This window comes from Oncorhynchus tshawytscha, unplaced genomic scaffold (assembly GCF_018296145.1).
Source record: "Oncorhynchus tshawytscha isolate Ot180627B unplaced genomic scaffold, Otsh_v2.0 Un_contig_4027_pilon_pilon, whole genome shotgun sequence".
NCBI classification, from domain to species: domain Eukaryota; kingdom Metazoa; phylum Chordata; class Actinopteri; order Salmoniformes; family Salmonidae; genus Oncorhynchus; species Oncorhynchus tshawytscha.
This window is the reverse complement of record NW_024609156.1, coordinates 31,756-103,844: the sequence shown is the minus strand read 5'-3', so window position 1 is coordinate 103,844 and position 72,089 is coordinate 31,756. Positions and strand designations below refer to the sequence as shown.

The window sequence follows — 72,089 nt, the reverse complement described above, 5'->3', positions numbered from 1 at the left end:
CATTGGTGGGGAGACCCAGGATGATGTTGATTACATAGGAGGCAGTAAGCATGGGGATAAAACGTACCACATGGACAGCCTGTTCTCCCGGATCAATGGCGGAGAAAAGAGGAGGAGTGGACGTATCATTGACTTTAGATAAGTTCATGTCAATGATGTATGTAACTGTAATGTGTGAAGAGAGAGAGAGAGAGAGAGAGAGGTGGGGAGGTAGACAGAGAGAGAGGCAGAGAGAGAGAGAGAGAGAGACAGAGGTAGAGAGAGGTAGAGAGAGGTAGAGAGAGATAAAGAGGTAGAGAGAGAGAGATGGAGAGAGATGGAGAGGTAGTGAGAGATATACAAAGGTAGAGAGAGAGAGAGACAGATTGGTAGAGAGGGGGAGATGGAGAGAGGAAGAGGTAGAGAGAGAGACAGAGAGATATAGAGAGAGCGAGAGATTTAGAGAGAGAGGAGGAGAGAGAGAGATATAAAGAGAGAGAGAGAGGTAGGGAGGGAGAGAGGGTGGAAGAGAGAGAGAGAAAGAAAGTGACAGATAGATGCGGGAGAGAGAGAGAGGGATGGAGGGACAGAAAGTGAGAGAGAGAGGGGGGGTGGAGAGAGAGAGGGTAGAGATGGAGAGAGAGGCAGAGAGAGAGAAAGAGAGAAAGAGAGAGAGAGGGGGTGATGGAGAGAGAGACAGAGAGAGAGAGGGAAATGGAGAGAGAGAGAGAGGCAGAGGGGGAGATGTAGAGAGAGAGAGAGAGAGAGAGAGCGAGAGAGAGAGAGAGAGAGAGAAGAGAAAGGAAAGGAAGGGGGAGAGGAGGATTGTTATACAAGCAAAAGGATCATACAAAGTGTTTATCTCACTTTAACATCAATCTTTATTCATCTTATATACACTTATAGATTCATTCTGTAACCACTTCAAAAGGGAGTTAGGTATATTTTACCCTGGAAACGCGAGTACTGTCAATTAGATGTGCAGCCTTGCTAGCGTCAGTATAAAGCACATTAAAAAACAGAAGAAGCTAAATTAAGAAAGATACTATTTTACAATCCTTTCTAGATAATATATGCACTAGAGATTATCACTTTGTCAATATGACGAAATATCAAATATCATTTGCATAAATTGCCAATATTCAGATAAGTAAAATATACTTTCCTCCATCTTATGTTTGTATTCACAGGCTACATCAATCTTTATCAATTGACATTTAAATTGTAAATGAAAAAAGTGTTATTTAAAAATAAAAACTATTTAACTCACCTGTAGCCTATTGATGAGGTGTCTCTGTCCTCTGAGGTGTGGTGTGTTGTGTCTTTCACAGGTGCTGGACCTGAAAACCTGCAACTAAATATTCAAATCTCTGCCCTGCCACACTTGCTTGTTGTGTCATCTCGATCTGGTGATGTAGACCACTGTACATCCAAATTGGCACCCTATTCCCTATGAAGTGCACTACCTTTGACCAGAGCGGTGTCAGATTGTAGGCAAATAAGTAACAACAACAAAAACATTCATCTTCCATGTAATTTCCCCTCCCTGCTGCTCACAACAAACTTCCTTTCCTCCTGTCACAAGGTTATGGCTGATTTAAGATGAAATGGTCCTCTCTGTTATGGTCAACCCTGTTTCTTTCAATGCACACTTTTATAGATCATGTTTCTTAGTTTAACCTCTGGAGATTGGATTTAAAAATAATAATATTATATGGTTTTTATGTCGGAATGTTAAATTAGGTGAAATAAATATATATATTTTTTTACAAAATAACACTATCAAAAACGTAATCAATTCATGGAATGACTCAGTAACCTCTTCCTCAGAGACCTCTGATACAGGGCAGTCTCCCGGCCCTGCGGAGGTTGAGGAGAGGTTGAGGAGAGGTTGAGGAGAGGTTGCACAAACCCCACAGATCACAATGATAGAGAAAGACATGGATAGTGACAAAACCACACAACCTGATCAAGAACATTGTCCAAAGACATCATTACAATCATAGAGAGGTAGTTCACCATCATAGACACCATGATAATTCAAATGAACTTAAACACCCTCATGTTCATGTTATTAGTCCCCTCCCTCTCCCTGTTCCCTTCTCTCGGCCAGGGACGTTTCAGAGCCCTGAGAACTGAGAGGCAGCAGAATGACATCACAAACATCAGGATGAGGTTGTCAACCAAGAAGGTCTAGTAGGACGTTGATGTACCAAGCATATGTTCCTCCCTCCTTTGCTCCCTTCCTTCCATCCCTCCCTCCCTAGCTCCTTCTTTCTTCCCTCCCTCCTGCACTCCCTCCCTTCCTCACTTACAACCACACTCTCAGACACCCCAACCAAGACACCTGTGTTGCTCCGGTCTATAAACTGCCAATGACCTCACCTGACATGCAAATGTTTTCCACTGGTTATGACAACACTAAGTGATGTTTAGTATGGTTGAAGAGAATATGTGGTGCTGTGTTGAACGTTGGGGATGGATAGGGCCCTGAGTTTTCCCAGACCAGGACAGATGCTCAGGAAAATCTCCAGGCTCTAGTTTCCTAATATGGTGGTCAGTGCAGAAGGATTAAATGTACATTTATGACACCATTATAGCTGGAACTGACCATTGATTTCAAGGATAAATATATTGAAATATTGTTATTATTCTATGTTTTATTATAATTATTGTCAATATTTACTAGAAATATACAGACATATTACATTTTTCCTCTTTAAAGAAGATAGAGGCCTCCAGAGTGGTGCAGTGGTCTAAGATCCTGGTTCGGGAACAGGCTCTGTTACAGCCGGTGAACATAACTGTACACTCGCCAAGCTGACTAAGAACGAGGGCTGAGGGGCTTACGTTGCAAACTTCCCTTGCTTGGCTAATGATTTGGACCACCCTAAAAGATGGCGTGTGTCTTTTAAGTGTTTGGACCACAGGCAGGGACCTTACAGATAACAGTATGTGTGGGTAATAGAGATTACGGGTTATTGTGTGTAGGCCAGTGACCTAAAAAAATCGAAATGTTATCCATATTAAATTCAGACTGTCGCACAACAACATGTGGAGAAGGTGAAGAGTGTAAATACATTTTACTTGTTGCCGTTTAGCAGACACCCTTATCCAGAGCGATTTACAGGAGCAATTAGGGTTAAGTGACATGCTGAAAGGCACTTTGCTTCTTCATCTAGTCAGCTCAGGGATTAGAACCAGCAACCTTTCGGTAGGCTAGGCTACCTGACACCCATGCTGAAAGGCACTTTGCTTCTTCATCTAGTCAGCTCAGGGATTAGAACCAGCAACCTTTCGGTAGGCTAGGCTACCTGACACCCATGCTGAAAGGCACTTTGCTTCTTCATCTAGTCAGCTCAGGGATTAGAACCAGCAACCTTTCGGTAGGCTAGGCTACCTGACACACATGCTGAAAGGCACTCAGCTTCTTCATCTAGTCAGCTCAGGGATTAGAACCAGCAACCTTTGGTAGGCTAGGCTACCTGACACCCATGCTGAAAGGCACTTTGCTTCTTCATCTAGTCAGCTCAGGGATTAGAACCAGCAACCTTTCGGTAGGCTAGGCTACCTGACACCCATGCTGAAAGGCACTCAGCTTCTTCATCTAGTCAGCTCAGGGATTAGAACCAGCAACCTTTCGGTAGGCTAGGCTACCTGACACCCATTTCTGAAGACACTGTATGTCAGTAAGTCCGAAAGAAAACATGGAGGGGAGGTAAAACAGTTAGCCTGAGATAACTTACTCAGTGATATTAAAATGTAAAATAACCTACCCTTTAGTTGATTTGGTAACTCCTTGATTCACAATATTAGTGGTGTTCTCTACTGCAGAAGGAAAAGTCCAACCTGCTTTTACATCAAATCAAATCACCTTCATGAATGAGTGTATGAGAGAGCTGAAGCTCTGTGTCCTGTTTTCTTCCTAAGAAGTCACATGGTGCGTTATTTACATATACACCACTCAAATCAAAGTTTATTTGTCACATGCACAGGACAAAGTAGCTGTAAACAGTAGAGGGAAATACTTACTTGGAAGCTCTTCCTCAACAATGAAAAGTGTCACATCCAGGCTATATTCTTGAAAAGATCAAAGAATCAATGTACACGTAATCAGAGGTAAAAGTGACTGAGTAACAGTAGCAGCAATGTATATGGTATGTGTGTGTGTGTGTGTGTGTGTGTGTGTGTGTGTGTGTGTGTGTGTGTGTGAGAGAGAGAGAGAGAGAGAGAGAGAGAGAGAGAGAGAGAGAGAGAGAGAGAGAGAGAGAGAGAGTGCAGGTAGAGTCAGCACAGGTAGAGTCAATGCAGGTAGAGTCAGTACAGGTAGATCAGTACAGGTATAGTCAGTGCAGGTAGAGTCAATGCAGGTAGAGTCAGTGCAGGTAGAGTCAGTTCAGGTAGAGTCAGTGCAGGTAGAGTCAGCGCAGGTAGAGTCAGCGCAGGTAGAGTCAGCGCAGGTAGAGTCAGCGCAGGTAGAGTCTTTTCATTTTTTGGAGATAGAAGTTGTCTTGGATCCTGTTGGTCTGAGACCTGATGCTCCTGTATCGCCTACCAGACTGTAGCGGAGAGAACAGTCCTTACCTGGGGTGGCTGAAGTCATTATAAATGTCCTGGATGGCTGGGAGCTCGCCCCCAGTGATAGACTGGGCCGTCCGCACCTCTCCTTGTGATCGAGAGCGGGGCATTTACCATTCATTGTAATCAGAGGGCTCATATAAATACTATGCATGCCAGAAACTCTTGGCTAAGAGTTGAGGAGAGATGGACTGTGTTGGAAATTCCAAATTGTTTGCATAGTCAATCTACACAAGGCACTGAGATACACACTTACCCCACCAGACATGCCACTAGGGGTATTTTCTCAGTCCCCAGGTCCAGAACAAAGTCAATGAAACGTACAGTATTATACAGAGCCATGAGTGCATGGAACACCCTTCCATCTCATATAGTGAACGAGCAAACCTGGTTTAAAAACAACACATAAAGCAACACCTCACAGCACAACGCTTTTACCCCATCTGACATACTTGTGTGTATGTACTGATATGTACAGTATGTGTAATTGATAGACACACACACACACACACACACACACACACGTTTTTAAATGTATGTTAACTGTAAAGTATTTTTGTCTGTAATGATTTTTCGTTAAACGTCAGACCCCAGTAAAGTAGCGGTCACCATTGACGTCGGTTAATGAGGATCCTAATAAATCAAAGTTGATTACTTTTTGCAAATCTAATTAGTTTTCCATGTTGATTCAATGTTATCATATAGATTGTATTGTCACGCTCTGACCTTAGTGAGCCTTTTTATGTCTCTATTTGGTTTGGTCAGGGTGTGATGTGGGTGGGCATTCTATGTTCTTTATTTCTATGTTTTGTATTTCTATGTTTTGGCCGGGTATGGTTCTCTATCAGGGACAGTTGTCTATCGTTGTCTCTGATTGGGAATCATACTTAGGCAGCCTTTCTTCCTTTGGTGTTTGTGCGTAGTTGACTTTTGTTAGTGGCACTATAGCCCTGTAAGCGCCACGGTTGTTGTTTTGTTGGTGACTTTATAAATAAAAGAGAAATGTATGCTCACCACGCTGCTCTTTGGTCTACTTCTTTTGACGGCCGTGACATTTATAGGTTAAAATGAAAGTCAATTCAGACTGTTTTTGTCCAGTGGATTACAACAGCTAAAAAAATATGTTGGCTGTCATGCAAATGACCAATACAAACATCAGGCAGGTCCCAATAATCATTTTTTTAAATATTATTTTTTATTTCACCTTTATTTAACCAGGTAGGTAAGTTGAGAACAAGTTCTCATTTACAATAGCGACCTGGCCAATATGAAGCAAAGCAGTTCAACACATACAACAACACAGAGTTACACATGGAGTAAAAAAAACATACAGTCAATAATACAGTAGAAAAATACGTCTATATACAATGTGAGCAAGTGAGGTGAGATAAGGGAGGTAAAGGCAAAAAAAAGGCCTTGGTGGCGAAGTAAATACAATATAGCAAGTAAAACACTGGAATGGTTGATTTGCAGTGAAAAAATGTGCAAAGTAGAGACAGAAATAATGGGGTGCAAAGGAGCAAAATAAATAAATACAGTAGGAAAAGAGGTAGTTGTATGCGCTAAATTATAGACGGGCTATGTACAGGTGCAGTAATCTGTGAGCTGCTCTGACAGCTGGTGCGTAAAGCTAGTGAGGGAGATAAGTGTTTCCAGTTTCAGAGATTTTTGTAGTTCGTTCCAGTCATTGGCAGCAGAGAACTGGAAGGAGAGGCGGCCAAAGGAAGAATTGGTTTTGGGGGTGACCAGAGAGATATACCTGCTGGAGCGCATGCTACAGGTGGGTGCTGCTATGGTGACCAGCGAGCTGAGATAAGGGGGGACTTTACCTAGCAGGGTCTTGTAGATGACCTGGAGCCAATGGGTTTGGCGACGAGTATGAAGCGAGGGCCAGCCAACTAGAGCATACAGGTCGCAGTGGTGGGTAGTATATGGGGCTTTGCTGACAAAACGGATGGCACAGTGATAGACTGCATCCAATTTATTGAGTAGGGTATTGGAGGCTATTTTGTAAATGACATCGCCGAAGTCGAGGATTGGTAGGACGGTCAGTTTTACAAGGGTATGTTAGGCAGCATGAGTGAAGGATGCTTTGTTGCGAAATAGGATGCCAATTCTAGATTTAACTTTGGATTGGAGATGTTTGATGTGAGTCTGGAAGGAGAGTTTACAGTCTAACCAGACATCTAGGTATTTGTAGTTGTCCACATATTCTAAGTCAGAGCCATCCAGAGTAGTGATGTTGGACAGGCGGGCATGTGCAGACATCGATCGGTTGAAGAGCATGCATTTAGTCTTACTTGTATTTAAGAGCAATTGGAGGCCACGGAAGGATAGTTGTATGGCATTGAAGCTCGCCTGGAGGGTGTCCAAAGAAGGGCCAGAAGTATACAAAATGGTGTCGTCTGCGTAGTGGTGGATCAGAGACTCACCAGCAGCAAGAGCGACAACATTGATGTATACAGAGAAGAGAGTCGGTCCAAGAATTGAACCCTGTGGCACCCCCATAGAGACTGCCAGAGGCCCGGACAACAGACCCTCCAAGTTGACACACTGAACTCTATCTGAGAAGTAGTTGGTGAACCAGGTTAGCAATCATTTGAGAAATCAAGGCTGTCGAGTCTACCGATGAGGATGTGGTGATTGACAGAGTCGAAAGCCTTGGCCAGGTCAATGAATATGGCTGCACAGTATTGTTTCTTATCGATGGCGGTTAAGATATCGTTTAGGACCTTGAGCGTGGCTGAGGTGCACCCATGACCAGCTCTGAAACCAGATTGCATAGCGGAGAATGTATGGTGGGATTCGAAATGGTCGGTAATCTGTTTGTTGACTTGGCTTTCGAAGACCTTAGAAAGGCAGGGTAGGATAGATATAGGTAGCTAATCATAGAAGCTAATGTTTCATGCAGTTGGTCCTGTTTGGGTTTGAATGTTCCATAGTGTTTAAACAATTAGCCAAGCCATGTGCATTCATCACTGAAGGGGGACACATATTTGTTGATATTGTGTCATCATAAGTGAGGGACAGACAAGGACCTGAACTGTTGAATCAGATTTGCTTTATTCCACACTTCTTTTTAAAACATACAGCAATACATTTCAATATAGAACACCACTCAACAGTTAGAGAAGCAACTGCTATCCAAGATGTAAAACAAGTTCAAAGATTATTTAGAAAGATAAAAAAGTGGTATATACAGTAATTAGGGGGTTATCTGTCAAAACAAGCAAAATAGTCAGGAATAGCATATAACTGTGAGCATGAGGTTATAGTAAAATCTCACAATTTGTCTCCCTAATTTCACAGAGATTAACAGCTATACAACAACAATTGAATGGCAATTTCACACACACATCAATCAACCCATTGACCCTTCTGTGCACACTGTTTAATTGAACCATAAACAACTTATTACAAATGTCAAAACCTCTACATAGCATGAACAATATGATTAAAGGGAATGGAACAGAATGGTAACTTGATAAATTCAAGACAACCTTTCCCCTACAGTGTAGGTATCCTTCTATTTATCCCCAGATGAAGGGCAGTTTTCCAAGCCCTGCGGATGGAGACGAGGGGCTGAGTAAAGCTAACCAACACACTGCAATTAAAAGTATGAGGGGTCAAAATTCAACTTAAGGAGCTCAAAGAAATGTTTAGTTCAGCATCAAGGTCAGCACAATGATCTGGATGGAAGGGAAGGCTCTTCTCCATCAGTTTACCTTCCTCTGTTTCACCCTCTCTCCTTCCCTCCATCCCCTGGACCTGCTCATCATCGTCAGTAAGAAGACACTGCAGAACATGGCGATAAACAGTTCCTGAGATTAACTCGTGGATAGCATTTTTATATATCTGAGTCCAATATGAAGGAATGTAGAGCTTGTTCGGCATTTCAAGGCTAAGCACAAATGCGGGAAGTCCAGACATGGTATCTACGAGTTCATCTGACTCTCAGAAAGTAGATAAAGGGCCTCATTACCAAAGTCCTGAACTATCCATTTAACATCAGGGTGGTTCATGTTTTTACCAGTCTGGATGGAACCTAATGACTTTTAGGAGTGTGCACTGTCTGGGTTAGAGTGTTGAGCAACGATGATATTATTAGCCAAGTCTCATGCACTTTCAGTCCCCATACAATTGAACAAAATGTTGTAATCTTTGTGACAGAGAGACAAAGAACCTAAATTCAAAGGAAAACATACCACAATGATCAAAACATCCCAAACCTATCCAACCCATCCAATTATTAATTGTACCATTAATCTAACAAACCAACATTCACTATAAATGTTAAACAAGTTATGCAGCTGTAGTTAACAACAACTAATGCTGATGTGCAGTTTCTCAAAAATTATACTGCTACATGGCACCAAATAAAATCAATAAATACTATTTATGAAATTAAAAAGCACTATTTATTATATGCCTATGCCTTTTCTATGTATGTTTAAACTACAGTTGCAGACACTAAGAATTTAGTATTGATAGAACATTTAACACAACACTCTACTTTTATGTGCCCACACATGTCAGTCTAACGTGTTTCTGGCCCTCTATGGCATGGCATCCTTCCCTCTCTGTAGAGGTGCATCAGGGGTGAGACCAGAACACTGAGGATGTAAATAATCATTAACAAGGGGAAGACCTTGCAGAAGAAATCAAGACTAGATAACAGAGCGGTCCAACCAACAACCATCGGGATGGAGCTCAACAAGATGATCACCAGGTTGGTTGAGATGATCCCAAAAGCTCTCATCTTATGTGGGTCTGTCGTCCCCTGTTTCTTCTCTCCCCCTCTGCCCCCCTCTACCTCTCCTGGACCAGGCTGCTTCAGCACACGCAGGATGAAGAAGCAGCAGAGAGAAATGACAGCCACCCCAAGGCAATAGACACAACTAATCACTTGAGTTCCATGACCCATTGAAGTGATAGGAGAACATGCAAACGCGAGAGACAACAGCCAGGCAACGATTGAACACGCCACCCTGTATCTCCGGAGTCTGTACTTGAGGAAAGCCACAGGTTGGGCCACCGCCAGGTAGCGCTCCACACAGATGAAGCTCTGGATCAGGGGCCTGCAGGTCCAGGCGAGGTAAAACAGGACATAAATAGCTTGCCTTAGTAAGACAGTCTGGATGAGTAGACATCGGATCCCATCAATGAGACCCTCGACACAGAACACCAGCTCAACTGCGAACAGGTTAATAGGGAAGATCTGGGTGGGCTTGAGACCTCCAGAGAGACTTCCACTCAGAGAGAGCCAGAGGCACCAGACCAGAGCTGGCATCCCCAGTAGGAAGCATAGGGCATGGACAGCATGGCAAAGTACTGGTGCAACATAGCCCTGGTCCAAGCAAAACTCCCATCTGTCAAAGTAAGTATGATTTCCTGAAGAGGCATTCATCCTTTTGGAACAAGAGATATGAGAGAAGGGAGATCACACAATTCATGACTTTATGTCAATATATTTTTGGCACTTATTTCATGTTGATGCAAACATACATACAAATGTTTTGATATATTTAAGTCTACTCTTATATCAGTCAAAGCATTGTGCATTGTCTAAGAATGTCTGAATGAAAACATGAAGAGGAGAGGTAAAACAATTTGCCTGGGAAAACGTACTCAATAAGGTTCAAATGTAAAATAACATACCTCAGTTGGTTTGGTAACTCAGACGTTGCTTTGTGAAATTCGTACGTCTCTCTCCCGGAGAACTCTGAGACCCATCCAATGGAAACTCACCTACACGTATGAGTGATTTTAGCCAAAGCTCTCTCTCCTGTGTTATTCCTAACAAGTCACGTGTTGTGTTATTTACATAAACACGCTGATGTGTGTTGATGAATTGAACACCATTGTATGACTAGTTTACAGAAAGTTATTTTATTTGACTTGAAATCCTATATAAGCGAAGTATCAACAAAACAAAGATTATCAAAATGCATATGCCACACACACACACACACACACACACACACACACACACACACACACACACACACACACACACACACACACACACACACACACACACACACACACACACGGATTTGCATTCTGGCATTGTCGGAAATATAGGCATCATCACTCATATCCCACAGCACCTGTCTGTCCCAGCCACAGGTTAACCCAGCCACCTGCAGGGCTGACTGTTTCACCTTCCATAATCAAATCATGTGTGCTTCAGACCTACACGGTATTAGTCTGTTGTTTTGATTCAGGATCTCTCTAATTGCATAGTGCATACAGTATACAGTGGGGCAAAAAAGTATTTAGTCAGCCACCAATTGTGCAAGTTCTCCCACTTAAAAAGGTGAGAGGCCGGTAATTTTCATCATAATTTCTACATAAGTCCTACAATGTGATTTTCTGGATTTTTTTTTCTCTCATTTTGTCTGTCAAAGTTGAAGTGTACCTATGATGAAAATTACAGGCCTCTCATCTTTTTAAGTGGGAGAACTTGCACAATTGGTGGCTGACTAAATACTTTTTTGCCCCACTGTACCTGTAGGTCAGGATTTCCCAATAGGTGGCCCACGGGCAATGCTTCTTATTTGTCAATAAAATAAGATTTTATTTACATAATTTTCAATGTTAGACAAAAAATTAACAAAATTACCGGTAAATCAGCTCAAAATTAATTTAGGGCGTGGATAAATAGTGAGGCATATTTGATCCTATCGCAATTTAATCAAGGTTTGAAAATGTTGGACACTTACCAACAAACAGTTTTTTAGACATTTTTCTCCAAATCCACATCAACCAATTCAATTAATTAACGTAGTTGCACGCTATAGATCACTACATGCTACCCCATAAGATAGCATAGGGCTGAGAGTGCCAAGTTAACAAGACCAGCTAGCAACTTTATTATTTCCTGTAAACAATTCTGCATCAGCCAATTAGAAATGTTGACGTAGTTGGACGTGATCGAACACTTCTGTCCTTAACAGAAGTCAAACCTCACCATCTACCAATCAAAGTTACTTCATTTTGTAACTACCCATCCCGGATGCGGGAGAATTGTCATCAACTGACACTAAGTAGCATAACGCAACGGACAAAAATTCTTACTAGAAAATATTCATATTCATGAAATCACAAGTGAAATATATTCAAACACAGCTTACCCTTTTGTTAATCACCCTGTCATCTCAGATTTTTAAAATATGCTTTACAGCCAAAAATAAACTTGTGTAAGTTTATCAATAGCCTAGCATAGCATTATGCCTAGCTAGCAGCAGGCAATCTGGTCACGAAAATCAGAAAAACAGTCAAATTAAATTGTCTACACTCACGAGACTCCCAGTTAGATAGCAAATGTTCCTTTTTTCCAGAAAATGATTTGTAGCCAAAAATAGCTCTGTTAGTTCTTCATGTTTGGCTGAGAAAACGACCGGAAATTGCGGTCAAGACAATGCTGAAAAATATTCCAAATTAGCTACATAATATCGACAGAAACACGGCAAACGTTGTTTTTAATCAATCCTCAAGGTGTTTTTCAAATATCTGTTCGATAATATATCAACCTGGACAGAGCTTTTTTCAGTAAGACCGGGTGGAAAAAATGGCTACCTCTGTCTTTTGCGCGAGAAATACACAAAGAGCCATCAGGTGGACACTGACGCAATGTTGTCGCTCTGGCTCATTTTTCAAAATAAAAGCCTGAAACTATGTCTGCTGATACTAGACACATCAAGGAAGCCATAGAAAAAGGAATCTCATTGATATCCCATTCACTGCTCAATAAGGAAGCATAGGAAGGGACTCTTATTTAGAAACTGCTGCGTTCCTGATTGGATTTTTCTCATTCTTTTGCCTGCAATATCAGTTCTTTTATATTCACAGACAATAGCTTTACAGTTTTGGAAACTTTAGAGTGTTTTCTATCCTAAGCTGTAAATTATGTGGATATTCTATTTTCTGGCCCTGAAAAATAGACCGTTTACTTTGGGAACATTATTTTTCCAAAAATAAAAAAAATGACCCCTAGATTCAACAAGTTAAACACGAGCAACATTTCAACTGGACAAAGGGTTGACAGTGTAGAGATCCTGGCTCATGGACAGTTTTGCAGTTTAGGTCAAGTGCGAATTCAAGGTGAGATGTTTTTTTCCTTTGAAATGTAGAATGACATTTATTGTGAAGAAAAGTGAAGCCAAAACCTTGCACTTGAAGATGACAAATACACTGCTCCAAAAAATGAAGGGAACACTAAAATAACACATCCTAGATCTGAATGAATGAAATATTCTTATTAAATACTTTTTCTTTCTTAGTCATCTAGCTGTTACCATAGCTACAATTTATCTAGATGCAGTTGGTTATCTGACCTCACAACAGCCACTCACCTACAATTACCACAACCACTAATCTATGTAAACCAGGTTACCATTCATTGATCACTTATCAACAAAAAAACAGATGGCCAAGAAAACCACTACTATGCATATGCAGTGGGCTGTCTACCCTAGAGCTGGCTAACCTGTTGTATTTCCTCTTGTGGCAAGGCAGAGGCTAGTTACCTCAGAATAAAGGCCTCATCAGGGTTGTGTTCAATAGGCAACACATGGAAGAATGGACTGAATGAGGGAGGGACGACATGGACTTGTCCTATAAGAAATAAATCTGACTGACACAGTGAGTCCTCCTGTTTAGTATCAACACCTGTCCCTGTCTCTACCTTTAACTCTGACTGACACAGTGAGTTCTCCTGTTTAGTATCAACCCCTGTCCCTTCTCTACCTTTAATCCCGACTGAGACAGTGAGTCCTGACTGAGACAGTGAGTCCTCCTGTTTATTATCAACCCCTGTCCCTTCTCCACCTTTAATACTGACTCCTCCTGTTTAGTATCAACCCCTGTCCATGTCTCCACCTTTAATACTGACTGAGACAGTGAGTCCTCCTGTTTATTATCAACCCCTGTCCCTGTCTCCACCTTTAATACTGACTGAGACAGTGAGTCCTCCTGTTTATTATCAACCCCTGTCCCTGTCTCCACCTTTAATACTGACTGAGACAGTGAGTCCTCCTGTTTATTATCAACCCCTGTCCCTGTCTCCACCTTTAATACTGACTGAGACAGTGAGTCCTCCTGTTTATTATCAACCCCTGTCCCTGTCTCCACCTTTAATACTGACTGAGACAGTGAGTCCTCCTGTTTATTATCAACCCCTGTCCCTGTCTCTACCTTTAACTCTGACTGACACAGTGAGTCCTCCTGTTTATTATCAACCCCTGTCCCTTCTCCACCTTTAATACTGACTGAGACAGTGAGTCCTCCTGTTTATTATCAACCCCTGTCCCTGTCTCCACCTTTAATACTGACTGAGACAGTGAGTCCTCCTGTTTATTATCAACCCCTGTCCCTGTCTCCACCTTTAATACTGACTGAGACAGTGAGTCCTCCTGTTTATTATCAACCCCTGTCCCTGTCTCCACCTTTAATACTGACTGAGACAGTGAGTCCTCCTGTTTATTATCAACCCCTGTCCCTGTCTCCACCTTTAATACTGACTGAGACAGTGAGTCCTCCTGTTTATTATCAACCCCTGTCCCTGTCTCCACCTTGAGTCCTCCTGTTTATTATCAACCCCTGTCCCTGTCTCCACTTTAATACTGACTGAGACAGTGAGTCCTCCTGTTTATTATCAAGACAGTGAGTCCTCCTGTCCATGTCTCCACCTTTAATACTGACTGAGACAGTGAGTCCTCCTGTTTATTATCAACTCCTGTCCCTTCTCCACCTTTAATACTGACTGAGACAGTGAGTCCTCCTGTTTATTATCAACCCCTGTCCATGTCTCCACCTTTAATACTGACTGAGACAGTGAGTCCTCCTGTTTATTATCAACCCCTGTCCATGTCTCCACCTTTAATACTGACTGAGACAGTGAGTCCTCCTGTTTATTATCAACCCCTGTCCCTGTCTCTGAGACACCTTTAATCCTTTAATACTGACTGAGACAGTGAGTCCTCCTGTTTATTATCAACCCCTGTCCCTGTCTCCACCTTTAATACTGACTGAGACAGTGAGTCCTCCTGTTTATTATCAACCCCTGTCCCTGTCTCCACCTTTAATACTGACTGAGACAGTGAGTCCTCCTGTTTATTATCAACCCCTGTCCCTGTCTCCACCTTTAATACTGACTGAGACAGTGAGTCCTCCTGTTTATTATCAACCCCTGTCCCTGTCTCCACCTTTAATACTGACTGAGACAGTGAGTCCTCCTGTTTATTATCAACCCCTGTCCCTGTCTCCACCTTTTATTATCAACCCTGTCCCTGTCTCCACCTTTAATACTGACTGAGACAGTGAGTCCTCCTGTTTATTATCAACCCCTGTCCCTGTCTCCACCTTTAATACTGACTGAGACAGTGAGTCCTCCTGTTTATTATCAACCCCTGTCCCTGTCTCCACCTTTAATGACTGACTGAGACAGTGAGTCCTCCTGTTTATTATCAACCCCTGAGACAGTGAGTCCTCCTGTTTATTATCAACCCCTGTCCCTGTCTCCACCTTTAATACTGACTGAGACAGTGAGTCCTCCTGTTTATTATCAACCCCTGTCCCTGTCTCCACCTTTAATCACTGACTGAGACAGTGAGTCCTCCTGTTTATTATCAACCCCTGTCCCTGTCTCCACCTTTAATACTGACTGAGACAGTGAGTCCTCCTGTTTATTATCAACCCCCCTGTCCCTGTCTCCACCTTTAATACTGACTGAGACAGTGAGTCCTCCTGTTTATTATCAACCCAGTGAGTCTGTCCCCCTGTCCCTCCACCTTTAATACTGACTGAGACAGTGAGTCCTCCTGTTTATTATCAACCCCTGTCCCTGTCTCCACCTTTAATACTGACTGAGACAGTGAGTCCTCCTGTTTATTATCAACCCCTGTCCCTGTCTCCACCTTTAATACTGACTGAGACAGTGAGTCCTCCTGTTTATTATCAACCCCTGTCCCTGTCTCCACCTTTAATACTGACTGAGACAGTGAGTCCTCCTGTTTATTATCAACCCCTGTCCCTGTCTCACCTTTAATACTGGACTGAGACAGTGAGTCCTCCTGTTTACTGAGACAGTGAGTCCTCCTGTTTATTATCAACCCCTGTCCCTGTCTCCACCTTTAATACTGACTGAGACAGTGAGTCCTCCTGTTTATTATCAACCCCTGTCCCTGTCTCCACCTTTAATACTGACTGAGACAGTGAGTCCTCCTGTTTATTATCAACCCCTGTCCCTGTCTCCACCTTTAATACTGACTGAGACAGTGAGTCCTCCTGTTTATTATCAACCCCTGTCCCTGTCTCCACCTTTAATACTGACTGAGACAGTGAGTCCTCCTGTTTATTATCAACCCCCTGTCCCTGTCTCCACCTTTAACCCCTGTCCCTGTCTCTGACTGAGACAGTGAGTCCTCCTGTTTATTATCAACCCCTGTCCCTGTCTCCACCTTTAATACTGACTGAGACAGTGAGTCCTCCTGTTTATTATCAACCCCTGTCCCTGTCTCCACCTTTAATACTGACTGAGACAGTGAGTCCTCCTGTTTATTATCAACCCCTGTCCCTGTCTCCACCTTTAATACTGACTGAGACAGTGAGTCCTCCTGTTTATTATCAACCCCTGTCCCTGTCTCCACCTTTAATACTGACTGAGACAGTGAGTCCTCCTGTTTATTATCAACCCCTGTCCCTGTCTCCACCTTTAATACTGACTGAGACAGTGAGTCCTCCTGTTTATTATCAACCCCTGTCCCTGTCTCCACCTTTAATACTGACTGAGACAGTGAGTCCTCCTGTTTATTATCAACCCCTGTCCCTGTCTCCACCTTTAATACTGACTGAGACAGTGAGTCCTCCTGTTTATTATCAACCCCTGTCCCTGTCTCCACCTTTAATACTGACTGAGACAGTGAGTCCTCCTGTTTATTATCAACCCCTGTCCCTGTCTCCACCTTTAATACTGACTGAGACAGTGAGTCCTCCTGTTTATTATCAACCCCTGTCCCTGTCTCCACCTTTAATACTGACTGAGACAGTGAGTCCTCCTGTTTATTATCAACCCCCCTGTCCCTGAGTCTCCAACCCCTGTCCCTGTCCCTTTAATTCCTGTTTATTATCAACCCCTGTCCCTGTCTCCACTGACTGAGACAGTGAGTCCTCCTGTTTATTATCAACCCCTGTCCCTTTCTCTGAGACACCTTTTTAATACTGACTGAGACAGTGAGTCCTCCTGTTTATTATCAACCCCTGTCCCTGTCTCCACCTTTAATACTGACTGAGACAGTGAGTCCTCCTGTTTATTATCAACCCCTGTCCCTTCTCCACCTTTAATACTGACTGAGACAGTGAGTCCTCCTGTTTATTATCAACCCCTGTCCCTGTCTCCACCTTTAATACTGACTGAGACAGTGAGTCCTCCTGTTTATTATCAACCCCTGTCCCTGTCTCCACCTTTAATACTGACTGAGACAGTGAGTCCTCCTGTTTATTATCAACCCCTGTCCCTTCTCCACCTTTAATACTGACTGAGACAGTGAGTCCTCCTGTTTATTATCAACCCCTGTCCCTTCTCCACCTTTAATACTGACTGAGACAGTGAGTCCTCCTGTTTATTATCAACCCCTGTCCCTGTCTCCACCTTTAATACTGACTGAGACAGTGAGTCCTCCTGTTTAGTATCAACCCCTGTCCCTGTCTCCACCTTTAATACTGACTGAGACAGTGAGTCCTCCTGTTTATTATCAACCCCTGTCCCTGTCTCCACCTTTAATACTGACTGAGACAGTGAGTCCTCCTGTTTAGTATCAACCCCTGTCCCTGTCTCCACCTTTAATACTGACTGAGACAGTGAGTCCTCCTGTTTATTATCAACCCCTGTCCCTGTCTCCACCTTTAATACTGACTGAGACAGTGAGTCCTCCTGTTTATTATCAACCCCTGTCCCTGTCTCCACCTTTAATACTGACTGAGACAGTGAGTCCTCCTGTTTATTATCAACCCCTGTCCCTGTCTCCACCTTTAATACTGACTGAGACAGTGAGTCCTCCTGTTTATTATCAACCCCTGTCCCTGTCCCTTTAATACTCTCAGTGAGTCCTTTAATCAACTGACTGAGACAGTGAGTCCTCCTGTTTATTATCAACCCCTGTCCCTGTCTCCACCTTTAATACTGACTGAGACAGTGAGTCCTCCTGTTTATTATCAACCCCTGTCCCTGTCTCCACCTTTAATACTGACTGAGACAGTGAGTCCTCCTGTTTATTATCAACCCCTGTCCCTGTCTCTACCTTTAATCTGACTGAGACAGTGAGTCCTCCTGTTTATTATCAACCCCTGTCCCTGTCTCCACCTTTAATACTGTCCCTGTTTATTATCAACCCCTGTCCCTGTCTCCACCTTTAATACTGACTGAGACAGTGAGTCCTCCTGTTTATTATCAACCCCTGTCCCTGTCCACCTCCAACTGACTGAGACAGTGAGTCCTCCTGTTTATTATCAACCCCTGTCCCTGTCTCCACCTTTAATACTGACTGAGACAGTGAGTCCTCCTGTTTATTATCAACCCCTGTCCATGTCTCCACCTTTAATACTGACTGAGACAGTGAGTCCTCCTGTTTATTATCAACCCCTGTCCCTGTCTCCACCTTTAATACTGACTGAGACAGTGAGTCCTCCTGTTTATTATCAACCCCTGTCCCTGTCTCCACCTTTAATACTGACTGAGACAGTGAGTCCTCCTGTTTATTATCAACCCTGTCCCTGTCTCCACCTTTAATACTGACTGAGACAGTGAGTCCTCCTGTTTATTATCAACCCCTGTCCCTGTCTCCACCTTTAATACTGACTGAGACAGTGAGTCCTCCTGTTTATTATCAACCCCTGTCCCTTCTCCACCTTTAATACTGACTGAGACAGTGAGTCCTCCTGTTTATTATCAACCCCTGTCCCTTCTCCACCTTTAATACTGACTGAGACAGTGAGTCCTCCTGTTTATTATCAACCCCTGTCCCTGTCTCCACCTTTAATACTGACTGAGACAGTGAGTCCTCCTGTTTATTATCAACCCCTGTCCCTGTCTCCACCTTTAATACTGACTGAGACAGTGAGTCTTCCTTTTTAGTATCAACTCCTGTCCATGTCTCCACCTAAAACACTGACTGAGACAGTGAGTCCTGTCAACCAGAGATCGTAGTTACAACAATCTGTCCTTGCCACTGGTTGTAGTCATAGAGCCGGCAGAGGAGATGACTGCAGTCGACTTTAATTGTATCAGTCTTAAGATCGAGCTTTGGATCAGGTTTACACCACCACCAAGACATGTGTTGCTCCTGTCTGTAAACTGATGCTGCTCATCACCTCACTTAATGGAAGACACCTGACATGCAAATGTTTTCCACTGGTTATGACAACACTAAGTGATGTTTAGTATGGTTGAAGAGAATATACTGTGCTCTGTAGAATGTGTTATGGATGGATTGGGCCCTGAGTTTTCCCAAACCATTTCAGGTTAAAAGTTCATGAATAACTCCAGTCCCTAGTTACACAATATGGTGGTCAATACAGAAGTATTCAATGTTATTTATTGCAATTTTATGACACCATAACAGAGGAACCTGATCGTTGACTTTAAGAATAAGTATGTCAAAATATTATTATTTACTTTCTTATTGTAGTTATTATCATCATTTATTATAAACATACAGACATATCCTTTAGTGAGACACACAGGGAGCTCCTTAATAAGTATGTATTTAATATCATCAACCCAACATGAACTAAATTGTAACTTTCAAGCACAATCATCCATCATTTCAAGAGAAAATACCTGTAAATATTTGGTACCATCTGTTTCTGCATTAGTCAGCTGAATGATTTGTCTCTCTGCCAATAAAACATCAGGCTAATATTAAAACAGAATGACACCAGGTCAATTTACAAACAAGTACAGATTTCAATGTGAAACTATGCTGTAGAGCTATTGATATTTAAAGGTAATTTCCATTTGAGCCGACATGTGCAGTGTTTACCTTGAATACCATCTCTGTGAAAGCTGTTCCGTTGCCTTTAAAAGCTACGTTGTCTACAAGCTAGATCGGTTTGAATCTTGGCCTATGTAGCTAAATATGGACTTGGGCAGGACTACACTGTGTGAATACGTAAACTACTGACCCAATATTATCAAAACAAAATCTACAGCGGGAGGAATCCTACCATAATTTTCTAGCAGCGGTTGGTACCAAAATAATTTTCCAATTGTTTTGTTCTGAATAGAATCAGACATTTTTTTGCTCCTGTTCCAATGTTCTGACCATCAAAATAAAGTTCTGAACCGGTTAACATAATTATTATTATTATTTTTTAAACCTCTGATTTTAATATATTTTTTACATTTAGATAGACATTAAATTACTAAACCAATCAGTGTGGATAGTGCAGCTCGGTATTGAGCAGGCAAACTTTTTTACATGCATTGGACAAAGGCGTAAGGCGTGAGATGGATGTGTCGGAAATTTTGCGGGTGTGGAGAGAGCGAGAGCGAGCTATTCCATATGGGTCTTGGTCAAAAGTAGTGCACTATAGAGGATATAGGGTGCCATTGTAACGATCGTCTGTGGTGGAAGAAGAGGACCAAAGTGCAGTGTGGTACTTGTTCATCTTTTTAATAAAGTAAAAACACTATAAACAAAGAATCAAAGGCACAACCGAAACAGCTTCGTTAGGTGCAAAACACACAACACAGAAAATAAACACCCACAACCAAAATGGGGAAAACAGGCTACCTAAGTATGATTCTCAATCAGAGACAGCGAACGACACCTGCCTCTGATTGAGATCCATACTAGGCCCAACACAGACATATAGCAACCTAAATAAACAAACATAGACTGCCCACCCCAATTCATGCCCTGCTATACTAAAGCAAAGACAAAACAAAGGAACTAAAGTCAGTACCCCCCCCTAAAGGTGCGGACTCCGGCCGTGGACCCTACTCCACCAATGGACGGGAGACTCCGGCAGCACCGGACAGGCGGGAGACTCCGGCAGCACCGGACAGGCGGGAGACTCCGGCAGCACCGGACAGGCGGAGACTCCGGCAGCACCGGACAGGCGGGAGACTCCGGCAGCACCGGACAGGCGGGAGACTCCGGCAGCGCCGGCGTGACAGGCGGCTCTGGCAGCTCCTGGCTGACAGACGGGAGCCTCTGGCAGCTCCGGAGTGACGGGAGACTCTGGCAGCTCCGGAGTGACGGGAGACTCTGGCAGCCCCGTAGCCAGGCCAGTACGGCGAGGTGGAATAGTCCCCACTGGGCTGTGCTGGCGAACCTGGAACACCATGAGTAAGGCTGGTGCCATGTACCCCGGCCCGAGGAGACGCACTGGAGACCAGATGTGCTGATCCGGCTTTATGGCACCTGGCTCGATGCCCAACCTAGCCCGGCCGATACGAGGCGCTGCGCTGTAACGCACCGGGCTATGCCTGCGCACCGGGGACACCGTGCGCCTCACGGCATAACACGGTGCCTGCCCGGTACCTCTCTCTCCACGGTAAGCACGGGAAGTTGGCGCAGGTCTCCTACCTGACTTTGCCACACTCCCCATGTGCCTCCCCCAATACATTTTTGGGGCTGCCTCTCGGGCTTCCAACCGCGCCGCCGTGCTGCCTCCTCATACCACCGCCTCTCAACTTTCGCTGCCTCCAGCTCAGCCTTGGGGCGGCAATATTCTCCAGCCTGTGCCCATGGTCCCTTGCCATCCTGAATCTCCTCCCATGTCCAGGAGTCCTGCGATTCTGGCCGCTGCTGCTGCTGCACGTTACCACGCTGCCTGGTCCTTTCTTGGTGGGTGGTTCTGTAATGGACGTTGTCGGTGGAAGAAGGTGAGGACCAAGGTGCAGCGTGGTAAGTGCTCATGATTTTTAATAATAATCAAAACTGAACACTGAATAACAAAACAACAACGAAACAACCAAAACAGTTCTGTCTTGTGCAAACACACAAAGACTGAAAACAAGCACCCACAAAACACAATGGAAAACAGGCTACCAGAATATGGTTCCCAATCAGGTACAACGATTGACAGCTGCCTCTGACTGAGAACCATACCAGGCCAAACACAGAAATAGAAAATCTTAGACAAACTAACATAGCCAACCCACCCAACTCACGCCCTGACCATACTAAAACAAAAGACATAACAAAGGAACTAAGGTCAGAACATGACAATACCCCCCCCCCCTAAAAAAAAAAAATGCTAACCGCCCCTGTTATTGTAATGGGGAGAGATTAGCATCTCTTGGGTGTTTGATATGTGATTTTTTTAATATATACTTTTATTTAAGCAGGGAGTCTTGCTGAGACTCCAATCTCTTCTGCAGATGAGCCCATCAATAAACAAGAATTACACTATTCATATCTATATACACATCAATTACACTATTCATATACACATCAATTACACTATTCATATCTATATACACATGTACACTATTCATATCTATACACATCAATTACACTATTCATACCTATATACACATCAATTACACTATTCACCATTGGATTCAGGTGGTAGACCTCCTGAACAACATGAAGCCTCTGTTTTCTAATAGAGACCTCTGATACAGGACAGTTTCCCAGCCCTGTGGAGGTAGAGGAGGGGCTGCACCAACCCAGTAATCACATTGATGGTGAAACAAATGCTTAAGGCTAACAAAACCCCTCGAAATTTCAATGAACCTTTCAGAGGTAAAGTTACCTCATACAAAAGATAATTCAGCACCATAGACAACATTATGATCAAAATTATCCTGAAGGCCCTCATCTTCATGTTTTTATATCCACTCCCTCTCCTCTTCCCCTGGCCCGGGACACTTCAGAACCCTTAGAACTGAAAGGCAGCAGGATAGCTTCAACAACAACACCAGAACAATTCAAGTTATTTCACTCCCAGTTATTTCACTCCCAAATGTAACAGCAAGGATCCAAGCACTATCAGCCAGACAACACCACAACACCACATCCTGTATCTCAGGAGTTTGTACTTCAGGTAGACCACAGGTTGCACCACTGCTCCACACAGATACAGCACTGGAAGAGGGTATGGCCTGTCATTAGAAAACCTGAAGAAAATACTATGATGTACGAGACAACGATTGTGGGATTTTCACGATCGTTGGAATAAATGGACCAAGACGCAGTGTGCGTAGAGTTCCACATGTTTAATAAATTAAATGTAGCAAAACAATACAGAACAAACGAAACGTGAAGTCACTGCAGTGCTCACAGGCACTACACAAAAACAAGATCCAACAAAAACCCAGTGGGAAAAGGCTGCCTAAATATGATCCCCAATCAGAGACAATGATAGACAGCTGCCTCTGATTGGGAACCATACCAGGCCAAACATAGAAATACAAAAACTAGAGTACCCACCCTAGTCACTCCCCGACCTAACCAAATTAGAGAATAAAAGGCTCTCTAAGGTCAGGGTGTGACAGGGATGGTGTAGCCAGACAAAATACAAGAAAGAAAACAGGCAGAAGAGGACCTCAGACATGGCCAGGTTGAGAGCGAAGAACGCTGAGGCCATCCTCCCTTCTACTTCAGTCACTATCAGCCACATGATGTACAGTTGTAGTTGGAAGTTTACATACACTTAGGTTGGTCATTAAAACTCATTTTTCAACCTCTCCACAAGTATCTTGTTAACAAACTATAGTTTTGGCAAGTTGTTTAGGACATCTACTTTGTGCATGACACAAGTAATTTTTCCAACAATTGTTTACAGACAGATTATTTCACTTACAATTCACTGTATCAATATTCCAGTGGCTCAGAAGTTTACATAAACTAAGTTGACTGTGCCTTTAAACAGCTTGGAAAATTCCAGAAAATGATGTCATGGCTTTAGAAGCTTCTGATAGACTAATTGTCATTATTTGAGTCAGTTGGAGGTGTACCTGTGGATGTATTTCATGGCCTACCTTCAAACTCAGTGCCTCTTTGATTGACATCATGGGAAAATCAAAAGAAATTAACCAAGACCTCGGAAAAAAAATGTAGACCTCCACAAATCTGATTCATCCTGATTCATCCAATTTCCAAACACCTGAAGGTATCACGTTCATCTGTACAAACAATGGTACGCAACTATAAACAACATGGGACCACGCAGCCATCATACCGCTCAGGAAAGAGACGCGTTCTGCCTCCTAGAGATTAACGCACTTCGGTGAGAAAAGTGTGAATCAATCCCAGAACAGCAAAGGACATTGTGAAGATGCTGGTAGAAACAGGTACAAAAGTATTTTTATCCACTATGTCATGTCTTTGGCTATGCCGGATTAAGTGATATGACATGCTATTCTATAAAATCATTTCTCCGTAATTAATATTACCTGATTGAGCTAATCATGTAAAATGTAATTAACTAGAGAGATTTATAGAGCTGTTATCTTCCCGAATCTTCCGAATAAACTCTTAAAGACCTAGTAATATTTTACATTAATAGCAGTCAATCTTAATCGTCATCTTAATTCAGTCTCATCTGAAAGTTGTAAATTCTTAGTTATCTGCAAGAACCCTGGCTAATAATTTGAATCAGCAATACAAAATTGGGTTTAATTGTTTATTTACTAAATACCTAACTAATCACACAGAATCACACATACACACAATTAAATCATAACTTGATTAAAAATGCGTCATAAAGGAAAACGTCCCTGGCGGGCTGAACACATATGACAGCTTGTTACACAAAAGAAAAGGGTCTGGGTTGAGTGAAGAGCGGGAAGACTGAGTAGCAAAGGAAGGAGCTGTGCTATCGTAAATACAGTATCTTATGCATTCTAAATTACTGACCATTTGGAAAAGGAAAATGCAATAAATATTTACTCTGAGCTGCGCCTCGGTAAGTTGGTGGTAGATGGAAGGCCGTGTTGCCAAACCGAGTCTTTTGAAGAATGTCTCTGGTTGTCAATTGGATACGTTGTAGTAACGTCGTTGTGTGATAGACGGGATACTCTTGTCTGTTCCTTCCTAAACCTCATTTGCAGCTGCGGTTGCTAACTCAACGGCTAGGAGGTATCACTCTGTAGTGAATAAGAGTTCAAAGTTCATACCATTCGCAACCTAAGCTCACGCTGAGATTGGCTTAGTACTGTAGTTGACAGGTTCGTCCTTTTAACGCAGAGGCTGCAGACCTCACGTACTTGGAAGAGAGAGTTACATATTTGTCAAGGCATTATATAGTGACGCGAGAAGGGTGTGTCTGAAAAGTTTTATAACCCATGACTCTTCACAGGGGCGAGCCACTGATTGAGCAGAGCCCTAATCTTATAAAAACCCAATTTTCAAATTTTAGAAGCTAAAAATCACATTTCATCCCATCACAAATCATTTCATATTCAAACATTTAAATTGAACAACAATTCCATGTGAATCCAATAACTCTGATGTGTAGACTTTCCACTGTAGAGTTTATGTCATCTTATCATTGATGAGAATGACTGTCATAAACCTACCCCCCAGGCCGACATAACCTGAAAGGCCGCTCAGCAAGAAGCCACTGCTCCAATTCCGCCATAAAAAAGCCAGACTACGGTTTGCAACTGCACAAGGGGACAAAGATTGCACTTTTTGGAGAAATGTCCTCTCGTCTGATGAAACAAAAACAGAACTGTTTGGCCATAATGACCATAGCTTTGTTTGGAGGAAAAAGGGCAAGCAGAAGAACACCATCCCAACCGTGAAGCATGGGGGTAGCAGCATCATGTTGTGGGCGTGCTTTGCTGCAGGAGGGACTGGTGCACTTCACAAAATAGATGGCATCATGAGGCAGGAAAATGATGTGGCTATATTGAAGCAACATCTCAAAACATCAGTCAGGAAGTTAAAGCTTGGTCACAAATGGGTCTTCCAAATGGACAATGACCCAAGCATTCTTCCAAAGTTGTGTCAAAATGGCTTAAGGACAACAAAGTCAAGGTTTGTAGTAACCATCACAAAGCCCCGACCTCAATCCTTTAGAACATCTGTGGGCAGAACTGAAAAAGTATGTGTGAGCAAGGAGGCCTACAAACCTGACACAGTTCCACCAGCTCTGTCAGGAGGAATGGGCCAGAATTCACCCAACTTATTATGGGAAGCTTGTGGAAGGCTACCTGAAACGTTTAAATGTAAAGGCAATGCTACCAAATACACTCAATTAGTATGTCAACTTCTGTCCCACTGGGAATGTGATGAAAGAAATTACATCTGAAATAATTCATTCTCTACTATTATTCTGACATTTCACATTCTTAAAATAAAGTGGTGATCCTAACTGACCTAAAACAGGGCATTTTTACTAGGATTAAATGTCAGCAATTGTGGAAAACTGAGTTTAAATGTATTTGGCTAAGGTGTATGTAAACTTCCGATTTCAACTGTAGAGATTGGTGGGGAGACCCAGGATGAAGTTGATTGCATAGGAAGCAGGGCTGATTGATTGATCTTGGGACAAGTATGCATCAAATGCATTTTCAGGCAGGGAAGAGTTTGCAGCAGAGATGTAATTATTTGTATTTTTACTTGGTGCAGTTCTGATGTGTAATTGAAGCTCTGAGAGAGAGAGAGATAGATATAGAGAGAGATAGAGAGAGAGAGAGAGAGAGAGAGAGAGAGAGAGAGAGAGAGAGAGAGAGAGAGAGAGAGAGAGAGAGAGAAAGAGAGAGAGAGATTAATGAATACGAATCTAATACAAATTCTCATCTTTGTTTTTTCACCCCATTCAAAACATTTTCCATTTGGTGTGTCCTGAACCCAAGTCAGGTCTATTAGTCCCAGCTTGAACACCTGTGAGTCACAAACAGGTGCAGCAGGTCATTACACCTATGCAAATTATTGTGTTTGTCAAGATCTAATGGCCATACACAGTCTGTGATTGATTGAGGAGGATTTGTAAAGCCCTGTTCAAACTGCAAGCCTTAAACTGAGTCAGTACAGGTAGAGTCAGTACAGGTAGAGTCAGTACAGGAAGAATCATTGCAGGAAGAGTCAGTGCAGGTAGAGTCAGTACAGTTAGAGCCAGTACAGGTATTGTCAGTACAGGTAGAGTCAGTGCAGGTGGAGTCAGTGCAGGTAGAGTCAGTGCAGGTAGAGTTAGCACAGGAAGAGTCAGTGCAGGAAGAGTCCATGCAGGTAGAGTCAGTACATGTAGAGTCAGTGCAGGTAGAGTCAGTGCAGGTAGAGTCAGCGCAGTTAGAGTCAGTGCAGGTAGAGTCAGAACAGGTAGAACCAGTACAGGTAGAGTCAGTACAGGAAGAGTCATGCAGGTAGAGTCATGCAGGTAGAGTCATGCAGGTAGAGTCAGTACAGGTAGAGTCAGCGCAGGGAGAGTCAGTACAGGCGGAGTCAGTGCAGGTAGAGTCAGTACAGGAAGTCAATGCAGGTAGATTCAGTACAGGTAGAGTCAGTGCAGGTATAGTCAGTACTGGCGGAGTCAGTGCAGGTAGAGTCAGTACAGTTAGAGTCAGTACAGGAATAGTCTATGCAGGTAGAGTCAGCACAGGTAGAGTCAGCACAGATAGAGTCAGCACAGATAGAGTCAGCACAGGTAGAGATTGTGCAGGTAGAGTCAGTACAGGAAGAGTCAATGCAGGTAGAGTCAATGCAGGAAAAGTCAATGCAGGTAGTCAGTACAGGTAGAGTCAGTACAGGTGGAGTCAGTACAGGTGGAGTCAGTTACAGGTAGAGTCAGTACAGGTAGAGTCAGCACATGAAGAGTCAGCACATGAAGAGTCAGTGCAGGTGAGAGTCAGTACAGGTAGAGTTAGTACAGGTAGACTGTGGTTGAATGTTGACAGACATTGATTATCTCTTCAGCAGTTTCATTTTTTGGAGATAGAAGTTGTCTTGGATCCTGTTGGTCTGAGACCTGATGCTCCTGTATTGCCTGCCAGACTGTAGTGGAGAGAAAAGTCCTTACCTGGGCTGGCTGAAGTCATTATAAATGTCCTGGATGGCTGGGAGCTCACCCCCAGTGATAGACTGGGCCGTCCGCACCACTCCTTGTGTTCAAGAGCAAGGCATTTACCATTCATTGTAATCAGAGGGCTCATATAAATACTATGCATGCCAGACACTCTTGGCTAAGAGTTGAGGAGAAACTCACTGTATCACTTCTTCCACAGAGGTATCTGTATCACTGTTTGCATAGTCAATCTACACAAGGCACTGAGATACACACTTACCCCACCAGACATGCCACTAGGGGTATTTTCACAGTCCCCAGGTCCAGAACAAATTCAATGAAACGTACAGTATTATACAGAGCCATGAGTGCATGGAACACCCTTCCATCTCATATAGAGCGAGTGAACAGAAAATCTGGTTTAAAAACAACAAATAAAGCAACACTTCACAGCACAACTCCACTCACCCATGTGACCTAATGTTGTGTGTATGTACAGACATGTATATGTAATTGATGGATGGATGCACACACACACACACACACACACACACACACACACACACACACACACACACACACACACACACACACACACACACACACACACACACACACACACACACACACACACACACGCACACACACAGACTACATACTAATGCTTTTAAATGTTGCGGACATCGACGTCTTGCTCCCAGACGAATTAGACAAACAACTCCTTTGCTCGCTTTGAGGACAACACAGTGCCACTGACACGGCCTGCTACCAAAGCCTGTGGGCTCTCTTTCTCCATGGCCTGCGTGAGTAAAACTTTAAAACGTGTTAACCCTCGCAAGGCTGCCGGCCCAGATGGCATCCCTAGCCGTGTACTCAGAGCATGGTGTGTTTACGAACATATTCAATCAATCCCTATCCCTTTCTGCTGTCACCACATGCTTCAAGATGGCCACCATTGTCCCAAGAAAGTTAAGGTAACTGAAATAATTGATTATCTCCCCATTGCACTCATTTATGTCATCATGAAGTGCTTTGAGAGAGTAGTCAAATATCGTATCACCTCCACCCTAGCTGATACCCTAGACCCCCTCCAATTTGCTTACCGCCCCCATAGGTCCACTGACGATGCAATCGCCATCACACTGCACACTGCCCTATCCCATCTGGACAAGCGGAATATCTATGTAAGAATGCTGTTAATTGTTTACAGCTCAGCATTTAACACCATAGTACCCTCCAAACTCGTCATTAAGCTCAAGACCTTTGGTTTCGACCCCGCCCTGTGCAACTGGATCCTGGACTTTCTGACAGGCCATCCCCAGGTGGTGAAGGTAGGAAATTACATCTCCACCCCACTGATCCTCACCACTGGGGCCCCAAAATGGTGGGTTCACAGCCCTCTCCTGTATTCCCTGTTCACCCATGACTGTGTGGCCATGCACGCTTCCAACTCAATCATCAAGTTTGCAGATGACATTACAGTGGTAGGCAGGATTACCAACTATGACGAGATGGTCTACAGGGAGGAGGTGAGGGCCCTCGGTGGTGTCTGGAAAATAACCTCTCACTCAACGTCAACAAAGCAAAGGAGATGATCGTGGACTTCAGGAAACAGCGGAGGGAGCACCCCCCTATCCACATCGACGGGACAGTAGTGGAGAAGGTGGAAAATTTTGAGGTCCTTTGCGTAAACACCACAGACAAACTGAAATGTTCGACCCCACACAGACAGCTTGGTGAAAGTGGTGCAACAGCACCTCTTCAACCTCAGGAGGCTGAAGAAATTTGGCTTGTCACCAAAAACACTCACAAACTTTTACAGATGCACAATCGAGAGCATCCTGTCGGGCTGTATCACCGCCTGGTATGGCAACTGCTCCGCCCACAACCGTAAGGCTCTCCAGAGGGTGGTGCGGTCTGCACAACACATCACCGGGGGCAACTACCCGCCCTCCAGGACACCTACTCCACCCAATGTCACAGGAAGGTCAAATAGATCATCAAGGACAACAACAACCTGAGCCACTGCCTGTTCACCTCGCTATCATCCAGAAGGTGAGGTTAGTACAGGTGCATCAAAGCTGGGACCGAGAGACTGAAAAACAGCTTCTTTCTCAAGGCCATCAGACTGTTAAACAGCCATCACTAACAAAGAGAGGCTGCTGCCTACATACAGACTCAAATCTCTGGCCACTTTAATAAACTTTAAATAAAGCCACTTTAATAATGTTTACATATCCTACATTACTCATCTCATATGGATATACTCTATTCTATACCATCTACTGGGTCTTGCCTATTCCGCACGGCCATCGCTCATCCATGTGTACATATTCTTATTCATCCCTTTACATTTGTGTGTATAAGGTAGTTGTTGTGAATTTGTTAGATTACTTGTTAGATATTGCTGCATTGTCGGAACTAGAAGCACAAGAATTTCGCTACACTCGCATTAACATCTGCTAACCATGTGTATGTGACCAAAACAATTACTTTTGTCTGTAATGTCTTTTCGTTATGTCAGACCCCAGAAAGACTAGCTGATTAGTGCCAGCTAATGGGAATATTTATACTGTAAATCAGAAGTTGATTACTTTTTAAAAATCAAATTCGTTTTCCATGTTGCTTCAATGTCGTCATATACAGTGGGGCAAAAAAGTATTTCGATCATTGTCATGCTCAAAGACCCATCCATGTTTCATCTTCAATGCCCTTGCTGATGGAAGGAGGTTTTCACTCAAAATCTCACGATACATGGCCCCATTCATTCTTTCCTTTACACGGATCAGTTGTCCTGGTCCCTTTGCAGAAAAACAGCCCCAAAGCATGATGTTTCCACCCCCATGCTTCACAGTAGGTATGGTGTTCTTTGGATGCAACTCAGCATTCTTTGTCCTCCAAACACGACAAGTTGAGTTTTTTCCAAAAAGTTATATTTTGGTTTCATCTGACCATATGACATTCTCCCAATCTTCTTCTGGATCATCCAAATGCTCTCTAGCAAACTTCAGACGGGCCTGGACATGTACTGGCTTAAGCAGGGGGACACGTCTGGCACTGCAGGATTTGAGTCCCTGGCGGCGTAGTGTGTTACTGATGGTAGGCTTTGTTACTTTGGTCCCAGCTCTCTGCAGGTCATTCACTAGGTCCCCTCGTGTGGTTCTGGGATTTTTGCTCACCGTTCTTGTGATCATTTTGACCCCACAGGGTGAGATCTTGCGCGGAGCCCCAAATTGAGGGAGATTATCAGTGGTCTTGTATGTCTTCCATTTCCTAATAATTGCTCCCACAGTTGATTTATTCAAACCAAGCCTGGTGCAGGTCTACAATTTTGTTTCTGGTGTCCTTTGACAGCTCTTTGGTCTTGGCCATAGTGGAGTTTGGAGTGTGACTGTTTGAGGTTGTGGACAGGTGTCTTTTATGCTGATAACAAGTGCAAACAGGTGCCATTAATACAGGTAACGAGTGGAGGACACTCCAGTTACAGGTCTGTGAGAGCCAGAAATAGTGCTTGTTTGTAGGTGACCAAATACTTATTTTTCACCATAATTTGCAAATAAATTCATTAAAAATCCTACAATGTGATTTTCTGAAAAATGTTTCTTCTCATTTTGTCTGTCATAGTTGAAGTGTACCTATGATGAAAATTACAGGCCTCTCTCATCTTTTTAAGTGGGAGAACTTGCACAATTGGTGGCTGACTAAATACTTTTTTGCCCCACTGTATATGTTTTTAGGTTAAAATGAATGTCAATTCAGCCAGTTTGTGTCCAGTGGGTTACTCCTTCAGAGGCAGTTACAACAGCTAAAATACGTTGGCTGTCATGCAAACGACCAATACGAACATCAGGCAGGTCCCAATAATCATGGTAGCTAATGTTTTTCTGCAGGCCCTGTATGGGTTTGAATGTTTCACAGTAGTTATACAATTAGCCAAGCCATATGCATTCATCACTGAAGGGGGACACATATTTGATGGAATGTTGTAATCATAAATGACAGACAGACAAGGACCTGAACTGTTGAATCAATCATATTTGCTTTATTCCACACTTCTTTTAAAAACATACAGCAATACATTTTAATATGGAACATCACACAATTGTAGAGAAACAACTTCTATACTGGATGTAATAGAGTTGAAAAGATTGTTTAGAAAAGTTTAAATATACACATATACAGCATATACAGTATTTTATTGGGGGGGGGTTACAATTTGTCAAAAACAAGCAAAAGAGTCAGGAATTGAGAAATACCATGTAATTGTATCCCTAATTTCTCTCAGATTAACAGATATACAAGACAAATAAATGACAATTCCACACACACATATTTACCCCCTTGCACACACTGTTTAGTTTAACCATAAAAAACATATTCCAAATGTCAAAACCTCTAAATGGCATCAACAGTATGATTAAAAGGAACGGAACACAATGATTACCAGAGAAATTCAAGACAACCTTTTCCCCTACAGTGCAGTTATCCTTCTCTTTAACCCCAGATGCAGGACAGTTTCCCAACCCTGAGGTGGTAGAGGGGCTGATAAAGCTAACCAACATGCTGAAATAAAAAGTAAGAGGGGAATACAACTAAAGAAATATGATCCTGAAGGATTTCCCCGATGATAGGAGAGTAGTTCAGCATCAAGATCCGCAGGATGATCTGGATGGAACAGGAGGCTCTTCTCTTCCTCAGTTTCCCTCCCTCTCCTCTGTTTCACCCTCTCTCATTCTCTTCATCCCCTGGACTGGACCTGCTCAGCACCCTCAGTAAGAAGACACTGCAGAACATGTTGATAGACAGAACCGGGTGAAGATACAGGCACTGAATTTGATGCCGTCACCGGTAGCGCCCTTTGACACAAGGAGGCAAAGTGTCAGCAACATGCCACCCTGTGCTCTGTATGAGGAAGACTCAGGCTGGACATGCCCCCACAGATGCCACCCTGTGCCTTAGGAGTCTGTACTTGAGGAAGACTACAGGCTGGACAACAGCCAGGTAACGCTCCCCACAGATGCATCTCCAGAAAAGTGAAAACTTATGGGATCAGGAAAAGAGTAGTTTGGTTCCTTCATTGCTGCACGTCCTATGTTTCTTTAGTCTCTGAAGACTAGGAAGAAATTAGTTCTAAGACAGAGGGGGAGAGAAAAACAAGAGGAGAGATAATTAGGGGATCTGGAGAGGTGGACACTTAGTGTAAAACATGTTTTATCATCACAGGAAGTAACCTAATACTCATGAATAGACAATGTTATTATTACAAATTGATAGAATTCACTGTGGGTTTTCAAGACAACATAAGACAGAGTTAACTGTACCTCCCGTGGCTTGTTCTTATTGGGGTAGAATGAGTGTCTATTCCTCTGTCCAGGGATTAGGATTTAGAACCTACAGTATGCTGTGAAGAGGACTCAAAACAAGATGACACTCATCTAGACTAGCCATAATTTGACTAATGTGTTGACATTTGAAATGATGTGCCTCTGCCATTAAAATAGACGACTTTGAAGGGATAGTTTGGGAGGCTCTTTTTCTAATTCCGAAGAGTTAGATACACATGTGGATACCATTTCGTATATCCGAGTCAAATATTAAAGAATTTAGAGCTAGTTCCGCAATCCAATGCTAACTAGCTAAGCACAAATACAGCAAGTTTCATGCACGTCCAGCCCCTATTCATTTGTGACTCACCACCTGGATTCTGTATTATGTAACAACATTTGCATTTCTGTTTTTTTACATTGGATAAAAGTAGAGACTCAGAGCTACAAAATGGTATATCATACACTGCATTTGAGGAAACAGTGGGGAAGTAATTCTGCTTTGAAAGTTGTTCAACTCACTTTTGAGAAAACCATCTTCAATGTTTTGGTACTACTATCTACACCCACTCAAAATTGGTCACCCTCTTATTAAGCCTTAGCCCCACCCACATCTTTAAGGGATGATCCAACTGTTCTGTACTAACTTGCCAGCTACTTCCAGGCATCTAAGCGAGAGAATAGCTCACTGAACATTACTTGCCCTACGAGAGAGAACAGCTCACTGAACACAACTCACCCTATCGCTCTGTAGTTTCACATTCAGAGCACACACTGGACGCACTGGCCAATAAGTACCGAGGTAAAGACAGTTTCAGGTGGATATTCAACAGATATTCGCGCTTTCAAACATCAATAGCTTTCCAACCTCTTGAGCTACAGACTCCAAATAAGTGTCATGATATTGGAAAAATTGTGCACAATGTTGCACAGGTCTTATTTTCACAATTTGGACATTTAGTTGCTTTCCAAAGCTAATAAACATGTGGAAATTTGAGCAACATTTTGTATTCCTATATTAATTAGTTAGGGAGCGTAAACAAAGTATAAACTGTTTTTACATTTGAATTTCAATAGCTTCTTGGTCATGTGACCTACTGACCTCAACCAAGGTTCAGAATGCCCACTAACCACCGTTTTAAATTGCACAGCCTTTAGTTTGTCCATTTTCATCTCCCATGATTTGATATGAAATTTAATAAGTGTTACATTTCAAATCCTCCTTGGTCATGTGACCTACTGACTTCAAACAAGGTTCAGAATGTCCACTCAGTGGGCTTAGTTTGTCCATTTTCATCTCACTCGATTTTGCATGAATTTTTCAAAACGTAACATTTCAATAGCTCCTGCTGTAGGACATTGTCATTCACACACATATTCACTTGGTCCTGAGAGTGTATAGTTTACTCCCTGGAACTACAGACCTCCACACCTACTCTCCTTACCTGGTCAACACCCCGCTCTCTTGGCCTTAGTAATTCCAAGGAGTAAGCTATACTCTAAGACATCTAGAGTCCTGCTGTCAGGAACCACGTGCACCTGGTACCCTGAAAAAGGCTCTGTGCACCTGGTAACCCAAAACAGGCTCTGTGCTCCTGGTCTAGAGTCCCGCTCAGAGACCCCAAGTCCCCACTCCAACTTCCACAGCCTTAGTGCTGCCCGCAGCCCCCAATTCCGGCCACCGCTGCTCGGACTCTGAGCACTCCCCGCCTTGGGGGATGCCTCCTCGTGCACCTGGTAACACTTTGACTTCCACAGCGAGTCCCAACCTGACTCACAATCTCACCAGAGGACGGGCCCGGGCGGATGGGCGACCACCACCTAGCCCCCTACCTATCCAGAGCCCAATGTCAATGTCTTACACATTCTACCTGCCTTGGCTCTGTCACACACTTTGTCTGGCCTCTGGCCCCTGGCCCTTCTGTGTGCACCTGGTAACCCATAAGTAAAGAAGGAGGATGGTGGAGGAAGAGTCCTTCCGTCCCTGACAAAAGCTTGGATCGAGGGTTAACTTTCAATAAATCGCAGCGAGGGAGCTGCTCTGCTACATACGAAATCCTGACCCAGAATCAGGTCATCTACGAGTGATTTAGCATCAGGTTCCCCACAAACATGCAGGGTGCTTGATGCCAGAAGCGAAAGCCTGCTCAGGGCTAGTATCAAGCTCAACCGGGTCTTCTTTCTCCACCGATTCTGTCAAGCCCTTGTGCTTGGCTGTGGTTTTGCAAGATAGTAGGGAGGGAGAGTGGGAATCTCGTTCATCCATTCATGCATGTCACTAATTAGATGATGAGGCGTTTTACCCCACTTCATCTAATTTCCTCACTTTGACATGGGGGGGGGGTCACAGCTACCCCGAAGGTGGTTTGAGTAGGACTGCAAAGGGTAGCATAATACGGTCAGATATCATCAAATTGACATCCAGTCGAGTCACACCAGGCGATATCATCAGAGGCTTTTCTCTCTTACATGGGTACACAGTAAATTAATGGCCGTGGATGGTACTACCCACATCAGGTATAAGCCTCCCTCCCCAGACAAGCTGGAGATATCTCTCCCCACTTTGTAGGGCATGAGCCAGATCTATGCAATGCCCTATGCAATGCGTTTGGTCTCCGCCTCGAGTGTAGTGACAGTAGCGGAGACCTCCCCACCTACAATGTGTGGTGTTCCGCAATCAGGCAAGCCTGAGGCCTGGTAGTTTCAGCTACTGGTAAGGCACATGCCATCTCCACTACATGCTCCAAGGAGTGTGGAGGACAGTTCCCATATAGAATGTGTAGAGTCCCACACCCAGGCAGACCTGAGACCTGGCAGTGTCCATAACCGCTAAGCACATTCCATCTCCATTTAGTGCTCCACTGTTAGAGGGTCCAGCCAAAGCCAGCGATAGATTCAAACCTTCACGGTTTAGAGTTCGCTAAGTATCCGGGGGACGCATGTTTAGCGTTTCACCACAGCCGTTTTGAGATCAGACTGATGACAGTTGTACACTTTCATCAGCCGTCTCCCAGGACTTAACTCCCCCCTCCCAGCCAAAGCCAGGGATGCATTTGAGCCACTGTTCTTTGATTGGCTTCCTGTCAAGGTAAGGATTAATTTACAAGAGCCCCGCAGAAAATCATTGAGTCTGGTGGAACCACCCTCACATTTTCATGTTTGACCGAAAGCCCCATATTCCAGAACCACCTGCCGCCTTCCATAAACGATCATCAGCTGTCACCATCTGCAGGACTCTTTGTGTACGGAATACAATAGTTCCGAGGTAACTCCCGTTTGGTTTGCATCGTTAGCAACACCTAAAAACAGGTGACATATAGGGAGGGATTGGAAAAGCCCTGCTAGAGGGCTACTTCGTAATCTCCCTTACCCCCATGTGCTAAGATGCTAGAGACAGTTTGGCTCCTAGCCATTGGAGAGACTCCCTCAAACAGGTGACACACAGAGTAGGGGTTTGAAGAGCCCTCCAAGGACTACGTTATTATTTATCCCTGATGTATGCACAGTTGAAGTCGGAAGTTTACATACACCTTAGCCAAATACATTTAAACTCCGTTTTTTTAACTCAATTCCTGACATTTAATCCTAGTAACAATTCCCAGTCTTAGGTCAGTTAGGATCACCACTTTATTTTAAGAATGTGAAATGTCAGAATAATAGTAGAGAGAACTATTTTTTTCAGCTTTTATTTCTTTCATCACATTCCCAGTTGGTCAGAAGTTTACATACACTCAATTAGTATTTGGTAGCATTGCCTTTAAGTTGTTTAACTTGGGTCAAACGTTTCAGGTAGCCTTCCACAAGCTTCCCACATTAAGTTGGGTGAATTTTTGCCCATTCCTCCTGACAGAGCTGGTGTAACTGAGTCACGTTTGTAGGCCTCCTTGCTAGCACATGATTTTTCAGTTCTGCCCACAAATTTTCTATAGGATTGAGGTCAGGACTTTATGATGACCACTCCAAACCTTGACTTTGTTGTCCTTAATTTTGTCACGACTTTGGAAGTATGCTTGGGGTGATTGTCCTTTTGGAAGACCCATTTGCAAACAAGCTTTAACTTCCTGACTGATGTCTTGAGATGTTGCTTTGATATATCCACTTAATTTTCCTGCCTCATGACTCCATCTATTTTGAGAAGTGCACCAGTCCCTCCTGCAGCAAAGCACCCCCACAACATGATGCTGCCACCCCCGTGGTTCACGGTTGGGATGGTGTGGTGTTCTTCGGCTTGCAAGCCTCCAACTTTTTCCTCCAAACATAATGATGTTCATTATGGCCAAACAGTTCTATTTTTGTTTCATCAGACGAGAGGACATTTCTCCAAAAAGTACGATCTTTGTCCCCATGTGCAGTTGAGAACCGTAGTCTGTCTTTTTTATTGCAGAATTGGAGCAGTGGTTTCTTCCTTGCTGAGCGGCTTTTCAGGTTATGTCGATATAGGACTCGTTTCACAGTGGATGTAGATACTTTGCACCTGTTTCCTCCAGCATCTTCACAAGGTCCTTTGCTGTTGTTCTGTGATTGATTCACATTTTTCGCACCAAAGTATGTTAATCTCTAGGAGGCAGAACACGTCTCTTTACTGAGCGGTATGATGGCTGCGTGGTCCCATGGCGTTTATACTTGCGTACCATTGTTTGTACAGATCAACGTGGTACCAGGTACCAGGCGTTTGGAAATTGCTCCCAAGGATGAACCAGACTTGTGGAGGTCTGCAATTTTTTTCTGAGGTCTTGGCTGATTTCTTTAGATTTTTCCATGATATCAAGCAAAGAGGCAAGGAGTTTGAAGGTAGGCCATGAAATACACCCATAGGTACACCTCCAATGGACTCAAATAATGTAAATTAGTCTATCAGAAGCTTCTAAAGCCATGACATAATTTTCTGGAATTTTCCAAGCTGTTTAAAGGCGCAGTCAACTTAGTGTATGAAAACTTCTACCCACTGGAATTGTGATAAAGTGAATTATAAGTTAAATAGTCTGTTAAAAATTGTTGGAAAAATTACTTGTGTCACGCACAAAGTAGATGTCCTAACCGACTTGCCAATACTATAGTAGGTTAACAAGAAATTTGTAGAGTGGTTTTAATGACTCCAACCTAAGTGTATGTAAACTTCCGACTCAAACTTTCTAAATTAGAAAGTTTAAAAAAATTATGTAAAAACATGTGAGATGAAAATGGACAAACTAAAGTGTGCAATATAGCAGGGTAGTCAATTGACATTCTGAACCTTGTTTCAAGCCAGTAGGTCACATGACCAAGAAGCTATTGAAATTCAAAATTAAAATAAGTGTGTGCAATGTGTGTCTATGCCATCGGGTTAAATAGAACCAGTTGTGAAAGTTTTAGGAGTAATGGTTAAAGAGCTATTGAAATTTGTCACAATGATGACGGTCCCTTACTGCTGTTGGTGGACGTAAGGAAAACTACATGCGAATATCCATCGAATATCCAACCTGAAACTGTCATTACCTCAGTCCAATAAGTAGGGCTGTTCTGAAAGGTCTGACCTCACAACTACAGTCAAGCACACAAGCTAACTGGCTAATTGGCTAGCTACTAACAGACACATAATGAAAACACCCCACTCTGACCATTTTACCTGCACTAGCAGAGCTGGTTAGGCTTTTTCATGTTATCCAGAGCGTTGGTGACTGTAACTGTGCTGCTGGCAACAATTGAATTACATTTTGTTGCTGACGTTGACTGACACCGGACATTTTCAACAGGTGTTAAGCGTTCAAAAATGTGTCAGTTATTCTGCACTCTGGCACAATAAGATGAAAGTCTTTTGTTAACAAATGTAGCCAGATAGCTAGACAAACAATAGTAAACAATGAATCCCAACGCATGACATAACGTTAGCTAGCTAGCTAACAGTACACATTAACATTGAAATGAAATACTTTGCCAAAATTAGAGTGGAGTTTTATGTTAAGACATGTAGCTAGCTAGCTAAACAATGGACCATATTCACAACTCATTACTACCCTGCATGAATCCGCAGGTAGCTAACCTACCAGGTTCTATGGCTATAATTAGTCAAGCAAATGTGTCTGAGATACGAAGAATAAGATCATACACATAACATTAGCTAGTGACCCAGCCAGCTAACGTTAGCTAGCTAACAGTACACTTGAAATGAAACCACTTTCTGTCAAAATTAGACATGTGTAATACCTGAAAATCTTACCAGTATACATAATATTTGAATGCATCTCTAGTCTGATACCATGCATGTTTGCCCTTAGTTTGACAATGTAATCCAGACTGGTGTTTGTATCATCTCTTTAACTACTATCCTCGAATTGCACTGATTTCAAAACTCGGTCCCCCAGAAAGTGGAGAGCATACACATAACGTTAGCGAGCCAGCCAGCCAACTAACATTATCTTGCTAACAGTACACTTTAACTTGACATTTCTGCAGTTTTACTACACAATAAAAAAAAATCAAAAGCCGTGTTCAACATTATTACCTAAACATACTGACCAGCTCCAATAGACAGACGCATGCTACATAGTAGACCAATCCAAGTCATCTCTCGGCATGTCCAGCCACCCATTATCTCAGCCAATCATGGCTAGTGGAAAGGTTGCTCTTTTTCTGTGGCTAAACCAACTAGGGTCATAATTTAACAATTTTATTTCTATTTACAGATGGCATACAAGTTTGATTTTAAGGCACATGAAAGTTCACCTGTTTAAGAAGGAATTTCTGAAAAAAACCCGCATTTTGATAAAAAAAATTTTTAACATTCAAACAGCTCTCCTGTGAAGTTGTGATTTACGATATATGCCTAGTTTCCCGAATCGGGTCAAATTTGAACAAAATGATGTAATCTTAGTGACAAACAAGAAACCTAAATTCAAAGTAGAACATACAATTATCAACAAAACAACCATAAATTAATTCTTAAACTAAATGAATGGGCCTAATCCCATACCTATCCACCCCATCCTAAAATGTATTGTAAAATTAATCACGCAAACCAACAACAATCAAGAAATGCTAAACAAGTGGTGCAGCTGTACTTAACAAACATCACTAATGCTCACATGCAGTGTCTCACAAAATTATATTGCTACATGCCACAAAAAAATAAAATAATAATAATCAAATGAAAAATAACAAAATGTATTAAACAACCATGTTGCAGGTATTAAGAAGTTAGGCTGCGCCACGGTATTGGTAGGACAATTTTTTATTATTAAATGCGTATTTAACAAAGCGCTCTACCATAATTTAGTGATAGTTTGTCACAAAAACCTGTACTTTCAGTGCCCACAATTGTAAGTCTAACGTATCTCTGGCCCTCTATGGCATTGCAGCCTTCCCTCTCAGTAGAGGTGCATCAGGGGTGAGACCAGGACACTGAAGATGTTAACCATCACTAACAAGGGGAAGACCTTGCAGTAAAGGTCAAGACTAGATAACAGAGCGGTCCAACCAACAACCACCGGGATGGAGCTCGCCAAGATGATCACCAGGTTGATTAAGACGATCCCAAAAGCTCTCATCTTATGTGGATTTGTCGTTCCCTGTTTCTTCTCTCCCCCTCTGCCCCCCTCTATCTCTCCTGGACCAGGCTGCTTCAGCACACGCAGGATGAAGAAGCAACAGAGAGAAATGACGGCCAACCCAAAGCAATAGACACAACTGATTACATATATTCCAGCTTCATCATGACCCATTGAAGTGATAGGAGAACATGCAAATGCGAGAGACAACACCCAGATCAACGTTGAACTTGCCACCCTGTACCTCCGGAGTCTGTACTTGAGGAAAGCCACAGGTTGGACCACCGCTAGGTAGCGCTCCACACAGATGCAGCTCTGGAGCAGGGGCCTGCAGGTCCAGGAGAGGTAATACAGGACATTATTATTATTATTCCATAACATGACGTCCTTCGTGAATAAGTAGGTGGTCACCTCAAGGAGACCCTCGACACAGAACACCAGCTCCACTGCAAACAGGTTAATAGGGAACACCTGGGTGGATTTGAGACTTCCAGAGAGACTTCCACTCAGAGAGAGCCAGAGGCACCAGACCAGAGCTGGCGTCCCCAGTAGGAAGCACAGGGCCTGGACAGCATGGGCAAGCACTGGCGCAACATAGCCCTGGTCCAAGCAAACATCCCATCTGTCAAAGTAAGTGTGATTTCCTGAAGAGGCATTCATCCTTTTGGAAGAAGAGATATGAGAGAGGGGAGATCACACTATTCATGACTTTATTTCAATATATTGTAGGCAAAAAAAAAAAAGATTTAATATAATGATGCAAACATACATAAAAATACTTTTATATATGTAAGTCTACTCTCATGTCAGTCTAGACATTGTAGTTTGACTACAAAAATTCTGAAAGACAACATGAAGAGGAGATGTAAAACAATTAGCCTGAGATAACATACTCAGAGATGTTAAAATGTAAAATAACTAACCTTAGTTGTTTTGGTAAGTCAAACCTTGCTATTGGATATTCGTGGTTCTCTCTCCTGCAGAAGGCTTAGTCCAACCCAATGGAATAACATCTACATGTATGAGTGATTGTGTCCAAAGCTCTCTGTCCTGTTTTCTTCCTAACAAGTCACGTGTTGTGTTATTTACATACACACACCTGTGGGCAGTGATGAATTGAGTTCTATTCTATGATTAGTTTACAGCAAGTCATTGTATTTGACTAGAAATCCTATCAAAGCGTATCATGAACAAAACACAGATTAACAAAATGCATATGCTGCGCACACACACACACACACACACACACACACACACACACACACACACACACACACACACACACACACACACACACACACACACACACACACACACACACACACACACACACACTGCTCAGGGATTTGCATTCTGGCATTGTCGGAAAAAGAAGCATTATCACTCATTTCACTCAGCACCTGTCTTTCCCAGCCACAAGTCAGTCCAGCCAGCTGCAAGGACTGACTCTTTCACCTTACATAATCAAATCATATGGGCTTCAGATATACACAGTAATAGTGTTGTCTGGATTCAGGGTCTCTCTCTCTTTGCATAGTCAATCAAATCAATCAAATGCATTTATAAAGCACTTCTTACATCTGCTGATGTCACAAACTGCTGGACAGAAACCCAGTGTCACGCCCTGACCTTAGAGATCCTTTATTCTCTATTTTGGGTGGTCGGGGTGTGACTAGGGTGGGCATTTTAGTTTTGTTATTTCTATGTTGGCCTGGTATTGTTCCCAATCAGAGGCAGCTGTCTATCGTTGTCTCTGATTGGGGATCATATTTAGGCAGCCTTTTCCCAACTGTTTGTTATGGGATCTTGTCTATGTATAGTTGCCTGCGAGCACTACATTAGCTTCACGTTTCGTTTTTGCGCTTTATTGTTTTCTGTGTGTTTCACTTCTAATAAAAGATGATGGAACCATACCACTCTGCACTTTGGTCCGAGTCTTATAACAACAATCGTGACAGAAGATCCCACCACCCACAGACCAAGCAGCGTGCCCAGGAGGAGCAGGGATCCTGGGCCTGGGAGGACATCCTGGACTTGGGACGAAATAATGGCAGGAGACAAAAGCCTGCCATGGAAGCAGGCGGAAGCAGCGAAGGAGGGACAGCAACGACATCGGGTTAGGTGGCCACGACGTAGGTCCAAGAAGCAGCCTCAAAAATTTGGGGGGCACACGGGGTGGTCTGCGGAGCCGAGGGGTGAACCAGAGCCAGTCTGGGAGAGGAAGGTGAACTTGGAGGGGAGTGAAGGGAGTGAAGGGAGTGAATCAGAGACAGTCAGTGAGTTGATGGGGAAATTGGAGGAGAGAGTTATGAGACAGCTGTTGTGTTGGTGCATGAGGCACGACATTCGCCCTAAGGAGTGTGTCCTCAGTTTAAGGATACTAGAGACACGACACCACATTATTATTTCCTCATTAATGACGAGACTGCAACTGGAAATGTCAGAAATGTTAGAATGTTAGAAATGTTGACGTAGTTGGATGTGATTGAACACTTGTTCATGAAAGCGTCCTTAATAAACAGAAGTTAAAGCTCACCATCTACCAATTGAAGTTACTAAAACACGAGCCACATTTCAACTGGACAAAGGGTAGAGATCCTGGCTCTGGAAAGTATTACTGTGTGTGTCAAGTTCAAATCCGAGGTGAGATATATGTTTTTCCTTTGAAATGTAGAATTACATTTATTACAAAGAAAAGTGAAACCAAAACCTTGCAAAATTTAATGAGGAGCTTCCTGGAGTCCGTCTTTCAGATGGACACATAGGCTACTGCTTCATTAGTAATTGTCGCTACATCAAAGCATCAAAGCTGGGACCGAAATACTGAAAAACAGCTTCTATCCCAAGGCCATCACTGTGAAATAGACATCACTAGCTGGCTACCACCTGGCTACTAAACACCTTAGAGGCTTTGATAATGGAACACAAGTCACTTTAATAGTGGTTACATGCTGCTTTACTCATCTCATATGTATATACTGTATTCCATTCTATTGTATTTTAGTCAATGCCACACCGACATTGCGTGTCATAATGTTAATATATTTCTTAATTCCATTATTTTACTTACAGATTTGTGTGTATTGTTGTGAATTGTTAGATTTTTGTAGCTCTGAGTCTCTACTTTTATCAATTGCAAAAAACACCATTTAAAATTGTTCTACATAAGATTCAGCACAACATTCCTGGACGCAGAAATCTCTCTGTTGTCTGTGTGTAGGGTTCATAGACTGAGATTGTGATTTCCGGACAGTGGCTTTGTCCTCTGGCTGGTACAACCAGGCCCCGTTGACGGTTTTCCACAGCAGGCTACAGGCAGACGTCCATACCGAGCTGGCCTGTCGCGATGAGGACCTCACGCTGGACAAGCTCATCGCCATGGCCTTCCGCCTGGATAATCTTATGCGTGCTCATCGTTGCCCATCACAGGGGTTCAACGCCGCCGTTAACAGGGTCTTTCCTCCTACTGCTGGAGGTCGGACCACCTCTGGAGCACCTGTCTCAGAAGGAAAACCAGGCGAGGAAGCGACAGGCCGAGGAGTGCTCCTGCACCTTCCCAGGTAGGCATGGATGTGCCAAGCTCTTCTCTGTCCAGCCAGGCCATCCTCCTCCCTGTCACCTTCCCTGACTATTCTGGCCCCCACTGAGTCCTGCCCTAGTAGAGACAATCTCCTAGACCGGTCAGTGGCCTTATCATTATGCATTCCTCTAGTCCCTTTACAACCCCCTATCCCAGTCCTTGCTCTAGTCAACCGTCCTCTAGGAACATGACTGGTTTGCCAGACCACGATTCCCATTTCCCTCACAGTTACTAACAACTACCAAAAACGCATCACTTTCCTCATCTTACACTCTCTTGCACACCCTGTAGTTTTATGTTACCCTGGCTACAGTTGTCTCTCGCCGGACAGGCTGCAGACTCAACATTATCAAAACTAAATCCACAGCGGGAGGAATCGAACCATTATTTTCGAGCAGGGGTTGGTACCGAAATCATTTTACAATTGTTTCATTCTGAATAGAATCATACTTCTTTTGTTCCTGTTCCAGTTTTCCGACCATCAAAATAAAGTTCTTAGCAGGTTGGACTAAAAAAGTGATGTTTTTTATCGTTCATTTATTTTTTTAAACCTCTGATTTGTATAGTTTTTTACATTTAGATCGACATTAAATGACTAAACCAATCAGTGCGGAGAGAGCAGCTTGCTATGGAGCAGGCAAACATCTGACATGTATTGGACAAATGTGTGTGGAAGGCTTGATATACATCTGACATTTTGCGGGTATGGAGAGAGCGAGAAATGTTGCAGCAGGAGGAAGCTTGGCTTGAAGCGCTGTGCATCTTTTTGTTAAGACATGCATTATCTGAAATAGACCCACATAATTATACCTATGGAGGAGAGGCTTCTATGAAGGAATTGTGAATGTCTTTGAACTAACCAGAGAGTTAGCTTAATGATGCACCAGCTAGCTAACAAACTTGTGCATTCAAAGCACCACCCGAATTGATTATAAAACCCTACAAACCCTTTGGTAGTTAATGAATCCAATGTGAAACGTGATATCTACAGTATTCTTAACTAGCATTGAAATAGTTCATTCATTGTTCTCTAATTAAACATCTCTCTCCCTAAGCTTTGTTTTGGTTTTGCGGACATAAAAAAAAGAATATCGGAATGTGAAAGAGCATTATTAATCAGTTCTCATGCTTTTCAAAATAATGTTTCTGTTCTAGAACAATATAGATCAGTTTCATTCCCGGTTTGGATTCTTATTCTTCTGTTCTGTTCTATGAACTGGTTCCAACCCCTGCTATTAAGGCCACTGATTACATTGGAAATACATTCAGACACCAGGAATTGGAAAACAATCAAATCCATATGTGAAAAAAATCATACATTTAAAATCACAAATGATTATGGAAAAACATAAAACATAAATACAATGACATTTCCTACATTTTTAAAGGCACTAATGGGGTGACGAGATTTTACTTTTTTATCTTAGAGTCCTTTGATACAGGGCAGCTTTCCAACCCTTTGGAGGTAGAGGAAGGGCTGCACAAACCCAGAGATGACATGGAGGCAGAAACAAATGGCCATACCTGAATAAAAGTCCATTACAGTAATGTAACTTTGAGTCAGTGCCATCAATGCCAGTGGGAGTTGAGACACCACAGCATAAACCAGGATAATCAAAATGATCTTAAAGGCCTTCATCTTAATGCTGTTTGTTCCCTCCCTGTCCCCATCCCCTGGCCCTGGACGTTTCAGAGCCCAGAGAACTGAGAGGCAGCAGAATGACATCAGAGAAAAATAGATAATTGTCTGGACAAAGAGAGAGTAAACAAAAGGTGGTGAAAACAACTCAAACAAACATAGACAGCAAGACCCAAGAACCATCAGCCAGACAACACTACAACACCCCACCCTGTATCTCAGGGGTTTGTACTTCAGGAAGACCACAGGATGGACCACCGCCAGGTAGCGCTCCACACAGATACAGCAGTGGAACAGGGGACGACCAGAGAAAATTAACCCAAAAGAAAAATGAGAAGTTTTGTTGACAAAATCAGACTGGGTGTAGAGATCAGCCATGCTGACGGTATTAAAGAGGCAGAAGATGATCTCAGACACGGTCAGGTTGAGAGAGAAGAACTCTGAGGCCATTGTGCCTCCAGCTCCAGTCAGTATCAGCCACAGGATGTAGACATTGGTGGGGAGACCCAGGATGATGTTGATGGCATAGGAAGCAGTTAGGATGGGGACAAAATGTGCCACATGTACACCCTGTACACCTGGTTCAATGAGGGAGATAGTGGGAGGGGTGGACCTTTCATTGACTTCAGAAACATTCATCTGAATGATACATCTAAAAAAGTTATTTTGAAAGTTCTTGAGATCTGTAAGGGAAAGAGCCAAAGAGAGTGAGAGGGAGAGAGAGATAGAGGGATGGGGATAGAGCGAGAGAGAGAGAGAGGGTGAGTGAGACAGAAACAGAGAGAGAGATAGGGGAGAGAGAGAAGCAACATGATCATGCAAAGTACTTATTCTCGATATATAATATCAGTCTTTATACAGCCTATAAATGCACATATAATCATTATGTAACCACTGCAAAATCAAATCAAGTTTTATTTGTCACATACAACAGGTGTAAACCTGACAGTGAAATGCTTACTTACAAGTCCTTAACCAACAGTGCTGTTTTAAGAAGTGTTAACTTCTTGAGGCTAAGCGAGACGTTAACGTCCCATCTAGCCTCTAGCACAGGGAAATGCGTAGCGCCAAAATCATATAGTACCTGTTAAAACTCAAACTTTCATTAAATCACACATGCAGGGTACTCAATTAAAGCTACACTCGTTGTGAATCGAGCCAACATGTCAGATTTTAAAAATAAGAAATAATAAAATAACAGTAACAAGGGGTTACGGGTACAGAGTCCATGTGATGAGTCACAAGTTAGTGGAGGTAATTGAGGTAATATGAACATTTAGGTAGAGGTAAAGTGACTATGCATAGATAATAAACAGAGAGTAGCATAAAAATGGGGGACACACACACAATGCAAATAGCCCAGGTAGCCATTTGATTAGCTGTTCAGCAGTCTTATGGCTTGGGGGTAGAAGATGTTAAGAAGCCTTTTGGACCAATACAGAGTAAAAATAAAAGTGTTAATTTAACTCCTGTAGAGTTGAATTCAACACTTTTTCAGACAACATTTGGTCCCAGCCTACACAGTGTTAAAGTTACTCTACAGGTATTGTCACCTTTTCAGAGTTAATTTGACTCAAAATGGTGTTAAAATTCCACTGAATTGAGTTGGATTTACACTGCAATGACTGCATAATTTTACTTTCTGATTTATTTCCGACACAAGAGCTCATTGACTCCTCACATGGTTGAAAATACTCATCCTGGGTTAAAATAAGTCAACCCTGTCATTTTTACATACCCTTTTTTACTGTGTAGGGTGTTAGGTGTGTCACCGCTGGTAGAAGAATACATGTAAAATGCTGAGTACCATAGGCAGCTGGAACCTGTAAAGCTAAATTAAGAAACACACAGAGAGAGAGAGAAGCAACATGATCATGCAAAGTTTTTATTCTCAATATATAATATCAGTCTTTATTCATCTTATAAACGCACATAAAATCATTACAATCTTACAATCCTTTGTAGATAATATATTCAATAGAGATGATCACTTTGTCAATATCACAAAATATCACAATTTGTCCATATATGTGCATAAATTGCCAAAATTCAAATAAAATATATACTTGTTTTACATCTAATGTATTTGACCATAAACCACATAATTCTATATCAATTGGGGTTTACATTTGAATTTAAAACGTTTTTAAATATGATTATTTTTTGCACAAAAGAAAGGTTTAGCTAACCTGTATTGACGCAGCGTCCCTCTCCCCTGGGGTGTGGAGTGGTTGTGTCTGTCACTGGTGCTGTAATAATACTGTATATTCAAATCTCTGCCTGACCTGCCCTGCTCTGACACACCTGAGACACGTGAACGTGGTAATTTAGACTACGATGCATCCAAATTGGCACCCAGTTCCATATGGGGCCTGGTCAAAAGAAGTGCACTATAGAGGGTATAGGGTGCCATTTCAGACGCCGACTAGAGCACCAACAAGAGGAGTGTCAGTTTGTAGGCAAATAAGATGCACTCTTGGTTTAAAGCAGGTATGTGACAACTAGTTCAGCCAAGACCCTCTTAAAAACCTACAAATAATAATAAACTAAAGAAGAAACAACACATTTCACTCCAATTAACAAATGAGCAGTTATAAAGGTTTTGTTTTGAGAAACAGTAACAAAGGGACATCCTTTAGGTAACAAACTACTGTGATACAAAATGAACACTTGGGGGTATTTTATTGTAAGTATAGATTAAACAAGCTGATAAAAATCTAAATTGATTTACAATCAACGATTAAAGATAAACATCTTCAGTTTCTATCTGCTCTCGTTTGGCCTGATTAGAGATTAGACTCAGCTTCCCAACAGACCTGGGTTCAAATGCTAATTTACATATTTGACATGTTTTGAACTTTGCTCTAAAAGAGGGCTGTTCATTTCTGGTCCTGGAAGACAGAAACACGTCTGTTCCTCCTTTCTACCTGGTAGTTAATTGCACTCAACTGGTGTCCCAAGTCTGAAATAGTCCCTTATTAGAAGGTGATGATGAAAACCAGAAGTGTTTAGTTCTTCCAGGACCGACATTGAAAAGCCCTGATCTAGATGAAGGTGGGAGGAGGGTAAATTTGCTCCTAAACACTAATCTTGGCTCAGTTTATAATTTTTCCCCAAAAAGGTTAAGGTTAGGATTGGGGTAAGGCATGCTTCTCAGATTTCCCAATCTAAGTTTCTGTCTATGAAAATAATGAAGAGGTTCAAATAAATGTGAGACCTTGTGTCACCTCTTCCTCAGAGACCTCTGATACAGGGCAGTTTCCCAGTCCTGTGGAGATAGCGGAGGGGCTGCACCAACCCACAAGCACAAGAGAAGAACATGGAAACACTGTCGATGACACAGTATACATAATCCTTTACGTTTCCAAACAGGAAGTGCATGATGATGAACGGGAGCTGGCACATTCTTCCGCTGAGTCCACTCTCCTCCTCCCCTTCTGCCTCCTCTTCTCTCCATCTCTCCCTGCCCGGACTCCGGGTGCTTCAAGATGGGGAGGATGGAAAGGTTGCAGAACAGATCAACTATCACCAAGAGGATGTTGTATCCAGAAACAGGAACTCAGGGAGGTAAGTGTCAAAAACAGGTTAACGCTGCTACATCTCTTTAGACCATTGTCACTGACCCCACCGTGTACCTCATGGATATGAACTTCTGGAAGACCACAGGGTGGACCTCCTCCAGGTAGTGCTCAAAACATATACAGCAGTAGAACAGGGGGCGGCTGCAGTAGACGACGGCATAAGGGAAGACGATGGTTTCAACCTAGTGTAGAAGGTCAGAGACGAGAAGTGGACAGTGGTTACAACCAGAAATCACAGGCAGATGACGAGCTCGGTGGCGACCATGTTTAAAATGAAGATCTCAGTGACAAAGAGTTGACAGTAGCGGTCAGCTACATGACGCATAAGAAGATGGGTATGCCGAGCACAAAGTAGACCATGCTGATGGATACTTAAACAGGATGATGGGTATGCCGAGCACAAAGTAGACCATGCTGATGGATACTTAAACAGGAAGGTTACTGGCACGGAAATCCCAGCGTTTTCAGAGGAATAGGAGGAGGCATTTCCACTTGGGTATTAATATCTTCAGAGGAAGGACTGGAGAGAATGAAAGATGACTTTAGTTTAGTTTCAGTATGCATGGCAGCTAAATGCTGAATACGTTTACATCAGGAAATCTAAGAAAACTAAATAAATCAAGAAAGGTAAGCAGATAGCTAATCAATGAAGTTCAGAAGTCATGGATGGATCATGGATCAGGGGTGAAGATGGAGAGAGATAGCAAGTGAGAATTCTATACCATGATTTATTAGTGAGAATTCATATCACTGATGTTTATTGGTGGAAGAAAATATCCCCTTTCCTTCTCTGAAGTATGAAGATAATTTAACCCTTGTGTGGTGTTCGGGTCTGTGGGACCAATTTTCAATGTTTGCTAAAATAAAAATGAGACAATTAATATTTTTGTTCAACCTGAGACTCATTGGCCTTGGCTCATTTTATGTGAAGAACATGTCAAATAACACATTTTCATTGAGGACACACTGTGAACCCTCCTACACATTTATATTACATATGTTGTCTTTGGGTCAACATATAGACCCGAGGGTATTAAAAGTGGAGAAAAGTATGTGTGTAGGTGAAAACTAGTGAAAATGAAAAAAAAAGGTTTGCTGTGTGCCTTCACTCTGTCTTCCTCCTTCCTGGTTCTGCTGTTTCAACACCAAGAACATGTCTGTCTCCCTGCTTGTCTGCCTGTCTCACACTTTTCTCGCGCTCTTTACCCTTTGTAGGGTGTAAAACTACAAAATGTCTTGCGGGAACCTGCACAATGTTATTACAATAAATTATGTCGACACATTATATTGATATATTGTATAAAACAATCTGTATATTCCCTCACTCTACCCCAGCCAGGTGCAAATTGGGTGAGGGACAAAACAGTTAAATAACTTTGCATGTGTAATGAATTTGGCAAGAATTTTCTCAGCTCTGGGGGCCCTAGAAATAACTTTTGCAGAGAGGGAAGCAAGTGTGGAAGGAGGGTCTTCCACTTTGGAAGATGAAGAATTTTCAGAATATGAGAATCATGTCTCTTTCAATTCGGATTCTGACAGCGAGTTAGAACAAGAGGATGAGATTGACCCTCAACCAGCTCATCAGCAGCCTGCAGGAGGAGGAATATGGATGGTGAAATAGAATGGTCATCTTGCTCCAGGAAAGAGCCACCCATGGCTGCCAACATGATAAGGATGCAACCAGGGCCATCGCGGATGGTGGTTAATCATGTGAGGACATAAAGTCTTCTTTTGAACTGTTCATCCCAGGCAACATCCAGAAACAAATTCTGGACCTCACTCATTTGGAGGGGCGACTGCAGGATGCTGGCCTTTAAGGCAGAGTTCCTCTGTCCAGTGGCTGTGTTCTTTTGCCCATCTTAATCTTTTATTTTTATTGGCCAGTCTAAAATATGGCTTTTTCTTTGCAACTCTGCCTAGAAGGCCAGCATCCCGAAGTCGCCTCTTCACTGTTGACGTTGAGATTGGTGTTTTGCGGGTACTATTTAATGAAGCTGCCAGTTGAGGACTTGTGAGGCGTCTGTTTCTCAAACTAGACACTTCTATGTACTTGTCGTTTTGCTCTGTTGTGCACCGGGGCCTCCCACTCCTCTTTCTATTCTGGTTAGGGCCAGTTTGCACTGTTCTATGAAGAGAGTAGTACACAGCGTTGTACCAGATCTTCAGTTTCTTGACAATTTCTTGCATGGAAGAGCCTTGATTTTGCAGAAGAAGAATAGACTGACGAGTTTCTGAAGAAAGTTAATTGTTTCCTGGCCAATTCAAAAATAAGGACATGTCTAAGTGACCATAACCTTTTGAACAATGGTATATACAGTGCCTTGCGAAAGTATTCGGCCCCCTTGAACTTTGCGACCTTTTGCCACATTTCAGGCTTCAAACATAAAGATATAAAACTGTCTTTTTTTGTGAAGAATCAACAACAAGTGGGACACAATCATGAAGTGGAACGACATTTATTGGATATTTCAAACTTTTTTAACAAATCAAAAACTGAAAAATTGGGCGTGCAAAATTATTCGAGTGAGAGGGAGAGAGAGATAGAGGGATGGGGATATAAGCATCATCACTCATATCAATTAGCACCTGTCTGTCCCAGCCACAGGTTAACCCAGCCACCTGCAAGGCCTGACTCTTTCACCTTACACAATCAAGTCATATGGGCTCCAGACATACACAGTATTAGTCTGTTGTTTTGATTCAGGATCTCTCTCTAATTGCATCGTGTAAACAGCATAGGTCAGCATTCCCCAATAGGTGGCCCAAGGCCCATGTTCTTTATTTGTAAATATATTACGATTATCCCACATATTCCCAATTACAAATAGAGAGACATATTTGATCCTATCCCAATCTAATCAAGGTTTGAAATGATTGGGTACAATTTTCTTTAGACGTCTTTCTCAAAATCCACGTTAAATTATTTGACATAGTTGCACGCTATGGATCGCTACATGTTAGCTGTCCTCAAAAGATAACCTGACCAGCTGGCCACATTATTATTTCCTATAAAAAAATTCTGCATCAGCAAATTAGAAATGTTGATGTAGTTGAACGTGATAGAACACTTGTTCATGAAAGTGTCCTTATTAACATTAGTCAAACCTCACCATCTAACAATGAAAAGTTACTAAAACACAAATCAAATCAAATCAAATTTTATTTGTCACATACACATGGTTAGCAGATGCTAATGCGAGTGTAGTGAAATGCTTGTGCTTCTAGTTCCGACAATGCAGTAATCAACAAGTAATCTAACTAACAATTCCAAAACTACTGTCTTATACACAGTGTAAGGGGATAAAGAATATGTACATAAGGATATATGAATGAGTGATGGTACAGAGCAGCATAGGCAAGATACAGTAGATGGTATCGAGTACAGTATATACATATGAGATGAGTATGTAAACAAAGTGGCATAGTTAAAGTGGCTAGTGATACATGTATTACATAAGGATGCAGTCGATGATATAGAGCACAGTATATACGTATGCATATGAGATGAATAATGTAGGGTAAGTAACATTATATAAGGTAGCATTGTTTAAAGTGACTAGTGATATATTTACATCATTTCCCATCAATTCCCATTATTAAAGTGGCTGGAGTAGAGTCAGTGTCAGTGTCAGTGTGTTGGCAGCAGCCACTCAATGTTAGTGGTGGCTGTTTAACAGTCTGATGGCCTTGAGATAGAAGCTGTTTTTCAGTCTCTCGGTCCCAGCTTTGATGCACCTGTACTGACCTCGCCTTCTGGATGATAGCGGGGTGAACAGGCAGTGGCTCGGGTGGTTGATGTCCTTGATGATCTTTATGGCCTTCCTGTAACATCGGGTGGTGTAGGTGTCCTGGAGGGCAGGTCGTTTGCCCCCGGTGATGCATTGTGCAGACCTCACTACCCTCTGGAGAGCCTTACGGTTGTGGGAGGAGCAGTTGCCGTACCAGGCGGTGATACAGCCCGCCAGGATGCTCTCGATTGTGCATCTGTACAAGTTTGTGAGTGCTTTTGGTGACGAGCCGAATAACTTCAGCCTCCTGAGGTTGAAGAGGCGCTGCTGCGCCTTCTTCACAATGCTGTCTGTGTGAGTGGACCAATTCAGTTTGTCTGTGATGTGTATGCCGAGGAACTTAAAACTTGCTACCCTCTCCACTACTGTTCCATCGATGTGGATAGGGGGGTGTTCCCTCTGCTGTTTCCTGAAGTCCACAATCATCTCCTTAGTTTTGTTGACGTTGAGTGTGAGGTTATTTTCCTGACACCACACTCCGAGGGCCCTCACCTCCTCCCTGTAGGCCGTCTCGTCGTTGTTGGTAATCAAGCCTACCACTGTTGTGTCGTCCGCAAACTTGATGATTGAGTTGGAGGCGTGCGTGGCCACGCAGTCGTGGGTGAACAGGGAGTACAGGAGAGGGCTCAGAACGCACCCTTGTGGGGCCCCAATGTTGAGGATCAGCGGGGTGGAGATGTTGTTGCCTACCCTCACCACCTGGGGGCGGCCCGTCAGGAAGTCCAGTACCCAGTTGCACAGGGCGGGGCCGAGACCCAGGGTCTCGAGCTTGATGACGAGCTTGGAGGGTACTATGGTGTTGAATGCCGAGCTGTAGTCGATGAACAGCATTCTCACGTAGGTATTCCTCTTGTCCAGATGGGTTAGGGCAGTGTGCAGTGTGGTTGAGATTGCATCGTCTGTGGACCTATTTGGGCGGTGAGCAAATTGGAGTGGGTCTAGGGTGTCAGGTAGGGTGGAGGTGATATGGTCCTTGACTAGTCTCTCAAAGCACTTCATGATGACGGAAGTGAGTGCTACGGGCGGTAGTCGTTTAGCTCAGTTACCTTAGCTTTCTTGGGAACAGGAACAATGGTGGCCCTCTTGAAGCATGTGGGAACAGCAGACTGGTATAGGGATTGATTGAATATGTCCGTAAACACACCGGCCAGCTGGTCTGCGCATGCTCTGAGGGCGCGGCTGGGGATGCCGTCTGGGCCTGCAGCCTTGCGAGGGTTAACACGTTTAAATGTCTTACTCACCTCGGCTGCAGTGAAGGAGAGTCCGCATGTTTTCGTTGCAGGCCGTGTCAGTGGCACTGTGTTGTCCTCAAAGCGGGCAAAAAAGTTATTTAGTCTGCCTGGGAGCAAGACATCCTGGTCCGTGACTGGGCTGGATTTCTTCTTGTAGTCCGTAATTGACTGTAGACCCTGCCACATGCCTCTTGTGTCTGAGCCGTTGAATTGAGATTCTACTTTGTCTCTGTACTGACGCTTAGCTTGTTTGATAGCCTTGCGGAGGGAATAGCTGCACTGTTTGTGTTCGGTCATGTTACCAGTCACCTTGCCCTGATTAAAAGCAGTGGTTCGCGCTTTCAGTTTCACGCGAATGCTGCCATCAATCCACGGTTTCTGGTTAGGGAATGCAACAGTTCAACTGGACAAAGGGTTGACAGATGGGACGGTGTAGTCTTTATAAAATAAAGGTTACATCTTCATCTTCCTCCTTGACGTTGTGGTGGTTAATTTCTGTGTTATCAAATGAGGAGAGACAAACTTATCACACAAGTCAGAGTCATAATTGAACTGAATCTTTATTAACGAGAGCTGTGCAATAGCGATTGCTGGTCAACGAACCTCCTTCAGATGATTAGTTGAGAGCCCTCAACAAAGGCTCCTAAAATCTTTTATAGCAAAGATCCACCCCCTAGTCCACATAACAGACCACAGATGTTTGGACTGTTTGTTAAATGAGAAAGGAGTATCCCACAGCCAGATAGCATTTGCTATAAATTCTGTTCTTATCGTTCAGTTTGTCCATTAAGACGAGGCTCCGATCTAGTTCCTGGTACTTCATAGCACAAAAACAGCAACTCATTCTATGACATAAATCAAATTGTCAACTCCAGATACTCCCATCTCAATAAAACCCCTTCTTGTCCCCACTCCTGGACAAGCTCACTGAGGAGAGTGAGCCTCTAGGTCACACACTATCCCAGGATAATTACAACATCAGAGATGACATACAATGGTTCCAGACACTAAGCCACACATATGTTCTCAAACCTCATCACCCCCAAGGCCAAAGGAGGGAGTGATAGGCGCAGAGACATTGTGGAAACAAGTCATTTGTTCCCAATTAATCACACCATCCCTTCACGTGGTTTAGAATAGGTAAAGACAAATTCACATGGTTTAGAATAGGTAAAGACACATGGTTTAGAATAGGTAAAGACACATTCACATGGTTTAGAATAGGTAAAGACACATTCACATGGTTTAGAATAGGTAAAGACACATTCACATGGTTTAGAATAGGTAAAGACACATTCACATGGTTTAGAATAGGTAAAGACACATGGTTTAGAATAGGTAAAGACACATTCACATGGTTTAGAATAGGTAAAGACACATTCACATGGTTTAGAATAGGTAAAGACACATGGTTTAGAATAGGTAAAGACACATTCACATGGTTTAGAATAGGTAAAGACACATGGTTTAGAATAGGTAAAGACACATGGTTTAGAATAGGTAAAGACACATTCACATGGTTTAGAATAGGTAAAGACACATGGTTTAGAATAGGTAAAGACACATTCACATGGTTTAGAATAGGTAAAGACACATTCACATGGTTTAGAATAGGTAAAGACACATTCACATGGTTTAGAATAGGTAAAGACACATTCACATGGTTTAGAATAGGTAAAGACACATTCACATGGTTTAGAATAGGTAAAGACACATTCACATGGTTTAGAATAGGTAAAGACACATGGTTTAGAATAGGTAAAGACACATGGTTTAGAATAGGTAAAGACATTAATGGTTTAGAATAGGTAAAGACACATTCACATGGTTTAGAATAGGTAAAGACACATTCACATGGTTTAGAATAGGTAAAGACACATGGTTTAGAATAGGTAAAGACACATGGTTTAGAATAGGTAAAGACACATGGTTTAGAATAGGTAAAGACACATGGTTTAGAATAGGTAAAGACACATTCACATGGTTTAGAATAGGTAAAGACACATTCACATGGTTTAGAATAGGTAAAGACACATTGTTTAGAATAGGTAAAGACACATTGTTTAGAATAGGTAAAGACACATGGTTTAGAATAGGTAAAGACACATCCACATGGTTTAGAATAGGTAAAGACACATGGTTTAGAATAGGTAAAGACACATCCACATGGTTTAGAATAGGTAAAGACACATCCACATGGTTTAGAATAGGTAAAGACACATCCACATGGTTTAGAATAGGTAAAGACACATGGTTTAGAATAGGTAAAGACACATTCACATGGTTTAGGATAGGTAAAGACACATTCACATGGTTTAGAATAGGTAAAGACACATGGTTTAGGATAGGTAAAGACACATGGTTTAGAATAGGTAAAGACACATTCACATGGTTTAGAATAGGTAAAGACACATTCACATGGTTTAGAATAGGTAAAGACACATGGTTTAGAATAGGTAAAGACACATGGTTTAGAATAGGTAAAGACACATGGTTTAGAATAGGTAAAGACACATGGTTTAGAATAGGTAAAGACACATGGTTTAGAATAGGTAAAGACACATGGTTTAGAATAGGTAAAGACACATGGTTTAGAATAGGTAAAGACACATGGTTTAGAATAGGTAAAGACACATTCACATGGTTTAGAATAGGTAAAGACACATTCACATGGTTTAGAATAGGTAAAGACACATGGTTTAGAATAGGTAAAGACACATTCACATGGTTTAGAATAGGTAAAGACACATTCACATGGTTTAGAATAGGTAAAGACACATTCACATGGTTTAGAATAGGTAAAGACACATTCACATGGTTTAGAATAGGTAAAGACACATGGTTTAGAATAGGTAAAGACACATGGTTTAGAATAGGTAAAGACACATTCACATGGTTTAGAATAGGTAAAGACACATTCACATGGTTTAGAATAGGTAAAGACACATGGTTTAGAATAGGTAAAGACAAATTCACATGGTTTAGAATAGGTAAAGACACATTCACATGGTTTAGAATAGGTAAAGACACATTCACATGGTTTAGAATAGGTAAAGACACATTCACATGGTTTAGAATAGGTAAAGACACATTCACATGGTTTAGAATAGGTAAAGACACATTCACATGGTTTAGAATAGGTAAAGACACATGGTTTAGAATAGGTAAAGACACATTCACATGGTTTAGAATAGGTAAAGACACATTCACATGGTTTAGAATAGGTAAAGACACATTCACATGGTTTAGAATAGGTAAAGACACATTCACATGGTTTAGAATAGGTAAAGACAAATTCACATGGTTTAGAATAGGTAAAGACACATGGTTTAGAATAGGTAAAGACACATGGTTTAGAATAGGTAAAGACACATGGTTTAGAATAGGTAAAGACACATTCACATGGTTTAGAATAGGTAAAGACACATGGTTTAGAATAGGTAAAGACACATGGTTTAGAATAGGTAAAGACACATGGTTTAGAATAGGTAAAGACACATGGTTTAGAATAGGTAAAGACACATTCACATGGTTTAGAATAGGTAAAGACACATTCACATGGTTTAGAATAGGTAAAGACACATCCACATGGTTTAGAATAGGTAAAGACAAATTCACATGGTTTAGAATAGGTAAAGACACATTCACATGGTTTAGAATAGGTAAAGACACATTCACATGGTTTAGAATAGGTAAAGACACATGGTTTAGAATAGGTAAAGACACATGGTTTAGAATAGGTAAAGACACATTCACATGGTTTAGAATAGGTAAAGACAAATTCACATGGTTTAGAATAGGTAAAGACAAATTCACATGGTTTAGAATAGGTAAAGACACATGGTTTAGAATAGGTAAAGACACATTCACATGGTTTAGAATAGGTAAAGACACATGCACATGGTTTAGAATAGGTAAAGACACATGGTTTAGAATAGGTAAAGACAAATTCACATGGTTTAGAATAGGTAAAGACACATTCACATGGTTTAGAATAGGTAAAGACACATGGTTTAGAATAGGTAAAGACAAATTCACATGGTTTAGAATAGGTAAAGACACATTCACATGGTTTAGAATAGGTAAAGACACATGGTTTAGAATAGGTAAAGACACATGGTTTAGAATAGGTAAAGACACATGGTTTAGAATAGGTAAAGACACATGGTTTAGGATAGGTAAAGACACATGGTTTAGGATAGGTAAAGACACATTCACATGGTTTAGAATAGGTAAAGACACATTCACATGGTTTAGAATAGGTACAGACACATGGTTTAGGATAGGTAAAGACACATGGTTTAGAATAGGTAAAGACACATGGTTTAGGATAGGTAAAGACACATGGTTTAGGATAGGTAAAGACACATGGTTTAGAATAGGTAAAGACACATGGTTTAGAATAGGTAAAGACACATGGTTTAGAATAGGTAAAGACACATGGTTTAGAATAGGTAAAGACACATGGTTTAGAATAGGTAAAGACACATGGTTTAGAATAGGTAAAGACACATGGTTTAGAATAGGTAAAGACACATTCACATGGTTTAGAATAGGTAAAGACACATTCACATGGTTTAGAATAGGTAAAGACACATGGTTTAGAATAGGTAAAGACACATCCACATGGTTTAGAATAGGTAAAGACACATGGTTTAGAATAGGTAAAGACACATGGTTTAGAATAGGTAAAGACACATTCACATGGTTTAGAATAGGTAAAGACACATGGTTTAGAATAGGTAAAGACACATTCACATGGTTTAGAATAGGTAAAGACACATTCAGATGGTTTAGAATAGGTAAAGACACACAAGCATATTATGCAGATAATACATCTTAATTATCTGTGCTACTTACTAACTAATTCTGATTCTTCCTCCACGATGTCTCTTCCTCTCTCTCCTCCTGAGATGTCCTCCTTCGCTCTGACTCCACTGAGAGATGAAAGAGAAAATGGAGGAAGGAACAGGGTCGTCACTGAAACCTCAGCTGTGTTTGTTGCGTCCGGTCTGTTTGTTGGTGTGTGATTAGTGTGTGTGGGTTTTCTTAGACCTGACAAGTCACCAGTGGTGTAAATTAATACTTAAGTAATTTTCTGCGGTATGTGTACTTTACTTTACTAGTTGTGTTTTGACAACTTTTACTTTTACTTCACTACATTCCTAACGAAAATAATGTACTTTTTACTCCATACATTTTCCTTGACTTCCAAAAGTACTCATTACAATTTGAATGCTTAGCAGTACAGGAACATGGTCCAATTCACACACTTATCAAGAGAAGGTCCCTGTTTATTCCTACAGCCTCTGATCTGACTCACTAGACACAAATGCTTAGTTTGTAAATTATGTCAGAGTGTTGGCGGGTGCCCCTGGCTGTCAAAAAAATACAAAATTACAATAAGGAAATTGTGCCGTCTGGGTTGCTTATTATAAAGAATTTGATGTTTACCATTTACTTTTACATTTTACATTTACTCAAGTATGACAATTGAGTCTTTTTCCACATCAGCTGTTCAGTATCAACCCATGTCCCTGTATCCACCTTCAATCCTGGCTGAGACAGTGAATTCTCCTGTCAACCAGAGATCGAAGTTAACCCAGTCATTTTTTGCCACCAGTTGGAACCAGCAGAGATGTCGACTTTTGGCGAACCAGTCTTAAGATCAAGCTTAGGATCAGACTTACACCGTCACCAATACACCTGTGCCTCTCCTGTCTGTAAACTGATGCTGCTCATCACCTCACTAGATGGAACACACCTGACATGCAAATGTTTTCCACTGGTTATGACAACAGTAAGTGATGTTTTATATGGTTGGAGAGAATATGCTGAGTTTTCCCAGACCAGGTGAGGTTAAAAGTTCACGAAAGTATTCAATGTTATTTAATGCAGTTTTATGACACCATAACAGTGGGAACTGACAATTGTAACAAAGCATATTTGTGATTGTAATTATTGTTATTATAAATATAGAGACATGTCCTTTATCATCTTTAAAGAAGTCAGACAGACAGGGGAGCTCCTTAATAAGTGTGTATTGAATCACATCAACCCAACAATATCTACATTGTCACTCTCAAGCACAATCATCATCCATCATTTCAAGACAAAACACATGTAAATGTTTGGTGCCAGTCTGTTTCTGCATTAGCCAGCTAAATGATCTGTCTCTCTGCCAATAAAACATCACACTAATATTAAAACAGAATGACACCAGGTCAGTTTACGAACAAGTACTTTATTGCCAGATTTCAATAAGAAACCATGCTTTTGACATTTTATTTTATTTTCCAATTGAGCCGACATGAGCAATGTTCTATTGTCTTTAAAAAGCTGCGTTTGTAATGATTGTCCTCCTCCTCTTCTGATGAAGAGGAGTAGTAGGAAGGATCGGAGGACCAATATGCAGCGTGGTAAGTGTCCATTTTTATATATATAACTGAACACTACAATGTTACAAAATAACAACGTGAATGAACAAATGAAAATTGAAACAGTCCCGTGTGGTACAGACACAGACACAGGAAACAATCACCCACAACTCAAAAGTAAAACCAGGCTACCTAAGTATGGTTCTCAATCAGGGACAACGATCCTACAATCCTTTGAAGATAATATATGCACTACACATGATCACTTTGTCAATACGGAAAATTATATATATATTTTCACAAATTGCCATTATTACAATTTTAAAAAATAAAACAATTCTCCATCTAATGTTTTTGTTCACAAGCTTCATCAATTTAGATTTCAATTCTAAATTGACATTTAAAAAGTATTATAACTATTTCACTCACCTGTAGCCTATTAATGCAGTGTCTCTGTCCTCTGAGGTGTGGTGGGTTGTGTCTGTCACTGCTGCTGGACCTGAGAACCTGCAACTAAATATCCAAATCTCTGCCCTGCCACAATTCATTGTCGTGTCATCTCAACCTGGTGATGTAGACCACGCCGCATCCAAAATGGCACCCTATTCCCTATGAAGTGCACTACCTTTGACTAGAGCACTATGGGATAAAAGTTAGCACACTATATTGCATATGATATAGGGTGCCATTTTAGACATAGAGCAGAGCACAGACAAGAGCGGTGTCAGATTGTAGGCAAATAAATTAAAATAATATATATATCCGCTTGCATGCAATTTCTCCTCCCTGCTGCTCACAACAAACTTCATTTCCCCTTTCACAAGGAGAGTAAGATATATGGTTCACACAGTTAATTTAATTGTCACTTTATAGTAATTCTTACTTTAACCTCAGATTGGATTAAAAAAAAAAATGTTTTTATGTTGAACGTTATGGCAGAATGTTAAATTATTAAATTGTTAAAATATTTTTAATTATTTTTACAAAACTACTCTTCCTCAGAGCCCTCTAAAACAGGACAGTGTCCCAGCCCTGTGGAGGTAGAGGAGTGGCTGATACAGGACAGTGTCCCAGCCCTGTGGAGGTAGAGGAGTGGCTGATACAGAACAGTGTCCCAGCCATGTAGAGAGGCTAATACAGGACAGTGTCCCAGCCCTGTGGAGGTAGAGGAAAGGCTGCACAAACAAACAGATCACAATGATGGAGAAAGAAATGGATAGTGACAAAACGCAACCTGAAGACATTGTACAAAGACAGGGTAGTCGAGTACAGTGTCCCAGCCCTTCCCACACAGGTCTGCCTCCCTCCCTCCCCTACAACCAAAACCTCAGCCACTCCCACTAGACACCTGATTTCTCCCGTACAGAACAGTGTCCCAGCCCAAATGTTTTCCAGGAGAGGCTAATGATGTTTAGGACAGTGTCCCAGCCCTGTGGAGGATGGAGGGCAGTTTTTCCAGAACAGGTCAGGCTGAAAATCTCCAGGCTCTTGCAGAACAGTGTCCCAGCCCTGTAGAGGAGAGGCTAATACAGGACAGTGTCCCAGCCCTGTGGAGGTAGAGGAAAGGCTGCACAAACAAACAGATCACAATGATGGAGAAAGAAATGGATAGTGACAAAACAACGCAACCTGAAGACATTGTACAAAGACATAATTACAAATATGGTAGTCGAGTAGTATATTAATGTACCAAGCAGATGTTCCTCCTTCCCACACACGCTCCCAGTCTGCCTCCCTCCCTCCCCTACAACCAAAACCTCAGCCACTCCCACTAGACACCTGTATTTCTCCCGTCTGTAAACTGATGCTGCCCATCCCCTCACTTCATGGACCAAACGGCTCCGGCAGGTCCTGGCTGACTGACGGCTCTGGCAGGTCCTGGCTGACTGACGGCTCTGGCAGGTCCTGGCTGACTGACAGCTCTGGCAGGTCCTGGCTGACTGACAGCTCTGGCAGGTCCTGGCTGACTGACGGCTCTGGCAGGTCCTGGCTGACTGACGGCTCAGGACAGACGGGAGACTCTAGCAGCTCAGGACAGACGGGAGACTCTAGCAGCTCAGGACAGACGGGAGACTTTAGCAGCTCAGGACAGACGGGAGACTCTAGCAGCTCAGGACAGACGGGAGACTCTAGCAGCTCAGGACAGACGGGAGACTTTAGCAGCTCAGGACAGGACAGACAGACGGAGACTCTAGCAGCTCAGGACAGACGGGAGACTCTAGCAGCTCAGGACAGACGGGAGACTCTAGCAGCTCAGGACAGACGGGAGACTCTAGCAGCTCAGGACAGACGGGAGCACCTGTAGGGAGGAGACAGAGAGACAGCCTGGTGCGTGGGGAGACCTCCAGCAGGCTTGCTGTTAGGAGGAGGCACCTGAAGGACTGGGCTGTGGGGAGCACTGGAGCTCTGGTGCACAGCCTTGACACCACTCCCCCAGGCTGGATAACTACTCTAGCCCGGACCCTCCAGAGTGCAGGCACAGGTTGAACCGGGCTGTGGGTAAGCACTGGAGATCTAGTGCCTACTACACCCACCTCTCCGTTAGGCGCCACTCCCACATTTGCCCGGCACGAGCGGAGCGCAGGCAAACATTTTTTTGAGGGGCTGCCTCTCGTACCCATCGCGCTGCCGTGCTGCCTCCTCATATAGCTGAAGCTCAGCTTTCGCTGCCTCCAGCTCTGCTTTGGGGCAACGATATTCCCCAGCCTGTGCACAGGCAAAATCTCCTCCCATGTCCAGGAGTCTTGTGATGCTGCCCGTTACCACGCTGCTTGGTCCATTTTGGGTGGGTGATTCTGTCACGATCGTCGTATGAAGCGGACCAAAGCGCAGCATGGTGTGAATCCATTCTTTATTGAATGACGAAAAATACAAAGAACACTTAACAAATCAATAAATGAACAACGACTGTGACGCTATATATGAAATGTGCTGACACAAGCAACTTACATAGACAATCACCTACAACCCATAATGACAAAAACAGGCTACCTAAATATGGTTCCCAATCAGGGACAACGACTAACACCTGCCTCTGATTGAGAACCAAACACAGAAACAGACAAACTAGACATCCAACATAGAATGCCCACTCAGATCACACCCTGACCAAACAAAACATAGAAACATACAAAGCAAACTATGATCAGGGTCCTGTTGCACAAAACTAGGATAAGGGATTAAGCCAGGATATCTTGGTGATCCTGGCTCAATTGATCCGTAATCCGGTTGCACTAAAGATGGATAGGGGGCAGGAGGATTTTATGGTTTCAATTACCATGGAATTTATTGAGCATTTAACCAGGCTAAATTCCAGGATCTATTTAATCTCATCCCTAATGTCAGTCAGCAGTCACCACAAATGGAAACCAATAGTTATTTCACTGGTAGTATACATTGTTATCACATATAACTAGACCCACTGTTATTATTTAAACGTTTGTGATCATTAATTTCAATGATTTTGGATAAAAAATGATTTTTAGATGTTGCTATCATTAGATAATTACAGTTTCCCATAGACTATAAGGCTATATATAAAATGATAGAATATTAGGGCCACAGAGGGAAAAAATCACAAGTCATAATATTGTAACCAGTTGTTTTAAAGGAGGACAGTTGTTAAAATGACAGATGTGGGGCATTTCAGAAATTGTACTTCAGTATGGTTTCATAAACAAAGACATGCTGATGTGCCAGAATATTAAGTATCACATTGTCATAAGTATCAAACTGTAAAACAATGCTAAAACAATATGTATCACTTTATCCTTTTTCCCAGGCTGGTGAAGTCACAGTGATAAACATAAATTCAAATAAAAAACAAATCCATACAATCTGATGTGTTTGTTCTTGTATGTTCATTTCCCATTTCTAACATCAGGGAAGATAACTATTGGTTCTACACTGTAGCCTAATTTAATGCACTTTATGTAATCTGTGAAGGCTGAGGTGTTAAAAAAATGTTTTTATGTTGAACGGTTATGGCTAAGCATGTTAAAGAAAAGGCTGGCAGCCAACCCCCTGTCTCCCAAATACAGAGAATTTTTACTGTCAACACAAAATCTCCTCATTGGTTGTAGCCCTCCGTGGTGACAGTGTCCACAGCCCTGATGGTTATAAATAGGCAGGAGTGGCTGACCTTGTGACAGGCACTGTAGATTTCAGCCCTGTTCTGGAGTCATGGAGAGCCAGGCCATTTTGCCACAACAGTGTCACACAGTCAGCATTGTAGACCATCTGAAAATAAGATGAGGAATATAATCAATGCACATCACTGGGAATGCAGAGTGGCTGGACAATACAAAAAGTTATTTCCCAATGCTGTGAAAGGAGAGGCCTATTCACAAAATTGGCCTCATGGGCACCTGTGGGGCTTTTTGTCCTTGGCTGTGCAGTCCACTGCCCAGACATTGGGGAAAAAAAAATGTCACACAAAGTAATGAGTATCCTACTATGTGTTAACAGTTGTCTGTAATTTGTAGAAAACCTCTTACCTGCAATCCTATAGAACTCCTCAGATGTCCCAGAGTCTTCTGTGGAGGGAGAGGAGATGAAGACTGCTAATGCTTTGATCCCACAGCTCCTGTGGAGGAAATTGTGGCCTTGTTCAGCAGTGCATCCCAGCCATGAGTAGAGGAAGGCTGCACTAGCAAAAAAACAGATCCACACAAACCATGACTCCAGACTCAGAGCATGGCTCCGTGCAGTGCAGTGCAATCCTGGGACCCAGTAGTCTGCATAGATACCTGATGCCATCTGCCAGAAAACCTGTAGGTATATTAGATGGTCATCAGGGAAGGCAGTGTCCCAGCCCTGAAGACCCTTTCTCCCTGAAGGCTAATACAGGACAAGTGCCTTCATCCCCACATCTCGCACGAATGGGCATGCCATTGTCAGAGCAGAAAGGAACACACAATTTTGGGCTAATACAGGCTAGTGGCCACACCCTGCTGGGGGTGGGAAAAGAGGGCGATGCCTTTATAACGATGACTTGATGACTGAAAATAAAAAAACCTTAGAAAGATGCCACCGTCCTGTGTGCTCACAAAAGAGCTCATATGTCATGGCCACTTGACTTTACGAGAATATACATAATTTTTATTTTGAGCTGTGTCATCTTCTTGAGCTGACAGGAAAGAAAAATGATGATTAATACAGCTGTTACAGTTAGATACAGTGTACATTGAAGGCATATCTCACCTCCCTCTCAAGCAGGTCCAGTTTCCTACAGTCCTCTTTTTTTCTTTCGAACTCCAGTGCAAGATTTTCCATCTTTTCTTCTTGTACTGAATGCTATGACTGCCATACAACTTTCTGATAGCAGCTCTGGAACTCTGTGAACACTCTTAGCAGCTGGAATTTGGCAGATGTGGTGTCCTTTTTATTAATACGCACTCATGTTGCAGGCTGGTTTTCCCACTGTATAGCATCTGGGTCCTGGACAAGAAATTAGAGATTTTGATGAGGACTCAGCTCACCATTGTAGAGTAAATAGTACTTTCAGCAGTCTTAACATGATACCTCATGCCTTCTGGAATCAGAGAGACGGGAGTCTCCTCCTCATCATCGTCTCCATCATGTGACTGTTGCTGCTGCACTGGGGCCTTCACCCTATCACATTTAATCGGATTCATGCTAGTAGAGGAGGACATGCCAGGCCTACAGTGGGCCTTTGATGGAGTACTCACTGGAGCTCTGGTGCACAGTGCTGACAATCAGGCTGGATAGACACTGCAAGGCAATACCCAAAGTCAGACAGTCCAAATTGATTCAATATGAATGTGGAATCCCATGTAGAGATGGAAGGACATACCTTGAATGAAGCGGGTGGCATCTTGGGAGGAACCACGCAGCCTGCTCGTCTCTTTCCCCCCAGGGATCCCCTCTAAGATGGGCCTGCCTTTACTCCCAGGCCATGTCCTCTGCTGGGAGCGTAAGGCAAACAGCCTTTGGTGACCCACCACCCGTGCCTTGTCTGCTTTTTCACCTCAAAACAGTACAGACAATGTGTGAGCAGGCACCTGGGTACAAGCATGCTTGGAGCTTTGTTAAATATTAGCCAGTGGACCATACCATTCTGCAGAATGTTCTTGTATTTGATTTTGACCTGCTGCCATGTCCGTTTTGGCCCGTTCATGTTTAATCTACACACACACACACACACACACACACACACACATGCACACTGCAAAAATTACTTGGTATTTTTGTCTTGTTTTCAGTAAAAATATCTTTATCATAGCTTTATACAGTGTGATGGAGTTACTTTAACAATTTCACTCATATCTGCAGTGCATTTCAATAAAAAATTTAACCGTTTCATAATTACAGTACAACTGCATTTTTGGAGATGTGAATTAAATATTTGAATTGTAATTGTGATGTTTCAGCGGAGCGGTGAGTGTGTAATTGTGCACTAAATGCATTCAGGCGGTCTGCAATACTTTGCCACGCTTTTTTTCTTTGCTTTATCACTGTGGCGGTGTTGCCTTTCTTCTTAATTATATCATTTACCTCCTCGTATGCAACTCCATGAATGACAAAAGTACAGGCTCTACAATGCCATGGTAAATCAGTTTCTGTGATCTGTGGACAACGACTAACACCTGAGCCTGATTGAGAACCAAACCAGGATTGGTTTCACCAACATGAATGCCCATCCTGGCTTGATCAACACCCTGACCAAACAAAACATGAGAAATCCCGGATGTCAAAGTGCAAACAGGTCAGGGCGTGACACCAGGTCTATTTACAAACAAGAACATTATGTCTGGGATTCATTACTTAACCATGCCATATCCCACTTGACATTTAAAGGTAATTTCCGATGTATCCGACATCTGCAGTGTTTGCCTTGGATACCATCTCTGTGAATGTGGTACCATTGCCTTTAAATGCTGCACAGGCAACAATGAGGATCGGATTGAACACTGGTCTATATATCTAAATATTTGAGAAGTGTGTGGACTGGTTTACACTGTGTGGGTGCATCAACTGACAATAATATCAAAATAAAATCTTCAGGGGGAGGAATCCAACCATCATTTTCTAGCAGGGCTTGCAACCCAAAATGTTTTACATTTGTTTCGTTCTGAATAGAATCATTGTTTTGTTCCTGTTCCACTGTTCCGACCATCACAATAATGTTCTGAACTGAGAAAAAATAAAAATAGAATGATGTTTTTATCTTTCATTTCTGTTTTAAACCTCTTTCTACAATCAGATAGACATGAAATGACTTCACCAATCAGTGTGGATAGAGCAGCTTGCTATGGAGCGGGCAAGACCATTAAATGCATTGGACAGGTATGTGTAAGGCATGAGATGCGTCTGACATTTTACAGGTGGGTAGAGAGTGAGAAATGTTGGAGCAGGAGACTTGGCTTGAAGCGCTGTGCATCCTGTGGTTGTGACATGCATTATCTGAAATAGACCAGAGAGTCATACCTACAGAGGAGTGGCTTCTGTGAAGGAACTTCGAATGTCTTTGAACTTTGGAGAGTTGGCTTAACGTTTGCTTAACGTTGGCTTAACAGTGGCTTAACATTGGCTTAACATTGGACTAGCAAGCTAACAAACTTGTGTGTGCAGAGTGGCTGTAATGGCCATTTTTGCATGAAGAAGTGGACCAAATGCCCAACTCACGCCCTGACCAAACCAAAATACAGACCAAATGCCCAGCCCAACTCACGCCCTGACCAAACCAAAATACAGACCAAATGCCCAGCCCAACTCACGCCCTGACCAAACCAAACTAGAGACCAAATGCCCAGCCCAACTCACGCCCTGACCAAACCAAACTAGAGACCAAATGCCCAGCCCAACTCACGCCCTGACCAAACCAAACTAGAGACCAAATGCCCAGCCCAACTCACGCCCTGACCAAACCAAACTAGAGACCAAATGCCCAGCCCAACTCACGCCCTGACCAAACCAAACTAGCGACCAAATGCCCAGCCCAACTCACGCCCTGACCAAACCAAATAGAGACAAAAAAAGGATCTCGAAGGTCAGGGCGCGACAGCGGCACACAAAACGAAATAAAACACTACTTTTGTAGTTAGTAAATCCAATGTGAAAGGTAAAAAGTATCCTTATCTAGCATTGAACATTTTAGTTCATTATTCTCTTAATAATGTATTTAATCTCATCATCCCAACAATATCTCCACTGTCACTTTCAAGCACAATCATCCTCCATCATTTCAAGAGAAACAACAATATTTGGCGCCAGTCTGTTTCTGCATTAGCCAGCAGAATGTTCTGTCTCTCTGCCAATAAAACATCACACTAATATTAAAACAGAATGACAGCAGGTCAATTTACAAACAAGTATGTTATTGCCAGATTTCAGTGCGAAACCATGCTACTGACATTTAAAGGTCATTTCCAATTGAGCCGACATGTCCATTGATTACTTTGATTAGCGATTATCTTGAATGCCATCACGGTTAGCACGGTTCTGTTGACTTTTAAAGCTTAATTCTCTACAACGTCAATCGTTTTGAATCTCAGACTAAGTTTGTCAATTCTTTTGCTACATATGGACGATTTGAGAAGTTCTGGTTTATGCTCTATGTGTGTATATGAACTGCAGACCCAATATTATCAAAACAAAATCTACAGGGGGGGAAATTATATCAACAATTTCTAGGCTACTAATTACATTGGAAATTCATTCAAACATCATCATTTGGACAACCATAAATCCTAAAAGTTGAAAATCATACATTCTAATTCACAAATGAATATGAAAAAACATATAATATAAACATAATGACATATTGTACATTTTTAAAGCACTAACGGGTTGAAGAGATTTTAACTTTTTTTAGAGAGACACTTGAAACAAAGCAGCTTCCCATCCCTGTGGAGGTGGAGGAGGGGCTGCACAAACCCAGAGATCACATGGATGCAGAAACAAAGCAGCTTCCCATCCCTGTGGAGGTGGAGGAGGGGCTGCACAAACCCAGAGATCACATGGATGCAGAAACAAAGCAGCTTCCCATCCCTGTGGAGGTGGAGGAGGGGGCTGCACAAACCCAGAGATCACATGGATGCAGAAACAAAGCAGCTTCCCATCCCTGTGGAGGTGGAGGAGGGGCTGCACAAACCCAGAGATCACATGGATGCAGAAACAAAGCAGCTTCCCATCCCTGTGGAGGTGGAGGAGGGGCTGCACAAACCCAGAGATCACATGGATGCAGAAACAAAGCAGCTTCCCATCCCTGTGGGGGGGGCTGCAGGTGGAGGTGGAGGGGCTGCACAAACCCAGAGATCACATGGATGCAGAAACAAAGCAGCTTCCCATCCCTGTGGAGGTGGAGGAGGGGCTGCACAAACCCAGAGATCACATGGATGCAGAAACAAAGCAGCTTCCCATCCCTGTGGAGGTGGAGGAGGGGCTGCACAAACCCAGAGATCACATGGATGCAGAAACAAATGGATATGCCTGAAGAAAAGTCCTTTAACAGAATGACATCAGGTCAATTTACAAACAAGTACACTATTGCCAGATTTCAATGTGAAACTATGCTGTAGAGCTATTGCCATTTAAAGGTAATTTCCGTTTGAACATGTGCAGTGTTTACCTTGAATACCATCTCCGTGAAAGCTGTTCCGTTGCCTTTAAAAGCTGCGTTGTCTACAAGCTGGATCGGTTTGAACCTTGGCCTATATATCTAAATATGGACTTGGACTGGATTACACTGTGTGAATAGATAAACTGCTGACCCAATATTATCAAAACAAAAACTACAGTGGGAGGAATCCTACCATAATTTTCTAGCAGGGTTGGTATCAAAATCATTTTCCAATTGTTTTCTTTCTGAACAAAATCATAATTTTTTTTGTTCCTGTTCCACTTCTGACGATCAAAAGAAACTTCTGAACTGGTTGAAATAAAAAATAAATAATAAATATTTTTTAAACCTTTGATTTCAATACATTTTTTACATTTATATGGACATTAAATGACTACACCATTCAGTGTGGATAGAGCAGCTTGCTATGGAGCAGGAAAACTTCTTCACATGCATTGGCAAAGGTGTGTGTAAGGCGGGAGATGCGTCTGAAATTGTGCGTGTTTGGAGAGAGTGAGAAATGTTGCAGCAGGAGGAAGCTTGGCTTGAAGAGCTGTGCATCTTTTTGTTAAGACATGCATTATCTGAAATAGACCCACAGAATTATACCCACGGAAAAGCTGCTTCTACGAAGGAACTGTGAATGTCTTTGAACATCCAAGAGTTAGCTTAACGTTGGACAAGCTAACTAGCAAACTTTTGTGTGCAAAGCGGCAAACGAATTGATTATACAACCCTACATACCTTTTTGTAGTTAATGAATACAATGTGAAACGTGATAACTAGAGTATTCTTAACTGGCGTTGAAAATGTTAATCCATTCTTGGCCATTCATGACACTCACTGGCAAGTATTTTCAGATGGAAGTCAGGTAAACACTGCAATATGTTTCTGAGTGACAAAGTGGGGGCTTTGTAAAAGCGCTTTGTTGTGTTTTTGCAGATGTAACAGTTGTTAAAGTACTATGTGAATTTCCCAGGTTCATATATTAATATGTCATGTTGATTTGTTATGCATGCCTGCATCCTGGGAGTAGGGGAGTGTGTACTTACGTTTTGCACTGCATGCTCGTGCTCAAATCATTTTGATGCACTATGAGAGGTAGGCACGCTTTTTCTGTCTTCAGAAAAGTTTGATTCTTTAAATACAAAGTCATTCACACGGTGTTTTGTTCATGAATAATGATGTGTATTTAGAGGTTACTCATAAGTGGATGGTATTGTTAAGATGCACTTGTAATTGTACTTTTTAGGATGATATCAACATTCTGAATTCAACATGTGGTTAATAGCTAGCTAAGGTATTAGCAGGCTATTGTATGTGTGAACGATGGCTAGCTCCTCAAATGATCCCAGTCCCTTGTATTGTGCATCTGTGTAGAAAGAGGCGAGGATTCGCTGAACATATGTGCTCTACAAATGTTTTATTTCCTTTTGGATGCAGATGCAGAGAGTGAATTCTGCTTAATTAAAACAACCTGATCTCCAAAGTCCACGTCTATAGTCTCAATCAATAACATAACGCACAGCGGTGCAGTACAGCACCGGTTACACAGACAAAAAAATAATGTAAAAGAGCATTATTAATCAGTTCTCATGCTTTTTAAAATAAAGTTTTTGTTCTGGAACGGTATATATCAGTTTCGTTCTCAGTTTGGATTCTGTTTCTCAAAAAATGTCTTATTTTTCTGTTCTTTACAATGAACTGGTCCCAACCACTGCTTTTTAGGCCACTGATTACATTGGAAATACATTCAAACATCAGGAAATGGAAAACAACAAATCCATATTGGAATAAAATCATACATTTCAATTCACAAATGATTATGGAAAAACATAAATATAATGACATATCCTACATTTTTATGTCACTAATGGGGTGAAGAGATTGAACTTTTTCTCTTAGAGTCCTCTGATACAGGGCAGCTTTCCAACCCTGTGGAG

At 42.4% G+C, this 72,089-nt stretch overlaps 1 long non-coding RNA gene across 1 annotated transcript; it reads right to left on the bottom strand.

Moving 5' to 3' along the window:
* Positions 1-32,464: 32,464 nt before the first annotated feature.
* LOC121844348 lies at positions 32,465-33,408 on the bottom strand. Its single transcript, XR_006081951.1, has 3 exons — positions 33,366-33,408; positions 32,841-32,920; positions 32,465-32,649 (listed from the first exon to the last, which is right to left on the bottom strand). It is a non-coding gene; the product is annotated as an uncharacterized LOC121844348 (long non-coding RNA).
* Positions 33,409-72,089: the final 38,681 nt, after the last annotated feature.